This window comes from Lacerta agilis, chromosome 7, assembly GCF_009819535.1.
Source record: "Lacerta agilis isolate rLacAgi1 chromosome 7, rLacAgi1.pri, whole genome shotgun sequence".
NCBI lineage: Eukaryota > Metazoa > Chordata > Lepidosauria > Squamata > Lacertidae > Lacerta > Lacerta agilis.
The window spans coordinates 33,987,381-34,059,469 of record NC_046318.1 but is presented as its reverse complement, the minus strand read 5'-3'; positions in this window follow the sequence as shown (position 1 = coordinate 34,059,469).

Sequence of the window (72,089 nt, the reverse complement as noted above, 5' to 3'; positions counted from 1 at the left end):
ATGGTGACAGCAGTCACGAAATTAAAAGATTCCTGCTTCTTGGGAGAAAAGCAATGACAAACCTAGACAGCATCTTAAAAAGCAGAGACATCATCTTGCCAACAAAGGTCTGTATAGTTAAAGCTATGGTTTTCCCAGTAGTGATGTATGGAAGTGAGAGCTGGACCATAAAGAAGGCTGATCACCGAAGAATTGATGCTTTTGAATTGTGGTGCTGGAGGAAACTCTTGAGAGTCTCATGGACTGCAAGAAGATCAAGCCTATCCATTCTCAAGGAAATCAGCCCTGAGTGCTCACTGGAGGGACAGATCCTAAAGCTGAGGCTCTAATACTTTGGCCACCTCATAAGAAGAGAAGACTTCCTGGAAAAGACCCTGATGTTGGGAAAGATTGAGGGCACAAGGAGAAGGGGACAACAGAGGACAAGATGGTTGGACAGTGTTCTTGAAGCTACCAACATGAGTGTGACCAAACTGCGGGAGGCAGTGGAAGACAGGAGTGTCTGGCATGCTCTGGTCCATGGGGTCACGACTAAACGACTAAACAACAACCAAGATACATTTTAATACGCTACCTTATACATTGCCTCTCCATGCTCACAACATTTCCTTTCATCTTTAAGCTATAATTATCTATAGACACAAAGGTAGAGCAGACTTGCCTTTCTTTCATTACTCATAAGTACTGAGAAGCTCCCACTGGAGTAAGAAAGGAAGGACTTGCCAATACTCTCTTCACACTGAACACTCAGTGTTCTGCAGAACCCCTCAAATCTCCATGGCCATTTTTTGGAAGGTAGTAGAGCTGCAGATGGAAGCAGAAATCAATGAAAATAACACCTTCCTTCCTCCAGTAGCACCCCATCCTCTCCAAGGAGCCCAGGGCGGCAAACAATGCACTATTTACAAACTAACAAAAACACTCTAATACTATTAAAGTATTGTAGAAACAATTACAATCAAAAACATCCCAAAGTAGCTACAGTTAAAACCATTTCCAGCCAATGATTTCAGGGTTTCCAGGATCAGTATTCTTAAGCCATCAAATGCCGGGGTAAACAGGAATGTTTTCTGATCCCTACTCATAGTTAATAATAATGGAGACAAGTGTACAGTACCTCACTAGGGAAGGCATCTCTATAACCTTTCAGAGTATAAAAGGTAAAAAGGTAGGGTAAAGGACCCCTGGACGGTTAAGTACAGTCAAAGGCGACTATGGAGCACAGCGCTCATCTTGCTTTTCAGTCCAGTGTTTGTCCACAGACAACTTTCCAGGTCATGTGCCCAGCATGACTAAACCGCTTCTGGCTCAATGGGACACTGTGACTGTTTTGCCAATTAACACCACAGGTTCTTCAAAGGATCTTTGATAGACAATATAGGAGGGAAAATAGTTTATTTGAACAGAATAGGAAAACCTCCTCAAACAGAACCCCCCCCCCTGAAATAGTAAACCTTCTTAAACAGCAACAAAAACCTTCTTACACAGAGGAATAACCCCAAGGAAACAATTCCAAAGAAACAATTCACCCACAAGAATTGTTCACCCACATACAGCACCAGATTCAGCCACAGGGAGCCTCAGCAGCATTTGGTCTATCATTCTCTCCAACTATGTTGCCCTGCACCATTTGTACCCATGGCTGCCACCTGTGATGATTAGGGCTCCTAATCTGGGCAGCCAGGCCCCAGCTGGGCCACCCTCAAGGGCCAGGGTGCTCCTGTGAGAACTCACAGGAAGGGTTAGGTGTGCAAGGCCAACTCTACACCTCCTGAATTTTCTTGCACGTTTTCCACTACAGTGATGAGTGCCAGAGCACACAGAAACACCGTTTACTTTCCCACCACAGCGGTACCTATTTATCTATTTGCACTGGTGTGCTTTCGGACTGCTAGGTTGGCAGACTCTGGGAGAAAGCAATGGGAGCTTACCACTATCGTGCGGTATATATATTTAAATGTAAATGCATTCATTAATTGGACATGTAAATAATTCTATTAAATGTGGTTTATAATTCCTAATAAATCAACCCACTTTTCTTCACATTTCAAGGTAACTGAAGTCTGGGTTGGAAAGTTTTAAAATCCTATTACTAGAGAACAAAAGCAGTCCTGTAAAAAAGAATCTCTCTAAAATCTTAATTAGTTCTGGATTTATTGTTTCAAGTACAAAGTGGTCCACATTTCACTACAAAGAAGCTTTCAGCTCCAAATCCCAGAATTTCTTTGTTTTACAGGAGAGCAATATACCAGGGGAGAAAGCAGAATAAAAATTTTGCTTGACAGAAAGAGGTGCATTGAAGGATGCCTATTGCAAAAGAAAAATGCTGCTTGGAATTCGAAGACATTTGTGTGATCAGTCACCTAGGATCAGGATTGGAGAACATCTTTCAGTCTATGCCTTAAATGAAGACACATTATAATTTGCTCCCATGCCTGCCTTCCCAATCTGTTTTCTTATGCTTTCCCTGCATAGATGGATCTATATATTCATCATGGATCAAAGAGATTGCCAGATATGCTTGCCTGAAGAAAAGGAGCATTCTCACATCTTCTCCAGCTTAGGAAAAAGTGCCACTGCTGCTTCATATGGGTCAACAATAAAACATTGCATTGTGAAACACTCTGGACCCAGCCTCTCCACCTCCATTCACCCTGGCACATAGTCTTCTATATGCCATCCCCAACAATCCTGATTCAGCTAGGTTTTTTGGAGGGTGCGGGTGGGGCTAGCCCTAGGGTAACAGGCACTGAACACTTTGAAAACTTGAAATAATATATGAAATTGGATTTAAAAGGTAGGCTTTGAAGGAATGGAAAATTATTTCAAGGGCATTTAAACCCATTCAATAATAGGTTATTTCTAGAGCAGTAAGAGCACAAGCCAATACATGCCTACTTAGAAGAACATTCCATTGAGTTCAGTGGGTTTTATTCACAAGTAAGCAGGTTAAGAATTGCAAGGGCGCAGAAAATTTAGCTGGCAAATGGGAAAGTGTTCAGGAATTTTTATGGCGGAGGAGATATATTGTGCACAAATGAAAATTAGTGAAATATATATCTTAAGCGGTACATTTCTAATTCATTTTCCACACTAGAAGTGAGAAGAATGAATAAAAATGCCTGAGAGCACAATTTTACAGAGTAAATCATATATAAAAACGTTCAAGATGGGTCGTTTGATGTAGCCGCAATGCTCCGTAACCGCTTGACCGATTCTCTTTGAATTTGGACACAACATTCCATGGGTATATGGGAGTGATCTTGCATACCTGGATTGCAAATATACCACACCTTTCATAGGTAGAAATATGATTTTACATCAAAAAAATTTACCCCCTCCAGTGGACGTTTGAAGGTATAGCAAAGTGCACCCGTTTCTAGCGCCTCCTCCTCTTTTTCAACCGGCACTGCCAGCAGCCCTAAGACAGATCACCCTAAGACATTGCCCGACCTGCGCAGACCTGCAAAGCGCCGTCCGCCATTTCTGACCTCACGTTGCCCATGCGCAGAGTCGAGGCGTGCAAACCGCAAACCGGTAAGCCCCCGTCCACAAGTTGCTCCCTACCCTCGCCCACCTACACAGGCAGCAACTTTTACACAGAGCAAACTTATTGCGTCCCCACCACCCCCTGTACAGAACCGAGGGCCGAAATCAAAACTTTAACCCATTCCCACTTTGTGCCGCTTCCTCCGTCACCTCCACACAGACAGTCCGCCAGAAAATCACACCTCTGCAATTGCTGCACTCACCACGCACGTATCCACAGCCGTGGAGCCGAGGCACACAAACCGTACCCCGCAAAGCCCCCCACCTCAAGTTGTTGCCTCCCCTCTTCCACCTCCACAGGCCGCGACTTTACAACAACAGAAACACCGCCTGTAAAGAGCAAAGGCAGAGAAAAAAGCCGCGGCCGCCATTTCCTCCTTCACCTCGCCCACCTCCACAACCAGGATGCCAAAAACCAAAACTTACCCAAGTCCCGATTTGGGCCGCTTCCTCTGCCGCCTGCACAGAGCCACTCCACCACAAAAACACGCCTCCCCAATTGGCGCATTCACCTCGCACACATTCACAACCATGCCGGCCAAAAAGACAAATTTTACCCGACGACGCCTCCCGACAAAGCCTCCACCACATGCACAGAAACAAGCCCACCCAAAAACGCACGCCATGCAACACCTTACCCGGCTACAGCAGGAGTAGACAACCTAGGGCCCGTAGCCGGATACGGCCCACTCGCCTTCTAAGTCCGGCCAACAGGCGGTCCAGAAATCACCACATTTTTAAATGGCTAGAATCTGCCCTTTTAAATAAAATGCATCTCTGAGTTATTTATGGGGCCTCCCTGCTGTTTTTACATGAGTAGAAGGTGTACTTTTATTTAAAATGGATCTATAAGTTCTTTATAGGACATAGGAATTCATTTGTATTTTTCAGAAAACATACCCCGTCCCAAGGACATAGGAATTCATTTATATTTTTTCCAAAACATATCCCGTCCCACCACAAACACCTCCAAACTCCACAAGACAACAACTACACATCAAAACACACTGCAGACATCCTACACTTCAACAAAATAAGGTATAAAAACCATACATTTCCTCTTTTCCACTATACTTCCTTTCCCAATCCACATTATTAGCCACAGCAACGTGTGGCCAGGTCAGCTAGTCAATCATATTAAATATCAGTAAGCTATTCTGAGGTCCAAATTTGTTTCTGAAATGCAATGGGAGTTATTATTGAAACATGCTATTTCCATAAGTAAGGAATACAGAATAATGTCTTGGATCTTGGTAAGGTAACTTAAGGAAGGGTGGAAGAAGGGTTCCGATCCCCTTCTTCCCCTGTAGCCCCCAGCACTCCCCAAAATGCCTCTCTTGAAAGTCAAGGGTCCTTCCTGAACATTGTGGTATCAGGCACAGGTGGCATGTTTGGGGGGAACAGAGAATGGGAAATTCCTCCCTTGAACTTCTTTAAATTAACATCATAGCCCAAAACGAGGAATATTTCCTATCCCACAGCAGTCTCCAGTACCCTGTTGTACATTGTCCTGACCTCCCCAAAACGCTTTTCAAGGGTTAACTTCCTTACGTTAACTTATCCAAGTCAACGCCTATTGGATTGTTTAATAAATAAATAAATTGTTTTTTAAACAAATACAATCACAATTAAACACTTATCCAGCAATTCATCTAATGGTGTTTGTGTTATCCATTGTCTCTAGACATACACATTCAAACATATTACTTAACGTAGCCCCTCCACTAAGAATACTGAGCAATCAATTTATGCAATCAATTTATGGTGCACCACTAACATACTGATATTGCAATCAATCTATGGTGCATCACTAAAATGAAATATTTGCATATCAAAAGATAGGCATTGCCCTCTTGAAATGTAGCAAATGAAGCCTTATCAATGGCTAAGTTACTGATGATCTTCCTTAGCGGAAACCATGATTCTTTTATTTTATTTTTTATTTTGATGCATCAACAACAACAAACAGCAAAAAAGAAAAACATAAATACAAAACTACACACAAGAATAACAACAAACACAGAACTCAAACAACAAAAATGCAAGTTGGTCTTAGCACTATAGACCCGACCTCCCGTCTATTCCTTATTTCGATTTCATATTACTTATTGCCAATAAAAAACGTTTATCATAATTTAACATCTTCTTGATATATCTTAACTCTTATATCTAGCTTACAATTATTACTGAAGTTCCTTGAATGCTGCAACAGAATTTAAACTACTGTAATTATATTTCAAATATTCTTTGCAAACCTCCCATTTTGAAACAAAATCCTATTTTGGTTTATTCTTTACTTTCTCTGATAAACCATATAGTTCAGCATACAGTATTCTGTCAGCTTTTGGACCCAATCATGTATAGATTCAATGTGCCTGGGATAGCCCCCCCCCCATGTATTATTTTTACTAAGTCCTACTATGCATTACCAACTTCTCAGATCATCTGTGAATAAGCTCTTCCTAGTAATAACGAAGGTGTTTTGTTGTTATTTAGCATAACATCATAGTAGATCTTCAGTCATTTGATTGCTTGATGCTGCTGCATTTGACACCAGGATGCCCTTTAGCCCCATGTTCCCAATTACAAAGAATGAGTAATTGCCTTCTAAGCATATTTTTACAGCTACATTAAACAAAGACGTTTTAAGAAATCCTGAAATAAAATGCCTCTGTATGAATAACAGTAAGATCATGCAAACCCAGTGCTGCATAGCTGTAAACTGCATCACACAAAACTATTCCCTTATTCTTAAATTATATTGTATTTTCAGTTGTAAATCACACACACACACACACACACACACACACACACAAAGACTGGATGAAAAAAATTACTAAGGACACCAAAATTTGATGAGATTAGTCAACAAGAAAGCATAACATATATGCCAAAATTTGCTGACTTTGTTCTCTAATGAATGGTCAGAATGCACTTGAGTAGGATATTCAAAACATATTATCCTGACAAACCCAGTATCTAAGCAGAACATAATTTAACCTGGTATAACCTATGGCCCTTTACTGTATAACAGTAAACTGGTCAGTCTGTCCTTCTAAGCCAAGGGTGAGAAACCTGTGTCTCTTCAAGTTGCTGGACTCCATCTCCTACCAGCCTGCATAGTCAATGGTCAGGCATGATGAAATTTGTTCCGCACACCTTCTCTAAGCAATGCACTTGAACTAAATCACCAATCTTGGGAGCCAGGTACTTCAAGATCTCCTTCTCCAACATTGACCTGCCTGCTTGTTAAGTCCTACTTAGAGGAACTTCTCCTAATATCGCACCTTGAGAAATCAAGTGGATGGCTTTCGTTGAGAGGTCACTCTCAGTTGTGACAGAGTACCTTTGAATAAGCAATGGCTGGTTTATTACCCAGGGCTTTTAGAACCTTGGTTGAATCTGGTTTTATTCTGCTGTGCTGCTTTTATAGTTTTACACCTGCTTTTTGTTGTTGTTATTTGATTGTACCGTATATTGCTTTATATATACACATACAGTGGTACCTCTGGTTGCGAACTTAATTCGTTCTGGAGGTACATTTTTAACCTGAAACTGTTCTTAACCTGAGATACCACTTTAGCTAATGGGACCTCCCGCTGCCGCGCAATTTCCGTTCTCATCCTGAGGCAAAGTTCTTAACTTGAGGTACTACTTCCAGGTTAGCTGAATCTGTAACCCAAAGTGTTTGTAACCCGAGGTACCACTGTATATAGTTATCCCCCTGGAAGCAATGTATTTTCTAGATGAAGTATTCACAATTTACAAACACTTTAAATCAAAATGCTCAAAATGTAGTAAATTACTCTATTTTCAGGATTGATTTGGGGCATATTTTCCCTTCACTTGTACGTAAATGAATGTTGCAGTAGCCACATTCAAAGTCAGTTGCAATGTGCTAGATGTGAGCAGGGCAGGAAATCAAAAGGCTAAAATAGTAGTTCTTAAAGCTGCACTCTATCATGATGCATATCCCTTTGAATTTTCCACTTCTCATTGCCATTAATTTTTTGGCCTAGCTCTGTAAGCATGCCATTATAAAAACAACCTGGCCAGCTTGCTGTGAAATCATATTTATCTGCCAACAAGTGATTTTCTTTTGGAACTGTCAGCACTATTTGTTGTATAAAAGCTGAACTGAAGCTAAGTATAAAAGAGTAAACAAATTTGGGAACTGAAATCTTTCTCTTTTTTGTAATAATATGAATATGCACTGGAACATGAGCTACACAAATAGTGCACTGATGCCAAAACTGCAAATTAATTGAATTGCATAGAGACTTGTCATGACTTACAATGCACGCGTGTAGTGTAAGGCAATATTGCTTCAGCTACCTATAAAAACAGATTTAATAAACCACTAATTCATAATGATCTGATCCTGTTAACTACTGCACTGGGAGAATACAAGGATAGACCACATTGACTACTGCTCCAACATGACCAGGGGTTAGCCTCTTTGCATGTTGCTTGTATGGACGTGAAGAAAATAAAGTTAGGCTAACCCCACCTACCTCTAAATCTATGTATTAAGTTCAGATATCTAAAATGTCAGGTATCATCTGAACACACGTGAATCATTCCCCTTGGTGAAACTAAGTATATCTGTGTCTGGTCAGTGATCACCTAGGAATCACAGGAATACCACCTTGGAGTTTCAAGATGGAAGAGGAGCAGGATATAAATGTAATCAGTGTCCAACTTTTCAATGTATTATTTTCCTTACATGCTAAAGAGGGGCATGTTGCTTGTAATCAGAAGAAGTGATAGTGCAGTTGTAAGAATTATAATGTAGAATTACACTGTAGAAACAAAACTCTAATTTAGCTTGATTAAATGGAATAAATCCAATTGCAGCATGGAGTCATCTAAATTAGCTTGATTAAGGTCACAATCCTATACATACTTCCCAGAAGCAAGTCCCATTGAAGTCACTGGGATTTACTTCAAAGTAGACATGTATAGGCAAGAGGTACATTAAAGGACTAAACAAATTATCCTTCAGGATTTAGAAAGAGCTCCTGCTCATGATCTGAGTCCATAAATTTATGTGATTGAAATGTAGATTATTCCTGTCTAACAGTACAGCTCTACTAAACATGTCTATTCAGAAGAAAGTCCCATTGAATTCAATGGGTCTTATTCCTAGGGAACTGGGAAAAGCCCACTTAAACTTAAGAGGATTTACTTCATAATAAACATGAATAGGACAGCAATGTAGATGGCTTTTCTGCATTGGCTTATGGTATTGCTTCTGCTTCTGCAGTAACATTTCTCTGACAGATGTCTGGAAATGTCTACATTGTAGATATTGCATAAAAGTAAAGTGATTCTGCTGACATTTTTATTTTTCTCTAGTTGGCAACAAATGATACGGAGAGAAATTACTCTTACCAGACCTCTGCATTGTTGAAGAGTAGCTGCAATATTTTAAAATGTGTCTGTCTTTCACTTTCTAATTTACCAATCACATTTGATTTGGGATACCATACATTTTTGTGAATCTCGCGTAAGTTCTTTCTAGGGCTTTAGAAGTTTTTTAGGTTGCCATATGTCCTCCTTTTCCAGGACACATCCTCTTTTTCATGGGTAGATTCATTAAAGAGATCCATAGTTAAAAGTAGCAGTTGGCAAATGCTTCCTCTTTTTTGCCATTTAAAATATGGCAGCCCTATAATGCAACCTAATCAAATAGTAAAAATAGCACCACCACCCCTGTAGTAATTTAAGTAACTTTTGCTAGTGATTTAGGTTTTAGTCTTATGCACACTTACTAAGGATTAAGACATCTTAAACTTCTGAGGAAATACACTTTAGGTTTATCCTGCATACAACTGATGATGGTGACGAGATGAGGCCTTGTATGATTGTGGAGTTCCTTGCGCTATGAATGTGAGTGGCCACCCCCGGCTCTCTTTCATCAATTAGTGCAGATATTTTTATTCTGAAGGAGTGTCTCCAAATGCATTGTGCTCTCACCCTCAGAAACAACATATTTTCCAGAGGCTTACCAGCAAATGTGCACCTGGGCTCCCTTGGTAAGGAGCTGTATCGACGCCTCCGCAGCTGGGAGAGACCATGGACCAGAAACTCAAAAAGGTTGCTTTAAAGATAAACAAATTATTTGCTTTTTGTCAACTTTCACGCTTCTCCAATGACTTCCTCTGCAGTCATTGAGGGTCTGCTCTCCTCCACCTTCCTGCCTCCCTGCTCATCTTCCTCCTCCATTGGTCCATCTGCCTGCCTGCCTGCTTCCATCGCTCTGCTCACTGCTTTCCCTTCTGCCTCCTCCTCCCCTCCCTTTTTCCTCCTCCTCCTCCTGCAACTCTTGTCCAGCCTTTCTGTCTTTCTTCCCTCTAAACCCCACAGGGTGCTCCACTCACCCTTCTAATAATGCCCCTGGCTGACTGGGAGGGCTCCTTCAACAGCCCATGCCAGCAACCAGTTCCTCTGCTGAAGTGCCCAGAGGCATCTGTGCATCTTGTCCAGCCACCCAGAGCAGCAGAGGAGAGGCCTTGGAAGCGTCTGAAAGGGCAGGCAGATTGTCTCCTAGCCACTCCATGCCAGAATAGAGAGACATGGCCTTCATCCTTGGTGGGGCACAACCTAGCCAACCCCTTGGGATGCCCTTGCTTACTATTCACAAGAGCACTGTGGGTCAGAGAATCTATCTAAAGATTTCACACAACACTTGGGGACACTGAGTCTTGGGGTGATGAAGAAAGATGGTGTGTGAATACCGTATGAAAGAAAATTTGGCCTGTTTCCTGCCAAGTCCAAGCTTAACCTCAGTTTTCCTAAGACAAAAGACATCACTCATGCTGTGACAAATGACAATAATCAAGTTACTGATTAGCATAAAATTTCAACTGCTCCTTAGAACAATTGCATTTAATAGGCAATTAATCCTCAAGTGATGCCATGCCTATTAATAGCAACTGAAACTGTGATAACCCTAGTGCAGCCAGAACCGTTCGGCTGAATGTGTAAACATCTCTAAGTAGTGTACATATAGTGACTAGATTTATGATTATTTATATAATATTAAATTTGTATGAGTCAGTTTCTGCGCATACACACAAAAGAGAAACCTGTGGGAAGAGTAGGAAAAATATTGCCTCTGAGATATGAAGGCTGACATGAAATGCCTGTGTAATAGAGACCCCAACATGATTGCTTTTTGCAGGGAAGCAGTATATCAAACAAGGATTAAAGAGCCGCATTTTCAACCAATGTCCTTATCTCGAGTCACATCAGTGTGTGATCCCCTCCCTATTATCAACAATGCTGAACATGGCAATCTGTCTTTGTCCACTTTTCCACAGATCAGGTCTGTATTTCCTGTCATGCTGTTTCTTAGGTATAGAAGCACTCAACAAAAAAAGCCATTTCCCGATCAGTTTTTCCTCTTTTTGTCCAAGAAGCACTTCACCAGGGGTGAAATAAAACTGCTAGTGTGTATGGAGGTCCTGGGCTGCCCAGACGACAAGGGGTGGACATTTGCACATGATGTGGGAGCGCAACCCCAGCGCAAATCAGGCAGTGCTTGTACTGGCAAAATTATTGCCTCATGAACTGGTGGGACAATGGGGAGGAGGGAGAGGATCCTGGGGAGGGGTGTAGCTATGAATGGTGTCGTTTAGAGAAGGGTAAATTAGTGTGGATGCAAGCCAAATTTCTCCACCATCCCTGTAAGTGGGAGAGTGAAGAGATAAGGTTCGTCTCTCCATGAGCTGCCTTTGCAGTGAGCTTTTCCTGCACCTGTACTTATTTAAGGATAAACAAGATATTTAGCTGCCTTGCTATGTACAAAGCATGCATCTAGTTTGGCCTTAAGTAGTCATAAACAAGTCTGTGACCTTGTAAAATAAATGAAAGGCTTGGTTTTTCAAAAGTGCTGAGATGCTACTGATCTACTGAGGTCCATGTTAACTGCAAATGGTTCATCGTGCTTCTTTGAAAGTCAAATCCCATGTAAGTAGTTTTGCTTCTTCGCGTCTAGAGAGATTAGCTTGCAAAAAAGAGAGAAAAGGCTTCCCCTTTCTCTTTGGGGAAATGTGTAGAAAGATCAAAATATTTCAAAATGGATTGTAGCAAATTATGCTGTGCTTCTGTGGGAGCTTTAGGCTGCAAGAACAAAAACAGCTCCCCCCTTCAAATAGGCGATTGTTAAAAGGCAACAAGGACTTTCTGCTTCTTCCTTGACTACATTATCCACCGTGTATGGTATGCTTATGATTAGTAAGCAAGGATCTCTCAGTGGACAATGGCTGTTACCCTAACTGGATGCAACAATGGAAATAAATGTTTGGCTCTCTTGAATTTTAGCAAACAGCAGCATTGCAGGGGCTGAAGATTCAGATCAGAACCGCTGGACTCAGAAAGGGCCAAACCTTTTCTTAGCATTTTCCCTTCTGCAAATTGTAGAGGCACATTTTAGCAAAAAGTTGGTTTTTTTTATTGTTCTGCTGATCATATAGATCAACTAAAGTGGATGTCCATTCATTAAATTCTTTGGGAAAATATTGCATGCAGAAGGAAGAGATTTATTCACACTTCCAAACCAGAAACCCTCCTATCATTTTCAATCTATGATTGACTCCCCATACTTTCTTGGCTTATACTATAGGTTACATCTAACACTGCAGTTCCATTTCCACAACAAACTTTCACATGTGCAATGGAACATCCTCTTCCTCTTCTGCTGCTTGCAGTCCTACCATGTGCCTCAGAATCTGCCCTGGGGGAATATTTGGGGGGGGGGAGGGGGTATTTGCAGGTGGGAGAGGAGAGGAGAAAGTAAGGACCTCATAAGACAGTTTATGACCAGCAGCAGAAGTCTTTTCTAATATGGCACAAATCATTTGAGGGTTTTCATTCACAAAAGTTTGCTGAACCCTTTCCTCCCAAATAGAAAAAGAAGCTTTTTTTTAAAGGGAGGTAGGAAAAGATTGTGTGAATTTGCATTAAAAGTTTTTTTTAAAATAGAGTTATTGGATTTTCTTTTATTTAAAGACTGCATACATCCTAGGATGTGAAGCAATATTGAGACCATTGAATCTTGAGACCAAATTGAATAAATCTTAAATGCCCCAACATCAAAGGCACTGCCTCACCAGGTACTAAGATGAAAGCTGTTTGAAAGCCCAAGGATACATTCTGGAGATGATATGGTCCTGAATAATAATAATAAAACATACATATGTGTATGTCTAGGCATGCATTTATCTTCGTTTTCTGCTATATTGGCATTTTCCTGTGAGCAGATATAAAAACTAATAGCTAGGCAAGGTCAAATGTTGCAAATGAGATAATCGGAAGACAGTAAATTGAAGACAGGATGACCTTTTGGAAGATTCATCAATGATTTACATACAGTAATTTGCACTCATCCTTTATCAGGCTGGAGGAGTTGCTCCACAATGTCGTCATCAATACACTTAAGGAAGAGGCTGTCCAACTGTGGCCAGTACTGCTGAAATAGCATGAGGTCCAAAATATTCCTTTCCTGTCGGGTAAGCAACAACCCAGTGGATGTTTCTGAGCCAACTGCATTTAGCAAGAGATAATGTTGCCAAGAACAAAAACAGGGACTTAATTCTGCTTATTCCTGTATGGCTAAGCAGGAAAGCAGGTGAAGCCAGAGCCAGATTACAAGACTCTGTTCTGGACCATGTTCTGCAGGCAAATATATTATTACTATTTTTAACATTTATTTAGTGTCAACTGTGTGCCAAGGGCTTTGAGGTGACACAGCTCCCAGCCTAAGAACTTCCTATCTACATCAGGCTGAAAATGGACTAGGGGGAAAGGTGAGACATAATTAGACAAGGAATGTGGAATGGATGAGGGAGGTGGGGCAGAAAGGTCTGACAGAGCACATCACAACAGTCTTCCCCACATTTGCTTTCACTGCTATACACACTGCTAGTGAATGTGGATTTGAAACAACACATGTCATTGCATCAGGATTCTCCAGTGGTCAAGAGGTTCTGTATTGTACTCGTTCATTTGGAATTACTGTTGTGTCCCAGTTACACATTTACTTTCAGGCCACAGCAGAGATCAGCTTTGGATTGTGAGATGCTGAGACAAGATATAGTCCAAACAGGCAAGGTCAAGGCTAGGCCAAGAAGATCAGGGGTCAAGGGGCCAGTGGTAGGGTGCTACTCAAGAGGGGTTAGAGTGGGTGGCGCTGTGGTCTAAACCACTGAGTCTCTTGGGCTTGCTGATCAGAATGTCGGTGATTCAATCTGTGTGATGGGATGAGCTCCCATTGCTCTGCTCCTGCTTCTGCCAACCTAGCAGTTCGAAAGCACACCAGTGCAACCAGATAAATAGGTACCACTGCAACAGGAAGGTAAACGGCGTTTCCATGCATTCTGGCACTCATCACAGTGTCCCGTTGTGTCAGAAGTGATTTAGTCATGCTGGCCACATGACCCGGAAAGCTGTCTGTGGACAAACGCTGGCTTCCTTGGTCTGAAAAGTGAGATGAGCATGGCAACCCCATAGTCGCCTTTGTGGCGTTCACCCCTAAAGGTTCTCCAAGGGTTAATTTGGCAGGGAGGAGCTTGACCAATGGGAGCTCTCCAGGCAAATAGAGTGTGGAAGGATGGCAGTTAGAGAGGATAGAAAAGGCAGTTAGAGGTTAGAAGTGGGACAGTTGAGTTGAGTTAGGGAAGGATAGAGAGAGGGAGATAGAGCCTATGATCAGAGCTAGAGCAGAGTGAATAATAAACAGGAGGCATTAGGGATAGTTATTGGAATACTAGGTAGAGAGTTGATATATACTTATCTGAATAACCATACAGTTATATTAAACGTTTTACCAAGTCAATTGAAACCATTACGCTTTGTACACACAATAAAGAAACTTATGTTTTATTTTACCAACATCTGAATCTGAAGTGAGTTATTCATTGCCAGAGTGAATACTGGCTGGTGGCAGCGGTTATACCATATGTCGTTGGGGCAGTTACCAATAGACCGTTAAACGTCCGGGGGTGCTGCTCAGGTCTGAGAGAGTGACCGCGACAGCCTTTGACTGGACTTAACTGTCCAGAGATCCTTTAACTTTTTTTTTTTACCTTGCTAGTCAAGAATGGCACAAAGAATATGATGGTGATGATGATGATGATGATGATGATGATGATGGGAATAAGTTGCTCAGATTGATGGGTTAGCCCTGAGAACAGAGAGTTGTAAGCTTCCATGAGCTAGCCTTAGCTTGTGATGTCACTTGATGATTATAGCAACTTAAGCACTGCAGCACTTTTTTACTCAAGTTTGGAGGAGAAATAGCACAACAGTGGCACATGACGTGATTGCTAGGTGCCCCTATCTTTGGAGGCAACATTCAGTGCACTACAGTTGTCACACACTGTAATAGCTTAAATTCTGCTTTGTAAAATGTGTCTCTGAAGATTTTGTGAATACTCCTGTATTCATGTACAGTACCTATTTTTATGTAATGAATGAGAAACTGTATGAATGCCAGGGATGGGTAAATATTTGGGATACAGGTAAGCTCTGCAAGATTGCTGAAGATGCAAAGCAGGTTCCTATGGTTGATAGCTTCCTCAGATAAACAGGACTTCCAGGAAAAGAAGTGATACATTTCAGTACACCTATGTCCTCTTGTTTAGAGGCACTCTGATTATTCTCCTCCACAATAATGCATATCAGAGATGATGGCCTCTGTCCTTGTATTGATGAAAGGAGCACAGAGTCCAAAATAATGTCTGCAATCAACATGCCAGTCTACTTGTCATATATCAAGAGACTGAGCAAAGTATTAAAATTTGGGGGGGCAGAGCCATTTTGAGATTAGAACCTCTGGAGCACCCCAAGGAGCAATGTGATGCTTCCAAGATTGCCCGACTCTACCCATCCCTGTTGGCTACTGCACTAACCATCAGGTTAGATAGAGCAACTGTCTCTGGTAACTATATCCTTGCAAAGCATGAGTGCATGTGCTCTATGAACAAATGCTCTTGAGTAAATGAAACTGATAAAAAATAAAAACCTGGTACCACTGCTTTGGTTTCTGTTCTTTGCTCTTCTTATCCTGGGTTGCATTCATGAAACGGATACCTGTAAATGTGTATGATTTTCAATGCTGTTAAAATGCATTCACCAACAGACGGAGGGATTATTGGGTTGTTTTTATTTTTATTACGTATTTTGTGTTTTTATATTGTGATTTTATGTTGTGAACCACCCTGAGACCTGTGGGTATAAGGAAGTATACAAATTTTGATGATGATGATGATGATATTAATAATAATAATAATGTGTTTCACACAATTGCACATTCTAACCCCAATCTCCATAACCAAACAAGATTGCTAAGAAAGAAATCATGCATCTTTAGAGAGGAATGGAATCCTGAAGTTTGAACATTGCCATCTGCATCTAAAAAGCAAAATCCCGTTTATTTTTATGGTTGTGGGTTGCACCCAAAGTTAGCATAGTACTTTGATACAGCTTTGATGGGAGCATGCCCTGAAAACTACTAAAACCAACAGGGTTTCAGGGAGCTGTCATGTATTTTATGCTACTTTAAAGTAATGCATACCAAGATGATAGGCTTCCTGCAGATTGTAAAGAATGAAGATGCAACATATATTTTATGTCTCAAGGATGCACATTTTTAAGACAGACAGTATAAGAATTAATGAATCACATAAACTGCTGCATCAAAAAGGCTTGCTTGGGATTAATGTGGTGTACATCTGAAGAAGACTTCCACTGCAGTTGAGTTATTGTATTTGATGTAAAAAAAAAAATGTCCTCTGTTTTTCTATAGCATAAGATGAATTGCTTAAGAAACTGGGTATATTTGCATGGTGAAAAGGTAGTAGTAAAGAATTAAAGAAACAGGACCAATTCAGTGTAACTTTGAGCTTCAGTGTCTTCACTCTAGTTTCCAGAGATCTACCTATATTTTGGGATGCTTTAAATTGCTAATGCAATAAACAATCTGAGATTTTTGCCATGCATCAGAAAACATTGTTGGCATCTGTGGAACTGAACAAAATAGCTAAACACAATATTTATTTCTGCACTTTGCTAGGGGAACTAAAACGAAATTATTTAGCTGGGGGGAAATTCCCTCCCCAGAAAATGCAAACCTGTACACATAAATTAAAACCAAAAATCATTTTCATATACAATGGTATAAACAACATGGTTGCACTTTTGGATCTCAGGCCATTTGGCAGGCAAAAAAGGCTGCTATTCTGACCAGCTGATTGAAGAACTGACCCTATGTAAGCACCAGGATTCCACAGTATTAGGACTGGGGAGGCCCCACCTCAACCACCCCCCACAAACCTATGAGTTCACAGGGTTAACTTGAAACCAGTATGTATCTCTCACAGCCTAACCTCATACGGTTGTTGTGATAATTTAATGAGGTGTTATGTATTATTCATTTACTTATTTTTAAAAAATTTATACCCTGCCTTCTCCCTCCCACATACAAACATAAAAACAACAATTCTCTAATTATTAAAACTAAATTTATCAAACTTAAAGCAAGAACACACCCTGAGCTCCTTGGAGAAAAGGCAGAATAGAAATAAATCATCAGTAACAACAAAACTGCTACAGCTACAGAGTTGATATTTCCAATGAGTTTAGTATCTAAAATCTTCAGATGTGCTGCTTTGTAGAGTGTGACCAGAAAGAAAGTAGCTTGCTTCCAGATGACCTGTTTATTTAATATTCATCCTGATTTCTTTGCACCAAGTTTACAGGGAAGTCAGTGTTGTAATATACAGTTACTGACTCACACGTCTGTGCCTGAAAGGGTTAACTTGTCCCCTGATCTCAAGGTGCCAGTGTGGGCATGGCTTAGCAGGCTCTCAACAGCCTCTGCTGCATCTCTTCCCCCCCCCCCTTTGTCTTCTTGCTTCCTGGAACAAGCAAGGTGCCATGAAGCTATGGCTCCCAACTGCAAGAAAAACCAAGTGTACTGATTCTCTCCAAAAGGTGGGGTTTACCGTCTGCATATTTGCTAACCCAAAGACTGTATAATCATTTTTGTAAGGAAAACAAGTTCTTTTCTTTTAAGTCATTTGGGACCTTTTTCATCTTTCTGTCAACAGATGAAGATTTGTTTGCTTCAACTTCTGTTAACTATGTGAGTGAAACATTCACTAATTTGCAAAGCTATGTGTCTGCAATTTATTCTAGCCTAAGTATTTTCATGGGGAATGTTTGTTTAAAGCTGGATAAAGGCAGGTGTAAAACTAACCAGGTTTTAATGTGCATGGAACAATCGCCATTAACTCTGCTATGAGAGCGTAAGAATCTCTTTTCCAAACATCTCTCTACAACAGTTAGAGGGCATCAGCTGTTTATTGAAATTAATTCTGATTTGTGTCAAGCAAATTAATTCTGATGTTGTGTCAAGCAAGTATTATAGCCCCACTCTTCCTAGTTCATTTTGCCATCACTTCCCGTCTTGCATATAGTCTGATTTTGGGGAGGAAATGGCTCAAGAGAGCCAAGCACACTTTAATTGCATAACCTGAACTTAAAGGTAGGTGACTGAATCCCACCTGAAAACACCAACAGTTTGGAAGCACCCTGAATTATTTTAGTTCCTTTAATTTAGGCAGGTCCAGATTTTCTTGCCCTCTTTTGTATCTGGTCTTCCAGCTCTCTAGAATGTACAAATTTGGATTTCTATGGAACTCCAAATTCTTTTATTTAGAGCATTTATTAAATGCCTTATTGTCCATAATAACATAGAAGAGCCCTGCTGGATCAGGACAATAACCCATCTAGTACAGCATCCTGTTCTCACAGTGGCCAACCACATGCCTGTGGGAAGCCTGTGGGGACCTGATGCAACAGCAGCTGTCAGATCTGTGGCTCCCAACAACTGGTATTCCAAGACATTCTGCATCCAACAGTGGAGGTAAAGCCTGTCCTGGGGCTGTGTGATCATGCCAGAACGCAAGCAGGCAAAGTGTGGCGAGAGGGGGTCATTTTGTATGAGAGGAGAATATATCCTACTATGTTTCATTTTATCCACTTTTAGGGGGGCTGCCTTTCCTATAATCTACCACATTGCTATTTCAAGGTCCTAGGATGTATGTTGGAGCCTACTCCAAAAAGGAGAATCATCTGTCACATCTATTACCGGTAAATCTATATGGTTTGTGGCATTTGTGAGTAGCATTGCTAATAGAAAGACAGAAGACAGTGAATATTCAACAGGAGGATTAAAAATGCAGGCTCCCTTGCCTGGACAGCATCCTAAATTGAAAGTGTTCTCAGGGTGGCAAGGTTAATGAGTGTTATTTACAGAAAGCAATTTGAGAACCTATTTAACTTCAACATCATGCAGAGATGAGCCCTGACCTAGTAAGTTAATAAATAGGGGTTTCCACATGCACAAGACAGAAGCCAAGCATATAATTAGCAGCCCTCTACATTTGAATGAGCTGGGACATTGTGCAAACATTTTATAACACCAAAAGGAACATTTAGAAATAAAAGTTGGCGAGGAGCCGGACTTGCACAGAGTGTTTAGGAGAGTTCGTATGTTTCCTTCCACTGTTTTGGAAGTGGTGGTACAATCAAAATTGAAGGCATTTTATTTCAGCATTCTTATCCTGAGATGATTCTTGTCTGCATATCAGGAATTCTAATCACAGCCCTTGGTGATTATTCTGTCAGTCAAAAGCCACTGCAGGACTATGCAAAAGATGGCACCCAAAAAAAAAAACCATGTTCAGTTGTGGTGAATATTGTATATATTCTTTTATGGGGCCGTTTCTTCCCCATGAAAGTAGGATATTCAGAGATTTTCAGGGAATAATGTTTGGTGGATTTGTGTCTTACCTTAAATATGAGGTCCCTGGGGTGTATTCCACTCTTTCCCCTCTTTTCTTAATAAACAACAACAACAAAAACACCCCACAAATCCTTGCTGCTACTTCACATGGAACAAAATACCCATGGGAACTGACACTGGATATTCTATTACCTCTTCCTTACTTCATTTGTCACTATAGGAAACTCCAGAGTCGATGCTGTTCTTCGGTTTTTCTCACCACTGTACTGGGATCTCACAATCCTGCTTTGCCCTTCACTTCCATATTCTGCAGCTGATTTCCCAAGCAGGATTTCCCAAACTGTAACGTTGACCTTCAGTGGTGCTATTACAATGCTTTAGTGTTCTGACTACAAGGAATGAATACAGCAGTACAGCTTGCAGCTGGTTTCATCTTCAAGGGAAAGAAATACTACTAAAAGAGAGGCCTTACATCTCATTACTGAACATCCTACTACATTTCTTTACAGTTAAGCAGGGGGGAGGTATCTTATCTTAGAGGATAGTGGGATCTCATGCTATGAGCAGAGCAGGATCACAACTTTCTAAGAGACTCTTATTGGGTTGTATCCCGTCCTAGTCCTACTCAGATTAGACTCATTGACATTAATGAACATAACCAATTTATGTTAATTAACTTCAATGGCTCTACTCTGAATAGAACATAGCTGGATAGAACTTATTATTATTATTATTTGGTATACAAGTAATGTATTCCAGCAGCATGGAGATTTCTGCTCATGCAATAGAACTTCCCTCCCTGTAGCTTCAGACATCATCGGGGTGACTTCATGCCCCATATTCCAATCTAGATTAGGGGAGGAGTTCGTCTTATTTATCTGAGCATGATCTTCTGAGTTACGGAGACAGAGTAGTAACTCATCCAGTCTGTCCGTTATCAGGTTTTGGCAGGTGAGAGAAAGATAAAAGTAATTCATGCTCTATGGAGTTCTCCAGATGGGTGGCCTTCGTCAGTAGGGGAAGGTGGGCATCAGTCCAACTGATTAGATCTGTGGCCAAAGAAGTTGAAATTGTGGTAGTTGGAGGGCCCTCAGGCTTGACAACTTTCTTTTTGAGCAAACAATTGGGTAAAAGAGGGCAAATCTTAGTATTGGTAAAAACTCTTGTGGCAAAGATTCCAAAGTTGATTAAAGTGCTTCTTAAAGACATAATAAATGCAGGGAACTTTTTGGATTCAAAGGAGAGTAGCACTCTCTGCGTATTCCTTCATTGTAGGAGGCTGGACTGTATGATTCACAGGCCCCTTCCAACTCTACAATTCTAGGATTCTATGCCCACTAAATATGTTCTGGGGGTTCTCCAAACTCTCTACAGCAGATTTGGGGAGGACATGGGGTGTGCATGGGGCGAGGCGATAGGTGGGAGTTCTGTTTGACAAGCAGAAATACTTGCATTGACTTGCGGGTGAGGCTACCCATCTGTCAAGCACTTGATGTCAATATGTCATAAACATTATTAACAAGTGGATTGGGTTGCCCACCTGTCAAAGTCTTTTGCACTTTGCAAGTCACCTCATGTCCCCCTTTTAAGCACCTACCCTCAGAGTCTTAAAAAGGGAATGGTAGGACCTCTGAGATTAGGGATTTAGGAGGAGGGAGAAGTCTTGCAAAAGGCTGACAAGATACTTTGTGAGGCTCCCCCTTTAATCACTGTTCTTGGAGGCTTAGAAGGGGAGCAGAAGATGACTTACAAAATATTTTCCAAATATCCCCACACTTCCCTTTTAAGCCTCCAAGATTGGGGACTTAAACGGGGAGGAGGGAGACTTAAAAAAAGCTGTAAGCAATCTTAAAGCCTTTGCAAAAGGCTCTTTGCGAAAGCTGTTCTGTGCAAGCTATTTCAAAAGGTACTTTTCCAAAGGGCTCTAATCCTTGCTCATCTGATGAGTGGGAATTAAATCCTGCTGCCTTGGCTGCATGAACTTGCTCTCTGCTGGGAACAGGATAATGTGGCCAATGCAGAATTAACCCCCCCCTTCTGTCTGTCACTTGATGTCACCACCAATATCAGCCGATGGGTGGGTTGACCGATAGTGCTTTGGGAGAAACAGCCTTGCAGGACTGATTAGACCAGGACCGAGTGAGATGTTCCCCACTCCGCTTTATTTTGTAGAAGAAACCATGATTCTTTCATCTTGGCCTTTGCTCATGCACACCATTTTGTAAGAAGATGCAGTCTCTTTTCTTATTATTCTAAATGAAGATGGACTTCATTCGGCACCACATGAACACCACCTATTTAAATGCTGCTGGAGCTAGAGACTGATTAGATTGCATGGCAAGATGAGGTGCACACATCAAAAAGAAACATAATTAACTGGGGCAGGAGGTCAGGGAGACAAAACGGGGAAGAAGAAGAGCAGCAGAGTGTGCGTACAGGATCTGGAAATCAAACCATTCAAATCTTGTTAGTTGTAATGGAAACAAAATGTCAGGTTATCATCAGATTTGTCAGGCCAGCCTTAGAAGAAGGACAAAAAAAAAGGCTTACTTTTTCTTCGGCAATAGAACAGATAATTTCCCATTAAACAAATGGCAGTCAGGAAGGTTTCAATGGCTACTGTAGATACTATATACTCAAATCACAATAGCCACAAAAATGATTGTCATGTTCTTTCTCTTTCTGCTAAGAAGAAAAGACCTTGTTCTAAAATATGGCAAACCTGTGTATGAAAAGGCCACTGTGTCAGTGAAGAAACAATTTATCATTTATTAGTTGCATACACATAGACCCCATGACTACCCCTTGGATCTCTAGCTTGAAGCAATTTTTCCCCAGGCACATCTTTCATGCCCCAGAGCTTAATTGTGGGACTTCTCCAGAAAAAACCCCCAGAAAGTGCCTCCTCTTTAGGAGCAGCTATAGTCTTTGTGAGGAACAGATCTCCATTATGCAGTAACAAATGAACAAAATCACTTTCCTACAACTTTAGAACCAAAATGTATACAAAGGTATGTGGCACATGAATTTTTTTGCAGCTGGAACTCACTGGAACTCAATTCCGGCACCTCTCAAGTGGGCCCCATTGCTGTTATAAGTGAACAAGCATTCATGGTCAGTTCCAGCACCTCTTTTTCTAGAAAAATAGCACTGATGAGGCATGCAAACAAAAGTTTATGTATTCAAACCTAGACAAGGATATGCTAGACCCATGTTTTCCTATGTAATAAACTTGTTTTCCTATGTAATAAACTCAACAGTCAGAAGCAGAAGCAATTTTCTTTGCGAATTGTACAGTCCCATCACTTCTTACATGTATTGAGAGGGGAAGTGTGAATACACACACACACACACACACACACACACACACACACACACACACATACAGACACACACACCATTTTTCTCCTTTCTGTGATTCCCAATCCTCTAGGGAAGGACTTGTTCAGCAGTTAGTATTCCATATGTAATCTACCATGGGTTTTGGGAGGTATTAAAAGCACCACAGGAAGTGGCATGAATTTAGGATAGTGAATTTTAATGTACAAAGGAAGGATGCGTTCCTAATGACTGCCTAGAGATAAAAATCAAAGCATGCCATTGCCTTGACTGGTTTAGTTCAAATAATGAAACATTTGACATTTTAGGTAACAACCCTACTCAAATTTACATGAGATTAAGTTCTGTTTGCTTCAAAAGACTTAATTCTGAATAGGGAGGCACTGCCGGTGTCCTAGTGGAAAGTTACTCTTCCTGGCAGATGTCCATTATACAGTGCTTGTTTTGCTTCTAATATGTATCCGGTATGTATTATATTTGCATAATGAGATAAGATTTCTGTAATAATGTTCAATAGAAGTCAAATGAAAAATCCCAAATCTCTTATTGCATTCTGCTCACCTTTGACTGTATTAGATTTCTTGATGGGGCAAGTCATTCTGAAGTTGCTGAGACAGAAGCTATATTGATCTGCCAGGAAAGTCAAACAATGCCAGATGCCAACGTCCTGCTGAATGCATAACAACATTAACATATTTATGAAACAGATAACTTTGTGAAAAGCAAATAACAGGTGCGCAAATGTGTAAAGATAATGAATTATTTGAGGGGGGGAGAGAGAGAAAGAAAACCTTTCAGTTAATCCAACTGGTGCTGACAAGACAAGGAGACCTGATGGCAATGAAATGCATACTGAGCATCTTGTACGGAACAGTGCAAATAATAAAAGATTTGCTAGCCTCTTAACTAGCTGCCCTAGCTGGAAGAAACCTATCAGGGACAAGGCTATCAGTGACTAGTAGCATTATAGCTCTATTCAACTATATCCAGTACCAGAGACAGTATGTGTCTGATACACAAATCCTGGGGAACATCAGCAGGAGGGGGTTACTGTGTTTATAGAATCATAGAATCCTAGAGTTGGAAGAGACCACAAGGGCCATCCAGTCCAACCCCCTGCCAAGCAGGAAACACCATCAAAGCATTCCTGACAGATGGCTGTCAAGCCTCCACTTAAAGACCTCCAAAGAAGGAGACTCCACCACACTCCTTGGTAGCAAATTCCACTGTCGAACAGCTCTTACTGTCAGGAAGTTCTTCCTAATGTTTAGGTGGAATCTTCTTTCTTGTAGTTTGAATCCATTGCCCCGTGTCCGCTTCTCTGGAACAGCAGAAAACAACCTTTCTCCCTCCTCTATATGACATCCTTTAATATATTTGAACATGGCTATCATATCACACCTTAAGCTTCTCTTCTCCAGGCTAAACATACCCAGATCCCTAAGCCATTCCTCATAAGGCATCGTTTCCAGGCTTTTGACCATTTTGGTTGCCCTCCTCTGGACACGTTCCAGCTTGTCAGTATTCTTCTTGAACTGTGGTGCCCAGAACTGGATACAGTATTCCAGGTGAGGTCTGACCAGAGCAGAATACAGTGGTACTATTACTTCCCTTGATCTAGATGCTATACAGATGCAGCCCAGAATTGCATTGGCTTTTTTAGCTGCTGCATCACACTGTTGACTCATGTCAAGTTTATGGTCTACCAAGACTCCTAGATCCTTTTCACATGTACTGCTCTCAAGCCAAGTGTCACCCATCCTGTATTTGTGCCTTTCATATATATTTTTGCCCAAGTGTAGTACTTCACATTTATCCCTGTTAAAATTCATCTTGTTTGCTTTGGCCCAGTTCTCTAATCTGTTAAGGTCATTTTGGAGTGTGATCCTGTCCTCTGGGGTATTAGCAACCCCTCCTAATTTGGTGTCATCTTCAAACTTGATCAGGATGTCCTCAAGCCCATCATCCAAGTCATTGATAAAGATGTTGAATAAGACTGGGCCCAAGGCAGAACCCTGTGGCACCCCACTAGTCACTTCTCTCCAAGATGAAAAGGAGCCATTAATGAGTACCCTTTGGGTTCGGTCAATCAGCCAGTTACAAATCCACTGAATGGTAGCATTGTCTAGCCCACATTTTACCAGCTTCTTTACAAGAATATCATGGGGCACTTTGTCAAAGGCCTTGCTGAAATCAAGATAGGCTACATCCACAGCTTTCCCTTCATCTACCAGGCTTGTAATCCTGTCAAAAAATGAGATCAGATTGGTCTGACATGACTTATTTTTCAGAAACCCATGCTGACTTTTAGTGATCACAGCGTTCCTTTCATGTCCTGCTTCTGAACATTGCATAGGCATCTAGTTGGCCACTGTGGGGGAAAGGATGCTGGATAAGATCATCTTGTATCCCCAGTGCTGGATTTACAATGTTTTTATCAATGCTTAGCAACGCTGTACTTTCAATGAGTAGATAAAGAAGAGAACAAGGTCTTGTTTCTCATAACAAGATGCTATTAAGTTTGGGCCTCTCAAGGTCTCCTAGCCCAGGACATCCAGTTTCTTTAATCTGGACCTGTCCCCACAGGTGGATTGGCAGTATGATTTTGCTTTGCTACTGCTCATACATTTCCTTTTGCACCAAGAGGCCAGATTCATAATCCTGCTAACATTTAACCTTTGTTCTTCCGCCTTCTCTTTCCCCCGGGCTTTTAACTTGCTTGTCCAAATTTATTTATACATCACAGCACCTCTAAACCTTCAGCTGCACTACCAGAAATTGTATTGGGATCCATTCGAGACTGTTTTCTATTATGGTAAGTTCCTCTAATAACCAGCATCTCCCTCTACTTTATGTCCACAGTGGCCTTTTAACCTAAAGCTGTGGTGATGAATTGCAGGAGCAAATTAAACCAATTAAAAATACAATCAGAAGAACTAAATTCAAACTTGTGAGACTTTGGGGGTGTAGGTCTTTTCCTTCCTAGACTTCTGTAACACCGATTCCCTTCCAACTGTCACTCTGTAAAGCAGAAAAGAAATTTGTATTTTGACATAACAGATAATGGTAAATTTATTTCAGGTTTTTCTGTCACAGCAGATATTCTTCTTCCCTTTGGATGAAACAAAGTTTTGCTCTAGCTGATCCTCTGTTGTTATATGCTTTCTAAAGACAATATGAAGCCATTCACATTTCTGTTGTAAGAAATTTCCTCTTCTTCTGTAGGTTCACAGCCATCACTTATGTACTTATTTTATCTCCATGATAACATTCCATATTGTATGAAAACAGGAAATACCTGTTAAGATGTTACTTTTTGGTGCCCAAAGTGTAAAACAACAATTTGAATGTATATTACAAACATGCTTTTTCCTGTAAGGTGTTAATAAGCTCTTGTAACTCAATTAGATCACAGCTTGTTAAATGTTAATGAAACAGTAATCAATTTATCTTCACTCCTTGCCTCTCATTGCACCCCAGGCTTGCACAATAACAGTCCAGCATTGCATGCCCTAGCGTGTCCTATTACTTAAGCAAATTAATTTAGATTACTTTTCGGAATCCATGGGATGCTAGATGAAAAAAAAGAACTATATGTAGACTTGAGCTTTATTTAAGGATTTTTAGCAGAAGTTCATATCATATTGAATAGCTCCATATATATGCTGTTCAGGTCAGAGACTGATGTTGCAACATACAGACGGGTTTCCATTTTTGATTAGGAGGAAAGTATACTGCCTTTAGAAATAGCCTGGGATGGCTCCAGACTTGGGGGGGGGGGGCTTGGCATAGTGCTGGCTATGACTCTTCACCCCGCACACACACACACACACACCGTGCAATATTTATTCTTTCTGCCGACCCACCACTATAATACCAGCCCAGAGGCCTAGCAAAGGAGGTATGTGAGTGTTGGCAAAGCTTGGTTTATCTGGTAAGGAGCCCTTCTGAGCCCCCGGACCTCTCAGTCAATACTTGTCAGTGTTCAACCCATCATCTTTGGAAGCAGGTGAATGCCAACTAAAATTTGTAGCTGACCTGAGCCTAAGACAGCACCTTAGCCACCCAGACTTCCTTCTGAAACTGAGTCCTTGAAACTCTGCAAAATATTTACTGAATAATAGACTTCCTTTTGTAGATGTATGGAAATGTTTAATAAACACGTAAGAAAGCTTTCTGAATGATAGGTTCACAATATACATTTTCACACACACACAGAGAGAAATGTATAGCACCTAGAAATCATACTGTGGAACAGTTGCAGCTTTCGTTTCCCCTCATAATTAATGTAATAAAATTAGCTTTCCCCTTAAATTTACTTCAAGTTTAATATCATCTGAAGATTTTGTATAGTTGTTCCTTTAGTATAGAACAGCATGGTATGTTTTGTAAGCACATGGTGCCAGACTCAATCCTGGCAACTCAAAGTAGGAGTATGAAACACCCTTGTCTGAAATGTTGGAGAACAATACTCTTACAGTCTGAACTAGTTTCGTATTTTCTGCACATCATGCATGATCATGTTTATGTAACTTTAAGAATCCTTTAGCTCATCAAGAGAAATACACATTCAGCTGCCAACGTCTTTCATCCAAGCAAAATCTTTGTCAATTTTCCACAATTTTCCACAATAGAAAATTAGTGTGTTTATGTGTGCCTATAGTTCAGGATATCAGCATTCTTTATTCAATCTCCCAGTTCAATGGGAATGATGTTATGGCACTGGGCAGAGGGGAGAGAAGTCTTTTTTCCACAAGCCTTTGGGAACAATGCTAAATCATGATGTAAATAATTGTCACCATAAGCATTCAGTTCTAGGAATGCAGCCACATTTCAGTGAGGAGCCAAGCAGGTCCAGCTCTACCATTTGACAGAATGAGGCAGCTGCCTCAGGGGCCAGATCCAGCAGCTGGAATCCCCAGCCACCTCTCTAAGCCCCAGCCTCCAGCCCTTTCTCTTCATTGGAGGACAAAGTGTTGTGTGAAATATAGGCATCTCCTGCACCGCCCTAAATTGGACTGCTGCCCTAAGGTGTGGCAGAGGGTGCTATTTTGTCATCATTTTTTGGAACAAGATCCTCAGATAGGTTGTCCCTCCCAGTCACTCCACTCAGCAATCATTTTATGATATTTTAATAGTATAATTGTGGAAATAATTTTATTTTGAAGAATTCAATCTTTTGTATTATATCTAAATTTATTTCATTCTACACCAGTTAGGTAGATTCTGGCTATGAATTATTTTATAAATATAACTCAGGCCCATCCCAAACACTGTAAGAATTTGGGTCCTTCACTGGACTGAATACCTGCATAGCACTAGTTCATGAACTCAAGGCAGTAATTTTTTAGATAATAGATTTACTTACTGAAATTATATTGACACAGTTTTACTAATGGCAAATAAATACTAACCTAAATGAAAGCTAATCTCGGACAAATATATCTCATTCTCATAGCAAACATAAACTATGATAAGTTATTTGAAGAGGAGATTTATTAACCTTTCACTTATTAAAATTCCATTCAGGTCTGGAGATAAAAATTGACATTTTTAATCATGAAAACATACAGTGCCTGGATATTTGCACAGAAGAGTCTGCTTGCAAAGGAATATGAATTAGCTGAGTGGCTGAAAACCTCCAAGTCAATAACCCATTATAGTTTAGGAACAAACAATGGAAGTGCAATGATGAAAGTTGAATGTTCTTGAATTAATCAAGGGTAGATGGGGTTTTATCAGAGAATCTGGTCCCCAGCTAATTATTGTAATAGTTAATGTGTCATGGATTATGTTAACGGTGGACAAGAGAAGTGATATTTCACTTCCTAAAAACTGAGCTGTGTGGAGAAAGAAATCCAGTAAGAACAGTTAAAACGAAAGCTGAATCTACAAGAGGCAGAGGTTGTAATGATAGTGTTCTCTAGAATTGTTGTTTCTTCCCGTTCTGAGGGGCATTATGCTTCTATAAATTAAAAAGCAATGGTGGACTTTGGGCTCTCAAATTTCAGCAACGCTAACATTTGCACGGGCACTCCACCTCTTGCACTCCATTCTGCAGCACTGTTGTGGCGCCCCCTGCAATGCAGCACCCAGTGCAGCCAAACCGGTTATGCTACCTTGAAACCACCTCTGAATAAAGTGTGCAGCATTGGGAGCGTTCCTGGGCCCAGATTTGCTGCTCAATTATCAGCAGGGATAGTAGCTGTGGCATTCCTGTCAGATTTCTGTAACCAGTTGCATTTACTACTGTTGTGCTTTCTATATAGGGCTGGTAGCTTTATCTAGACAAGACAAGATGCTATAGTGCCCTGTGTAAAAAATGGGCTGCATCCCTTCACTGCCTAGCCTTCCCCACTACTGTTCCCCTTCAATGACGTTCACAGCCATGATTCCTTTTTCTGTATGCATTTGTCCAATTCCTTTTTCAAACCGTCTTTATAATACAGGAGCCAGCTAGTGTCCACCAAGATTATTGTATGTGATTCTCAGCTTTCTAAATGTGTATTTCTGCTACTGGAGTGTCCAGATATGGAAGGTTGTGTTACTTCCCGCACTGCTTAGGTCAACTGAGCAATGCTTAGCATTTGCTCTCTTCCTGCAAGACTGACCATTCCCAGTTGCCTAGGCAACACGGCAACACTTTCTTCCTACACAGGAACAGAAGAATGTGCCACACTGGAGCCAAGCGGTTCATTGTGTCTGCAAACATGTTTTTGTTGTTGTTGTCCTTCCCAGGGCAGGTGAAGACTTTCTTGTTCCAACAGGCTTTTGAGAACAGACTGTTTTTGATGAAAGGGCTGGTGCCATGTTGTTTTTATTGTAATTATTTGTATAGTTTTAATAGAACATAGGAATGTGTGTGTGTGTGTGTGCGTGTGCGCGCATGTGATAATTTTTCCATGTTTTTAGTACTTATTATTATTATTTTCTGTAAGCTGCTTTGAGTCCTGGCAGGGGAAAAGGTGAGGTATAAATTAATAATAATAATAATAATAATAATAATAATAACCAGGGGACAATTATAAATCTGCCCTTAATCAGGCCTTGTGTATTCTGAGTATTTGTTTTATTATCAGAATACACCATCAGAATAAATTTTGATATATTAATCTTGTTACTGAACAGATGTTCTCTTACTATATTGAAACAGCATCATTCATGCTTTATTTCCCTTTTCCTGATTAGTTTTTCAAAAAAAAAAGCTCACTAAAAAAAATAAAATCCAAAGCATGCAATATTTCCCTCTATTTTACGCACACTATTCCATTTCAGACAATACCACACTACACTCCCTACACACTGGGGCCTTCATCTCTTCCCTTTGTGTATCAATTTGATACAGTAAGTAGAGAACAGTAATGGTGAATGAATGCTTTCATCAAACCTGCAATGCACACCTTGGGGTTGGTCCAGAGGCTGCTGTCGGGGGAGAACATGGCACCTAGGCTGCTTTTGGGGGGAACTACAGCCAGTATATAACACCTTGCTTTCAGGAATAGCACTGGCTGCCAATCTGCTACCAAGCCAAGTTCAAGGTGTTGGTACTAATATATACAGTAAGTTTCTACACAGCTCAGGACCAAATTACTTGAGAGCGAATTTCTCCAAAGACACACATTTTTGTGTGCCACTTAATCCTAATATACATATTTTTGCAAAGCAATTTTACCTAATATAATGCATTTTTTTCAATGTTATTTTCACTAACAGATGCATTTTAAGCACATTGTGCCCCTATATTTGCATTTTTTGCACACGTTCCTTGACCAGAGAACTTGCACTGGAAAATCCAGAGATGAGCACATTTCAAAGGATACTTGTGTTTTAGTTTACATGTTGTTTAGGAAAGTGTGATTTACGTAAGTTTGCCTTTAAATGAAACCTTAACCAAATGTCTCTTCCATCACTTAGGGCTGCAGAGAGAAAGGAAAATAAGAGAAAATTGCCTGCACCAAAAAAGTGTTTCCTGAGTAGAGTTCATAGGATCTCCAGATTCAACCAAAGCATATAAAACACATAACCAGAGTAAAATTCCATGTGATATAATTTTATATTACATTGTACTAAATTGCATTTTAGTGATCATTCTCCTCTCTCCCTCTCCCTCCCTCCCCCCCCTCTCTCTCACACACAAGAAAACTTTGCTACAAAGTTTCTAAGTCTTGACTTGGCCAGGACTATTACAACAAATATTAGGCACAACGGTACTAGTCATGAATTGTTCTATAAGGTGAACAGGAAATTTTAATTTCATGCATCATTTGCAACTTGTTCAACTAATTCCACAAACTCAGAAGGTGTTCATAAAAGCTAATGAGAAACTAAATAATGGTATTTTGTTGTTTCTTAGGCACCATATGAACTGTCAGCCATTTTACCTTTTACTCTTTGAGTTATTCTACCTCCCCTCTTTTAGTCCCTTTGCCAATGAGGAGCAAACAATAACACAAGATCCTGATATTCATGTAACAGGGTCTAAAACGAAGCAGTTTGGAAACACAAAGGGTGGAAGCCAAAAGCGAGGATGACAGGAAGACTGAAGACAACTGAACCACACTGTTCAAAGTCCTACTATGCTCTTGCCAACTGAGTGGGAGTGAGGGCATGAACTTACTACTTTATTTTCAGATAGCTTATGAGGAACTCAAGACACCCAACCATGGGGAGAAAATCTTGTTTTTTTTAATTTACTTTAATAAAATAAAATACTGACCTTCCTAATTGAATCTACACAGAAAAGGGGCACATTAAAGAGCCAGAGAAAAACAAGGAAATTAGCAGGGAGGACCTATGATGGGATAAAAGAATAGGGTAGCTTCAGAAGGCACCATTGATGGTATAAGATGAGTCGGCTGCATCTGAACTGGGGTAGGTTGATGGCTTCCACAACAGCTGCTTTTAATTTATACCTGCTATAAAGGTTTCATTGCAGAACACCACATTTGGTGGGCGATTGTTGTGGTGGTGGGGGGGGGAGGCTGTTATGTGTGTGTCCATAGAAATAGCATTATGGCCAAATTTACACACTGGGTCTTGAAGTGCATGACATGCTGTCACTGGGCGTTGGGTGAAGCCAAAATATTATTAAGGTTCTCACAGACCAGCAGCTGTTGCAGTGACATTAAGAGTTGCAGAAGCAACAGCAGGTGGGACCACATATGCCACTTCTTTCTGTTCCAGTTGCACATATCTGCCAGGCAATTATGGAAAAGGTCAGGGAATCTTTTCCTGAAAGGACTATCCCAAACATCTATGACACCCAATAATGATGGATCATACTCAGAACGTTTCATGAGAAGAGACCAAAAATGTTGATGAGGATACAGACCATATGTACTGCACAATGCCATTATCCATGGACTTTTCCTATAAGTAATTATCTGTGTCATCTATTATCTATCCAGGGATTGGGAACAAATAAAAGAAAACTCTCATTCCCCCCCCCCCCCCCAAAATAAAAATAAAATAGTATTCTGCTTGTAATCAAAATTAGTGGAACAACCAATGTTTGGAATTAGGAAATAGAGAGAATGAGATCATTTGGAAGTTCCAGGTCAATTACAAGCCAAGCCCAAATCTCTCCAGAGTTTGGATCCAGCTCATAACTCTTTCAAAGAAGAATAGGAAGAAGATTATTGTCCCAAGATTCCTCGCAGGCATTCAGGACAAAGTAATAAAACAACACAAAAGAATACAATAACTTATTTAAAACAGTATCAGCCCTTCCTACTCTTTTAGCTGCTCTGTACCTTTCCCACTGAAACTTACCTAGCGAAAATGAGAAGGGCAGTGATACCCTTGGGCAGTGTAGTAAATAAGGGATTGTTGGTCCTTACACTTGGGAAACCTTTGGGAAGCTACAGTTCTCAGGAATCCTAATGTCCAGGATGCTGTTCCTATAGTTTTGAAAGGTCTTATCACGAGCGCTTCTTATTGCTGCCATTGCCACTAGATACGTTCTGGGGAAATGGCTGGAACAACTCTCTTCCCTCTCTTCCACCATGTGGGCAGCACCATGTGTGGAATGTGTACATCACACAGACATCTGTATGAATGCTGCCTTCTTCACCTATCCTCCTCCCCACTTTAAGGTCAAAAACGTGACACCCTGGGAAGGAAGAAAAGTTAGCAAACTGAGAACCACAACATATGGGGAGGGAGGGCTCCACTTCAGTTAGCTTCCTGGCTGCGCCCACCTGGACTGGCTGGATTGACAAAATTTGAACTTATAGGTGGCAGGAAATACCTGCCACTCCAAGCAGCTGGCCAGAAGACTTCCCAGTGGACAGACATTGAGCATGGTGTTGCTCCCTCAGGCCTGTTGCCTGCTGCAATGGGGCGTAACTACCACCCACCCCTGGACTGGGTAAGCAGCCATTATTGTTACTTTATGAAGGCTAACTTTAAATGTTAGAATGGTGATGGTGCTAATACCTATCAGCCTTACCATTAGCCAGATAAGATTGAATGTGAATCCTACATGGTTGCCTGAGCATTCCAGCTTATCTTCAGAGTTCTTTCTTTTAGTCTGATTGTCATGCTGGTTAAAGATATTGGAGAATCTTAATAGTTCTGACCCAAAACCTGGGCCAAGAGTCCTGAGATTTCAAATGAATTCTTTTTAAAGTCATTTCTCCTTCAACTCTCACTTCTGCAAACCAATTGGACAGGAAACATTCAGATTTATTTATAGTACTGTTGTACAAAAGCAGCTAGACCTGGCAGGATTCCTTGCTATTATCTAAGGAGAGAAATTTGAAAGATAAGAGAGCTGTTCAGAAAAAAATAACAACACTGGAAGCTAAAAAGATGCTACCTGCTAATGCAAGCAGCATCCCGCTTTTTGACTTTCAAGACTTTGACTTGATGTCAGCTTGACAACAAACTCCTTGCCTTGCTGTCCTCTTTTAATGTTGTAGTTGCTAATTTTGAAGGTTTTTTTTTTTTTTTTTTTTTTGCTTAGTAGCTTGATTGTAAAGCAAGGTGCCAGCTGGGTGCAGGAATCTGATTAATACTCATGAAGAAGAACACTACTTAGTGGAGATGATGGATTTCAGCCAAGTGCCTTGTAAAATACTGATTGCAGAAAGAACTGCTCACTGGGCTGATGCACCCTTCAGTGACAGCTCAAGGCCTGGTGACCTGCTTCCTTTCCCCTTTCCTAACTGTTTGGGATGAATTGGCTTTGCCCATGGTGCAATCTCAAGGCCCTTGGCCTGAGTTCCTGGTCAGAGCTGTGTTGAGTGAGGGGGGTTCATCACACTTAGAAGTCTCCCTGCTATTGGTAACTCTGCATGATAAAGGTTCCCAATTGCTGATAGGGATCTAATTGCTTTCAGCCAAACATGCAAAGAATTGCCCTTTGGATCTTCTGTCTGACACATGAAAGTCTGAGGCTGTAGCTAACAGGGACAAAGTGTATTTGATCCACCATTCCCATCTTTAGGCAAACACTTGAATAGGGCTTCTCTCATGATGTCTCCAAACTCTCATCTGAGAACATATCCATCACTTCGAGGATGCTCTTGTTTTGACCTCAAATTCAAGCTATGCAGCAACAGAGTATGTATTATATCAGGTCCACTTCTTTATGCTTTTGCCTATCTCTGTTTCCACCACAGGAGAAGTTAATGAGGAGAACAATTTCTGAAGTGATATTCCTAATCTGGAACTGCAGTGCCGTGTGTTCTTAACTGCTAGATACCTGCAGTTGTCTAATAATGTTATGGGCAGAACCTTTTTCTGGTGTTGTAGGCTTTGTTACATTCCTAGGAATCAGAACCTGCTTTTCCAAGATTGTTATCTGATATAACTGTTAGCACCATGAGGTGTCTAACCTGTGGCCCTCCAGATGTTGTTGGACTACAACTATCATCCTTGACCATTGGCTATGCTGGAGGGCTACAGGTTCCCCACTTCTGGTCTACACAAAGAAGAATTTAAGGGTATTTCAGCCAAATCAACTATTGTGGTGACTATCCTTGGGTGATTTAAAGTTCATTCTCTGTGGGACACGAACTCCACCAGGGAGTACAATCTTGTTTATTTACAGGTAAAAAAAGAAAAGCAATTCTATACGCAAGAAGCTGGTATAAGTTACACCAGATCCATTCAGCACCAGGACTAATGGTTAAGCCGACCTAAGTGCTCACTGGAAGGACAGATTCTGAAGCTGAGGCTCCAGTACTTTGGCCACCTCATGAGAAGAGAAGACTCCCTGGAAAAGACCTTGATGTTGGGAAAGATGGAGGGCACAAGGAGAAGGGGAAGACAGAGGATGAGATGGTTGGACAGTGTTCTCGAAGCGACTAGCATGAGTTTGGCCAAACTGCGGGAGGCAGTGGAGGATAGGGGTGCCTGGCGTGCTCTGGTCCATGGGGTCACAGAGTCAGACACGACTGAACAACTGAACAACAACAAAGTCTGGCAGAGGGAAAACAAGCCTTTAGAATACTGTTGGAGTTACATCACCCTTTTATGCTGGGCTCCCAAACAGATGACCAAGATGAATAGGTTTGGGATTCAGCCTAATCTCCACCCCCCCTCTGGTCCCATGCCCACCACATCCTCAGAATGCCAGGCTTAAGATCTGCTAAGTAAAACTCAGTCTAGGTCCTGGTGGCAAAGATACACCAGCTGAATCTCCAGCTGAACTGAGGGAGTTTAGCTGTTGTGGGAACCTCCAGGCTCAGCTGGAGATTAGATCTGAACCTTGTTCATCCTGGATCAGACAAAATTAGATGTTGGTTGCTATTCCAAAGAGGCATCTCTCTCTCTCTCTCTCTCTCTCTCTCTGTGTGTGTGTGTGTGTGTGTGTGTCTCCCTCCCTCTCTCCCTCCCTCCTTCCTTCCTTCCTTCCTTCCTTCCTTCCTTCCTTCCTTCCTCCATATTGTGTGTGTGTGTGTATCTATATCTTGCTTGCTTCGTGATATCTTTCAGAGTTGTTTTCTAATCTAGGTTTTGCATGTCAGAATGTAAATATATATCAGATAAATGCATTTAGGCAGAAACTGCACCCAAATATCCTTTGGAGCAATTAAGCTATGAAAAATAGCACAGGTTTTGGAAACAGATTTAAGAAATGACTCAGTACCTCATATGTAGGATTCACCAACCTTGACATAGTTCTTAAGTGCTTGTGAGTTGAATATCAGTGTAAGGACATCCCTTCCCACCCCAGCAGAGAAAAAGTAAATGAATAAAACACCAGCCTACTTTTCTGCTTCTGTGATGACTTACTCTGCAGTGGCTGCTTTGTGCTTGTCATTATTGCTATAATGCCCCTAAGTCCACAGTTATGGTGGTTGGGAGGGGGGGCCAGAACATGCTTAGGGTGTGCTGGGCTGCACTGGTGGAGGAGAGGAAGTTTCATTGTACAGATTAAAGTTCTTATGCTAGCAGAACTGTTTGGTTGGATACCATCCTCGATTTCCTGTTATTATATTGTTGTTACAATTTTTTAAATGGATGTTCATCTGAATATTTTATAATAGAATACCATATTTTAACAAAATAGTCCCCACTGGATTTCTCATACAGGGTGGGTACTCTCTTAGTTAGTTTCTCAGATAATGCAATTGCCCATAAATTCTGCTTCCATTGTATGTTGCGTAGGTGATAAAGTCCTTTCCTCCTTTCCCATGTTTTTAAGATTAGGAACCTACAGGAAAGGTGCCTATTAAAGTTCAACTGGTCCTCCAAATACAGAGACTTGGACGTGATTATGGTGCTGGGATCAGTGTCACTATGAAGAATTGGAGTGCAGGTTAGTCCTGTGCTAAAATCATTACATGTCTTTAGAAGCCAAGCAAAAACACATTCCTCTTTGCCCAGGCAAAGTGTGGGGGAGAGGACTGTTGTTATTATTATGATTATGTCTGTCAGCATGTTTTTTACTCTTTGATGTTTTGTTATGTATTTCTAATGTTGTACACCACCCTGACATCTTTTGATAAAGGGTGGTATATAAATTGAATTAACAGCAACAACCTTCATTCTAAGCATCGAGGTCTAAAGTATGGAGGGGGAAGGGGACTGTTCCTGGGGCCTCAGCCCTGACCTTCCGCACAGTCAGAGGAGCAGCAGACAGATGTGTGTAGGTCTGCACACAATTCAAACTCCATGTGACACACTGATACATATAGGCTTCCACTCTGCAGGTACCCATGGCCAATGGGCAGACCCTGGTGGTGGGACTGACAGGGCACCAGATTTGGGGATGGGAGAAAGTGGGCTAATGCCAGCACAGGGCTGTTGTGTCATCTAAACAGGATGCAGCTGTATTTGCATCCACAGAAGGAGACACAGCTACACTGTGGAGCACATTTATATGCCACACAGCTTGAGATTCACAAGAGAGAGAGAGAGAGAGAGAGAGAGAGAGAGAGAGAGAGAGAGAGATCTGAGCTGCTTGTGTTTGCTACAAAATGTAGCCAAGTACCTGAGTTTCCTCTGAAACATTAGTTAAGATGAGGGACACCCAAAATTTACCAGAAAGCAATAGGGATCCCTCTTACTAGGGATGTGTAACCACCACACTGTTTTTTATGCATTTGTTCTGGACTCCAATGTACAGCAAAAAAAAAAAGAATGTACTAGGAAATATGAGCCTAATGTTACTAAACTAGTCCTCCAGCTTTTAAATCATATTTACTGCAGCCTCGTCTCTCTCAAATGCTTTTAGAACAGTTGTTACGATCCCTGATAGAGTGATACAGAGCACTCTTGAATGTGGGAGATAAGAATGTATCAAAGTAACCTTCAGGCTTTTCACAGAACACATGGAGGGCTAATATCCTGGAACTTCTCCCTTTCAGCACTCTTAACGGAGATGATGATTGTTGTGTTGGGATTGCTATTGTTGTACAGTTTACAGAGACGCTGAGAAAATGTATTTTCCCATCTGTATACCCTGCAAATGTGCATATCTTGGGAATTGGTTGTATCTTTTATCTACATTTTATGAATTACTGCATGGGACGACGGCATAGGTGAGAAACCACTGCTCTCCTGGCTTCCAGACCAGTGTGTTCTTATGGGCAGGATTGGGTGTTGGCTTGGCTCTGTGCAAAATGCACATTTATTTATTTATTTATTTATTTATTTATTTATTTATTTATTTATTTTTACTGCCCTTTATTTAAAGATCACAGGATGGTCTACAATATAAAAACACACAAAATACATACCATAATAGCAAACAAAAACAATACCTCCCACAGTTTAAAAGGTAATAAATTGTTTAATTAAATAAAGGCATGAGAGAAGAGGGATGTTTTTGCCTAGCGCCTAAAGATATGTAATGAAGGTACCAGGCAAGCCTCCCTGGGGAGAACATTCCACAAGTGGGGAGCCACCACAGAAAAGGCCTGTTCTCACATTGCCACCCTCCGGATATATTGCAAAAGAGGCACATGAAGAAGGGCTTCAGAGGGTGATTGCAAGGTCTGGGTCTAATACTCATTATAATATATAATAATATTTTATTGAACAGAGCCTGAAAATAAAGTAAAGGTAATCTAAAATAGGCTTTTTATATGCAAGATTAACTACTTACCAGAATCCAATTAAAGCACCCAAAATATATTTACGAAGTCTGAAATTAACTATTCTTGCCTAAAAGTGTCAGTCAAATCCTTCCATTCCTTCAATTTCTAGCAACCATTAATAGAATCTCTCTCTCTCTCTCTCTCTGTGTGTGTGTGTGTGTGTGTTTGTGTGTGTGTAATCAAACTAGATTTTTACAAATATTCAAATATCTAAGTATCAGTTTTGTTTATAGTGAACCAATTAATTATCCCACAGCTGCATAATGAGCATTGTAGCTGCCATCTAAAATATATGCATGAGTGGTTAACCTGTGTCACATATGCCAGCGAAATTATACAGAGGTAATGATACAAAAACCCTACCTCAAAACTTCCAGATTGTCCATACAGACTTTCTCCAAAATGGCCTTTCTCCATCTTGCTGGGTCTTGCAGTAGTTTTTGTGCATATTACCACTGATGCATTACTTCTAGATCCATCTCCCAGATAGGATTTCACTGCATCTGCAAAGCTCTGGCTTCCCAAAGCTAGTGACTTGAATGAATCTAATATTTGCAATTTTTTTAACCTATTTGATTTAGCATAGTTATCCATAAGCCTTTAAAGAGAAATGAGAAGTGGGTTTACTTTTGGGTGTGTGTGTGAAAGCTAAATATTGAGGGGTCTAGAACATGCTTTTTAAAGGGAGGGGCATCTATTTTGGATGATACTTTCACTTGAAATAAGCTGCCAAATTTTCTGGCAATCACATTTTCTGGGAAGGTTATATTTGGTTGCAGCAGCGTTTTGCAGGATGATTGTTGGCAGCTGCATGCAAATTACCCAGGAAGCTGTTGATTTCCTGGCTATGCTAATTGCTTAGATGAGACTGAGTAGGGACTTTGTTTTGCTTCCCTATTCGTGGAGGCTCCTTATAGAAGTATTCTGTGCACAGTGCACACCTGATTCAGCTAAAAGTCTCTTCTGCAGGAAATTGTTGGCAACATCCTTTGGAGGCACTTTTCTCTCCAAAGCTGTGCTACATAGCATATCCTTTGTAACCTCATTTACTGATATTCTTGCCTTTTCTTCCTACCAGAAACAGTTTATATGTTCTGATAAATTTAGAGAGCTGGCTGACTGTATTGGTAAAGAGAGAGCTGCAAACTGGAAGTCCCCAATTCAAATGTCAGGTTAGCTACGATCTATCTGGCTGTAATAAAGTGTCCACAAGACTGGCTTTACATGGTTTTAGCTTTGCAAATGTGCTACCAGTTTTATTGCTGCACCACTAGGTTGTTATCAGGATTACTGGACTGAAGTAGGTGAAGTGTTTTGAGCACTAATAATAGCAATGAATAATTATCAACAATTAATATTTATTATTTAAAAAGTACATGCTTCTGCCATGCACAGACCCTTTTCTGGATCAGGATTTGCCCCTACAATTGAGTATTTTAAAAAGGTAAAGGACCCCTGACAGTTAAGTCCAGTCGCAAACGACTCTGGGATTGCAGTGCTCATCTCGCTTTACTGGCCGAGGGAGCTGAGATTTGTCCGCAGACAGTTTTTCCAGGTCATGTGGCCAGCAAGACTAAGCCGCTTCTGGTGAAACCAGAGCAGCACACGGAAACGCAGTTTACCTTCCCGCCAGAGCGGTACCTATCTATCTACTTGCACTTTGATACTGAGTACTACCAGCCAACAATTTCTTTTGCTAGAATGAGGTCAAGTTCAGATGGTCACTACTATTAGCTTTTGACACTTCTAGTCACTAGTACAGTGGTACCTCGGGTTACGAACTTAATTCATTCTGGAGGTACATTCTTAACCCGAAAGCGTTCTTAACCTGGTAATTGGCCTCCTGCTGCCACTGTGCCAGCGGCACACGAATTCCATTCTCATCCTGGGGCAAAGTTTGTAACCCGAGGTACTACTTCCGGGTTAGCAGAGTTTGTAACCCAAAATGTTTGTAACCCAAGGTGTTTGTAACCAGAGGTACCACTGTATTAGAGACAAAGTCAAAGTCCTTGATATACAGCTCTTCAACACTCTCAAAGCCATCAGCTACATAATGGGCCATTATATGCATGCATGCACCCAAGAACAAAAACCTTTTGACTTTTGGTTGAAATGTGTTATCACAAAATCATCCATTTGGGATAAGCCAAAAGCCATGAACTCAACAATGTTGTACCATCACCTGCCCCTGCACTAATGAAGTTTAGGCCACAGAAGTCATAGGGTCAGTGCACTTAAGAGATGTGCTCACAGACGTAAACACCTGGGGAATTTTTAAATGATGCCTTAGCTCAAATCAGAAAGCAGGAATTTCAAAGGAAACCAGCAATCTTATAGCCAGTGTTCTTCAGAGTTTGTTCATCAATATGATTTATACCTGGTGCAATAGAGATCTAACACCACATCATATAATGTTGCATTGCTACATCACATATTTTTAATGTAATAATGTGCCTACAGCAATTTTTCATCACTGAAGATTGCAGCTGTTGTGAGTTTTCATATGAAGTTGTGTAATAAAGTACAATTCCTTAAAAAAAAAGTTTAGAAAAGCATGGAACTACTTGTCAAGTACGATGTGTACAGGCCAACCAGCCTATATATTAAACCAGCAATTTCCAATTTTGCTTTCTTTCATTCCCTGCCTTGAGGAGATGTCCTCCAATCCTCCTTCACCATTGTGCTCTTGGTCATAACAATTCCTGTTCTAATATACAAACCCATTTACCAAGTGAAGTTACCTGGGGTTTAGTTTCAGAGGGCTATTATAAAGCAGTCACATCCATAAGGATTTATAAAGTTCCCCTTTCATCTATCTAGTATGTTCTGGTGCCTGCATTCTCAATTAATGGTATATTCATTAAAGAGGTTACACCCGGGTAAAGCAGAAAGCAGGCATAATCTTTACAATCTGTTCCCTCGCCAACTCTATTTGTAGGCTGTTCCTTTCAGCACTACATCTTCTGAACAGCACCTCTTCTTCATGCATGTTTAGTGAAGAAAAATATTGGTCACCTCAAAACAGTCCCCTGTTTGCTGTGGACTGAAACATAGGACAAAAGAAATGAGTCCGATATATCATTAAAAAAAAGTTTGAGAAAGGGAGAGAGAGGAATATGATGAGGCTCATTCAAAATTATGTCTCTGAAATGTACAGGGTATTATTTATCTTGTTAACTGGCCCAGTCTGCTATTACAAAACTCTACCTTGAAATGCCCTTTATTCATGTCTCCTATTTGTGACATGATTTGTTTTCCCTCCAGCTGGACTGAGATTTGCACTATGTGCTAAGATACCCAAAGACCTAATGCCCCTGTCACTAATAATTGCCTCTTCAAGAGCTAACCACTGTCACTGAGAAGAAGCAACAGTAAAAGCAAAGGAACTAGTGAATGCAACCAGGTGTCAAATTATGAGAGCATCTCCCTTAAAATACCCCAAACAGAGAATTAAACAGACAAGCAATTCTTCAAAGGTGACACTTTTGTCAAAGTAAGATTCTGAACATTTGGAAAGTAACATGGCTCAGAACTGTATCAGTTCATGTTATGCAACACAGGGTAGTGCATGTTTGAATGCTTCCCCCAGGTTAATACCTCTCTCAATGTGTGAGGCTAGCATTGACTCTTGTTAAATGTACTACCTAGAAACTGTTTACAACATGAGAAAGGGGCATGAGAATGGGGAGAGGAAGTCTTCAGTGAGTCCTGTAAAGACAGCAGGAGCTCTATAGTCCTTAGCTTGTGCTTTGTATTCTTTTATGTCATGTCTTATTAGTGCTCAGCACTTTCAATATCCACTTTAACCTTTCTTCAAGCAGCCCTACCTAACATTGAAGAAGAACATTTGTAAGGATATATGGCTTGCTCAGACATTTACTGGTGCAGGGCTGACATTTTCATCTCCTGCTACAAGAGGATACAGACAAAAGATTAAAGAAGAGACTTTAATTGATTCCCCATTATTGGATTTTTGTACAGCCCAGCAACATTCGTATTCTGTGTTCTTGTCTCTCCCATGCAGGGGACAAAGCTTCTATTAAAATGAATTCGTACTGTTTGATAAATGCAATGCAATGCAGTTTACCACTAGATATTTTTCATTTACAATACTTGCTGGAGAGAAAACAAAACAAATAATATATGAGCACTGACGGTTCTCTAAAAGTAGCCATATTTTTTACTGATACAGTTCAGTCTGGTTGTTGTTCTTGTTTTAAAAAATAGCTGCATGAGTCCTGACATACTTGAAGAAAATGGAATATATTGTAATTACTTAAACATGTGCTGCTGTTAGAAGACTAGTTTGCTTGCTGCCTGCTGTTTTTTCCTGGGAGCGTGAGTTTGAATGTGCCTTCCTCTTTCACAATGTGAAAATCAGAGCTGCATTCAGCAGGAGAGCTACTGCCGAGGCATGGGCAGAGGATGTGGAGTGTGTACAGAGTTCTTTGATGATGCTAAGTCCCATTTTTATATGGGTCAATTATGGAAGTATGCTATTCTCCTAACAGTTGCTATGTAAATAACAAAACATTGGATCTGTTTAATGCATACACACATTTAATGCACTGCCTAGTTTGGTCTGTATGAAGACTGCAAACTTCCTACAATCACAATCATTTCTCAAATTTAGGACCACCTCTTGAATTGAAGGGACATCACTGACACTCTCCCCATCCTTCCCCAACTCATTGGTGTGAGTTGACTATATGCTAATGCAAATTTGTTTTTCTTTTAAGACACTGCTGTGGAGTCTCTTTCTCTTTCTCTCTCAGCCCATTGCTATGACCCAAAAGAGTTCTTAGAAAGCCAGTTACAACTAATTACAAGGCTTGTGTGCCTGTTTAGGATTAAAAACGCAACCACCAGGGATTATGATTTAACTTTCCCCACCCCAGGTGACCTCCTAGGACCCTGTGCCTATCGTAGCATTAAAGTGCATGTTAAGAAGCATCACTGCTTAACTATAGAAGTTTGGACCGTAGAGGATATTGTGTTCAGGGTCATAATATTTCCAGCTGAATGTTCCAGATGGAAGGGATAGATAGATAGATAGATAGATAGATAGGACAGAAATAATTTGTTCCTGATGGTGCAGAAGTATAGGTTGACTCAGAAATGAACTAAATACACACACAATTAATTTTCCCTTGCCTATGACTCACAATAATCTTTATGAGTTCCTGAAGTTTGCAACTGAGCCAGATCTTCATGAGTTTTGCTGGCATCCCTAGCTAGAATAAGAACCTAGGTTAGCCTGCCCTAACCTGGTGCCCGCCAGATGCTAGACTACAACTCCCATCAGCCCCAGCCAATGGTTTTTTATTATTATTATTATTATTATTATTATTATTATTATTATTATTATTATTATATAATTAATATTTATTGAATTTTTAACCAAAAACATACATAAAGAAAAAACATAACTACAATAACAACAAACACAAAAACACAACAAAAACAACAACTCATTACATTTCTTAAAAAAATAATGTTACTTCCTCACATCTTAGTGGGACTTCCTCCTGTCTCCTCCTCCTGCGTCCCTTGTAAATACCTTTTTTGTAACTTCCAAAATCTCCTATAATTCTATTCTATTTTCTAACAACAAAAATTCATTAATATCTCATACCTCTTAACTTATATTATATCATTGTCTAATTAATTAAACTTATATCTTATGTTAATCCTTATCATCTTCTAATTTAATCATCTATCTTCTACTCTACAACCTATCTTATCCTCAGATTATATCTAACTTTCAATCATACAATGAACTTTCAAATACAATATAAAATTCTTTTACTCTTTCTCCACCTCGTCGTCCCTCTGGTCCCGGAGTTTCCCGGTCATTTCTGCAAGCTCCATATAGTCCATCATTTTCATCTGCCATTCTTCTATTGTTGGTAGTTCTTCTGTCTTCCAGTTCTTAGCTATCAAAACTCTAGCTGCTGTTGTGGCATACAAAAATAAATTTCTATCACTTTTAGAAATATCCTGGCCTAGGATGCCCAGTACAAAGGCCTCTGGTTTCTTCTTAAATGTGTTTTTCAACACTTTTTTGATTTCATTATATATCTTTTCCCAGAAGTCTTTCACTTTAGGGCACGTCCACCACATATGGAAGAAGGTTCCTTCTGTTTGTTTACATTTCCAGCATTTATTACTCTGACCATGGTAGATTTTAGCTAATTTCACAGGGGTTAAATACCATCTGTACATCATCTTCATAATGTTCTCTCTTAATAAACTGCATGCTGAAAATTTTATATTTGTATTCCATAACTTCTCCCAATCTTCCAACATGATGTTGTGCCCCACATCCTTTGCCCATTCAATCATTGTTCATTTTACCATTTCATCTTTAGTATGCCACTCCAGCAACAAATTGTACATTCTGGAAAGGTTTTTATTCTTTGGCTCTATTAGTTCAGTCTCCAACCAGGATTTTTCTATCTGAAAACCAATTTTTCTATCTGACTTGAATGTCTCATTTATCTGGTAATACTGTAACAAGTCCATAACATGATCTTTCAAATGTTCATATGATTTTAACTTGAATTTCTCTCCTTCTTGTATCAAAATATTGTATTTTGGCCATTGTCTGTCCATATTTGCTCTTTTGTGGGCTTTAGCCTCTAACGGTGACAACCATCTGGGCGTTTTTCTTTCTAACAAATCCTTATATTTCAACCATACTTTGAACAATGATTTCCTAATTATATGCGTTTTAAATCCACTATGTGCTTTGATCTTATCATACCACAAATATGCATGCCAACCAAACACATTATAATGTCCTTCCAAGTCTAATACATCAGCATTGGCTAAGGTAAACCATTCTTTCAATCAACAAAAGGCGGCTGCTTCATAATATATTCTTAAGTCTGGCAAGGAGAATCCACCTCTATTTTTAGCATCAGTTAAGATCTTATATTTAATTCTTGGTTTCTTCCCCTGCCAGATGAATTTCGATAAATCTTTCTGCCACCTTTTGAAACAATCCATCTTATCAATGATTGGCAATGATTGGAACAAAAATAACATTTTCGGTAAAACATTCATTTTTATCACAGAAATTCTACCTAAAAGTGATAATTTCAATCTGGTCCAGATTTCTAAATCTCTTTTTTATCTCATTCCATACTTTCTCATAATTGTTTTTATAAAGATTTAGATTTTTAGCAGTCATATTCATGCCCAGATATTTTACCTTCTTCACAAAGCTATGCCCAGTAAGTGTCTGTGGTCTTATACTCTCCTCAGTTGTCAAATTCTTTGTCAAAACTTTGGTTTTTGTTTTGTTCAATTTGAAGCCTGCGACGTGCCCAAACTGTTGGATTGTTTCTAGAGCATTCACTGCACTATTTTCAGGGTCTTGTAAGGTTAAAACCAAATCATCTGCAAACGCTCTTACTTTGTACTCTCTCTCTCTCCCACCCTTATTCCTTTAATCATTTCATTCTTCCTTATCATGTTCAACAGGACTTCCAGGACTGTTATGAATAAAAGAGGGGATAACGGGCACCCTTGTCTTGTTCCTTTTTCAATTCTTATTTCCTCTGACACCACATTATTAACAATGATCTTAGCTCTTTGTTCAAAATATATTGCATTAAGTCCATTCATGAAATTACCTCCCACCTCCATTTTCTGCAAATTTTGTTTCATAAATTTCCAGGATATATTATCAAAGGCCTTCTCCGCGTCTATAAACATCATAATAATTCTTCTGTTAATTCTCTTATCTAGTCTTTCTAGTATATCCACTAAATTTCTAATGTTTCCATTCACATGTCTTCCAGGCAGAAAGCCTGCTTGATCATTGTGGATATACTCTTTCATCACGCCTTTCAACCTTTTAGCCAATATTTTGTAATCCAGGATGGTAGCAATTATTAAATCTGGAGGGCACCAGTTTGGGGAAGGCTGACCTAGGTTCAAATGGTCCAAACTCCCATACAATTCTACTAAACTGTTCAACTCCACCCCATATGGCATTTCAAGAGGACAGAGGTTTCATGATTGTGGTTTCATTTTTGTGGTAGATGTGCATACCTTATGGTAGCTTCCAGGATGTGTTTAGAGTATGCCACTGCTAGAATTAAATGCAAGTAGATGCAATACAGTACTAACTGTGGAGCAACAAATGTTGGACAAAAGGAGGTATAAGGGTTTGAGCATACAAATTATGAATAAACTGCTTCTTGAAATGATACAGTTGTCTTCTCAAAGGACATAGCAACAGTTACTCTTATTTTTGAATAATGAGAAATGCATAGCCAAAATAAGGCAGGAAAAATGGCAAACTTTTCAAAGGGCTTCACATCAGATTTTCAAGTAGACAATGAGAAAGAGAAAGTGTTGGTGCAGAAAGAACTACAAGGGAACTGGCTTTCAGAAACTGAGTAATGAAACGGGAATGCAAATTACTTGAAACCAAAGATCTTGGTGGATAATGGGTTCATGGGTTAGAAACATTTAGCAACTCAGATTTTATTTCTCCCAGGGATGTGTAGAGTAGATGTCCTCTTTATTATACCTCTACCTTTCCTCCATTAAAAAGGTATTACAGTATATGGCAGTGAGGTTATTAGACAGCCTAGTTATTAAGCAGTATATCTTGATGTGTGAACCTGACACCTCAATCTGGTTCTTGCGCTGGCTATCTATTAGTTTTTTAGTTGGATTTAATGTATCGGTATAGACATACTCCTGCATTAGATGGCTCGTCAGCTGCTAGCAGGGCTGCAACAGCAGGGAAATGTTCAGTGAGAAACTCTTACTCAGGTATCTTAATGGAACAAATTCATAACCTTACATTTGACCCACCACACAGAATGCAGTCACAAGCCTGACCACCAGGGGGACAATACATTTTTTGCTGCCTGCTTGCGGTTGCAGAAACAGGGATATAGTCAAGCAACTGTTGGCAGGCAATAAAGCATGACTGGTGGTCTGCCTGAAGGGTCTCAAGCTGTCACCACTCTGCTAAGACCATCTTCTTCCATCCCACCATTTCCAAAGGCAGAGACTGTAAGGGACAGAACTCCACAGCTTTGCTGGGGTGGGAGATTAAGACAGAGAATAAACTTGGGGACAGTATTCCATGAGGTGGCCAAACAATGTTATTTGATACTTAAGTTCATGATGATGAGAAGAGGCCAGGACTTTCTGTAGATCTCGAAAACTGAGATGAATTTTGGGCTCTAATGGTACCTAGGCTGCTTAAAGAAGATGGGTTTATATATATTTAAAACCAGATGTAGCTTTTCTGATCACCATGTAACAAGCTTCACCTGCCAATCGTCTTTGTCTTCTCTTCAACTATTAAATGAACAGGAGCTCTGCACTCCTCAAATCTGGTAGCCTGATGCAGATACTTCATACATCAGATTCACTCATCCAAATTACAGAGTGCCATAAATAGAAAGCTGAAATGAAGTGCATCATGGCAGCCTGCCTGTGAGGAACAATTTGAATGGGAGACAGATAAGGTAGGTAGACAGCATTCCAGTGGGAATATGCCTCAAATTAAAATAATAGTGTTCCATCTGAGTTGTTAATCATCACCTGCCAGCAGAAACACCCGAGCAAAGAAGAACTATTTATTTTCAAAGTGGGAATCCACTTTTGTTTTCATTTTAATGCAGGATACAGTTAACTTATTATCACAATAGTCAGGCCACCTGGCTTGGGTGAAAAACTTAAATGAAATAAAACAATAGCAATATTATTATGTCCCTAATAAAACCCAGCAGGATTGGAAGTAGATACAAAAGTCCTATTAACTGAAATTGAGTTTAAATGAAACAGGTCCTGCCCATTAGCTTCAATAATAATAATAACCCACTTTGGCAAGGCAAAGCAGCATGGAACTAAAATAATATTGAGAACTCGACTGAAACTGCTTCATCAATTGTGGACTTGCCCACAGCAGGTGCTGCATCTATCAAAACCTCAGAAAAAAATACTATAGAATGTTTAGTTCTTAGTCATAATATTAGGAAGAGTGGGGTGGCTGCTTCAGGTGATGAATGCATGGGGAGCAGTGGTGGCAAATGTGGTTATTCCTTCTGAGCCCTTATGGCCAATTCCCCTGCTCCTCAGGTGCTGTGGACAATGCTGTCCTTTCACCATGCTGAAGTAAAATTAAGCTGCTAATTGACTGGGAAGGCACACCATTTTTGTGCTGCCCAACCACAGTAGATCCCATTGCACCCACAAGAGATTAGTGGTATGATGAACTGGTCCTGGCCCTACTGCAAAGCCAACACTGCCTACTTCAGTCAATAGAGATTTGGCCAGAGTTTCATGCAACACTTGGTGTCCTGTGCTGTCATTTGCTGTTCTGCCAGGTCACAGAATGTGTCTGTCAGGGCAAAACAATCTTAACATAGTCTCTGCTTTTATGGACATGCCACCCCCAATCTGTTCAGTATGTTCATCCTTATGCGTCTTCCCTTTCTCAAAGTCCATTTTTAATTAGCTCATGTTCTGCAATTACAAATGTCTTTTCCAAATAAAACCAGAGGGACAGAAATGGCATATTGATCTCTGATGTAGTAACTGTCCCATAGGCCAAAGTGCAATGAGATTTATTATTTGGTTTGTCTCAAATGTCTATTTTGATAAAAGGTACAAATCTTATTTGCCAATAAGCAACCTTTATAGTCTCTGTTGAAGTATTTAGTGGGCAGGTACAGCATTCTGTAAGTGTTTAAGTTACGTTAGGTGAGATTGTGTTCTGCATATGTTTATGTTATGGAAGTAATTCCAAAAAGAGAATATGTTGTGATACAGAATAAAACATTCAGAAACTTACATGCCAAGTCTAAATAAATGGGCATAAATAGCCTTTAGACTGGAAGAGTGACCTGTGTGGTTTAGTTACAGGTAGGTAGCCGTGTTGGTCTGCCGTAGTCAAAAAAAAAATCCTTCCAGTAGCACCTTAGAGACCAACTAAGTTTGCTATTGGTATGAGCTTTCATGTGCATGCAAGAAGTGTGTATCTGAAGAAGTGTGCATGCACACGATAGCTCATACCAATAACAAACTTAGTTGGTCTCTAAGGTGCTAAGGGACACGGGTGACGCTGTGATCTAAACCACTGAGCCAAGGGCTTGCCAATCGGAAGATTCAGCGGTTCAAATCCCCATGACGGGGAGCTCCTGTTGCTCGGTCCCAGCTCCTACCAACCTAGCAGTTTGAAAGCACGTCAAAGTGCAAGTAGATAAATAGGTACCGTTCCGGCAGGAAGGAAAATGGCATTTCCATGCGCTGCTCTGGTTTCACCAGAAGGGCTTAGTCATGCTGGCCGCATGACCCGGAAAAAACTGTCTGTGGACAAACGTCAGCTCCCTCAGCCAGTAAAGCGAGATGAGTGCCGCAACCCCAGAGTCATTCGTGACTGGACTTAACTGTCAGGGGTCCTTTACCTTTACCTTTAAGGTGTTATTGGATGGAATTTTTTTACCCTGTGGTTTAGTAATTTGATCCAGGAGTGGCAGTGGTGAGATTGGTAGATTACCTTAAAAAATAACATAAAGTGGAACCAATACTTACATTTTCCATTTCTATTTGAGGCCATGCTTTGTTCTATTCTCTTTTTCTGCTGGTACTCTGCCAATTCCAGCTGCTGCTGCTGCTTCTCATTCGTATGATCACAACCAATCAGGGATCACATAGTGTATAGGAAAACATTACAACACTGTGATAATGTGACATCAATTCATTGTGGCAGGTTTCAGGAAAATGTAAGTGGATATTTTTCAAGAAGCGTTGAAAAATTATTTAAGTATTTTTTTTGTTCATTGCATTTATATCCTAATTTTTGTCCAAATAGCTTGAAGTGGCATGCATAGACAGTGAATTTCATGGGTGCATGGTGATTTGAACCCAGGTCACCCAGGTGGTAGTCCAACACTGTTACATTACACTGGCTCTCATAGGGGGAAATAGAGGGGGGGTTCTTACATTGTCTGGATTTAAAAGTAATAGAAATATGAGCAGTTTCACATTTGTCTTATAGGCTGGTAAGTGCTCTGTGTCAAGGATAATAGGAGTTCAGGCATCAAGTCCAAAATAATTCCAGTGATGGTAACTAAACTCTTGTAATGTGTGTAGTTCATAGGCCCTACAGAATAAGGGAACCAAGGTCCAGCAGTGACTCCCTGCTTGAGGAAATGGGGTGGCAATTTTTGTCAATTCCCCCACCTCCCCACATCCTCAAGTGTCATTTCTCAGTAGTTTAGAGGAGTTCCCCCAACTGTCAGGAAGAACATCTTTCCTTCACTTTTCTGTAGCAATTGTGTATTTCATATAAGTTCTATTTTTAATGCTGAACCTTTAAAACTGTTGATATGTATATGAAAATCATTACTACATTCCCTGTATGCAGCCATTTCTTGATTCTTTCAATTAAATAACCCTCCTGTTTGCACTTGAAATTCCTATCACCATCTCTGGGATTCTTGGAGGACTGAACAATAGAAGCTTAGAGTGAGTTTTCTGTTTTGCTGATAAGTACAAGAGGTGTTTGATGTAGGATTTGTGTTAATAGTCAATCAGCATGCTGCTTTGAATGTTTCACTGGTGGTAATTAAAATGTTACCCAGTACATTCTAATTGTTGTGCCAAATTTGATTTATACAGAACTTCTTGGAAAATCTGTGGCATGTACTGGCCCATGCAAAGAAAATGATCAAAGACAAAATTAATTGTCACAAGATCAAGCCTTTGACCAGCAGACTCTGTTGTAATGAGATTTATGGTCTTTCATTTAGGATGTCTGTCGTTTCTACCAATGTTCAAAGTAACAAGAAAAAAATACTCACTTTTATTGTTTGCAGACCAACATGCCTACAATAAAAATATATTGCATTCAAACTACATATTTTAATTTGTGACTCTACTTTGCTGTCACTGTAATTAGCACAGCTTTATATGAATGTTTAAATGGTTTTCTGTGTTTAGTGTGTGTGTGTGTGTGTGTGTGTGTGTGTGCTTTATTTATTTTTAAAAATAATGTTTATGCTACCTTTCTTTCAAAGAACACCAAAGCACTCATTATTAATATGATGTGTGTCTACTTCCAAATGTGGAACTCTTGTGTTTTTATATTTGAACTATAGAACTGACAAATTAGGTAACTTATCTTTAGCACTGTGAATTCTATCTTTGAGAGACCATGCTAATTTGCTACTGGCTCTGTCAATGCTTGGACCCAATTTACTACCCTAAGAGAAAATCAGAGCATTGGTGTCATAATAACTGCATGACAAACATGAGGCACACTAATTTTGGTAGCCATTAAAAAAAGAAAAAAGAAAATAGTACATTGAAAAGGTCTAATTGTGCAGCCTCCTAAAATGCAATCTAGTTGACCATTTTGGCTGCAGTCCAAACTCCACCTACTTGGGAGCAAGCTCCATTGAACTCAATAGGGATTACTTCTGACTATAGCTGTCACCACTTGAAAAGTTCCTCAGGGCACTTTGGTATGTGAGATTCCTAGTAATGCAGGCACTACAGCAGGGGTCAGCAACCTTTTTCAGCTGTGGGCTGGTCCACTGTCCCTCAGACCATGTGGTGGGCCAGACTATATTTTTTTTTGGGGGGGGGAACAAATTCCTATGCCCCACAAATAACTCAGAGATGCATTTTAAATAAAAGCACACATTCTACTCATGTAAAAAAACAGGGTAGGCAAACTAAGGCCCGGGGGCTGTATCCGGCCCAATCACCTTCTAAATCTGGCCCAAGGACGGCCCGGGAATCAGCATGTTTTTACATGAGTAGAATGTGTCCTTTTATTTAAAATGCGTCTCTGGGTTATTTGTGGTGTAGTGGTTAAGAGTGGTAGACTCATAATCTGGGGAACCGGGTTCGCGTCTCCTCTCCTCCACATGCAGCTGCTGGGTGACCTTGGGCTAGTCATACTTCTTTGAAGTCTCTCAGCCCCACTCACCTCACAGAGTGTTTGTTGTGGGGGAGGAAGGGAAAGGCGAATGTTAGCTGCTTTGAGACTCCTTCGGGTAGTGATAAAGCGGGATATCAAATCCAAACTTTTCTTCTTTGTGGGGCCTACCTGGTGTTTTTACATGAGTAGAATGTGTGCTTTTATTTAAAATGCATCTCTGGGTTATTTGTGGGGCCTAGGAATTCATTCATTTCCCCCCAAAAATATAGTCCAGCCCCCCCCACAAGGTCTGAGGGACAGTGGACCAGCCCCCTGCTGAAAAAGTTTGCTGACCCCTGCACTACAGTACCTCTCTCAAGTCATCCCTTGTATGAAAGAAGTAATGTGTAAAGCAATACATCCCTAAGGTATAAGACAGAAGAAGTGGACTAACATAACTCAGAAAATAAGCTAATTTTTAGCTATTCATTGGAATAACCTGAACATGTTTATGGCTCCAGGTGGAATTACAAATGCTACTGTGATGGCCTGGGAGTCAGACTCTGATGCTGAACCTGAGGGATCCCAGCCTGCACAGGATTCCCCGCCTCCAGAACCAGCTGAGCCGGGGCCAGGGCTTGAGCCTGAAGGATCCCCACCTGTGCTGGATCCCCAGGTGCAGGCATCAGCAGAGTCTGCTCTGGCTCCTGATGGGAGGGAGGACTCATTGCCTGCAGGTGCTCCACTCCCAGCCTCTTCAGAAGAAGCAGAGGCATCCCCTGGGTCTAGTAACCCACCAGCCTCTCCTGAGCTACAGAGGCTCAGGGCAGAGAGGCGAAGGGAGTTAAGTGTCTGCAGGAGGAGTGCTCGCCTCCAGGCCCGGAGGAGAGGCGAGTCTCCGGAGGATCGGGACCGCCCTAAGCATAGGGCCAGATAAAAGCCAGCCAGACCCAGCCCAAGTTGCGTGAGCAACTTAGTTGCAAGCGTGTGCTCAACCTGCAACCTTGTGCCTGAACCTGCCTTGGACCTTGACCTGCTCCCTGCCTTGCTCCCCGCCGGATTGACCTCCTTTGGACCCCTAGACCCAGGACTGGACTTGGACCTCGCTTCATGGACAAACCCTTGGGGCCAGCACAGTTTGCTCACGCCACACCCGCACTCCCCCTTCGCTGGGGTGCGTTCGGGAGGAACTAGTAGCCATGGCTGACCAGGCGGCTGCGCTAGTGGCATTGGCCCAGGAGAACCAGGCCTTGACCCACACCGTGCAGCAGCTAAGCAATGCGGTTACGGCGCTTCAGCAGCGTTTGGATGCCCTACCGGCTCCTGGGGCCGCCGCCCCAGCTCCTGGCAAGTACCCAGTGGCCCTGCCAGAGAAATTTGATGGGTCCCCAGCCAGCTTTCCCATGTTTCTCGCCCAGGCCAAGCTGTATATTCAGGGGCGAGCTCGGGATTTCCCTGACGACCGCACCAAGGTGCACTTCCTGATCAGCTTGCTGAAGGACCAGGCGGCCAAGTGGGCGTTGCCGCTGCTCCGGCAAGACTCCCCCTTGCTGACAGACTATACGGGGTTTTGCAATCATCTGGAAACCACGTTCGCCAACCCTCAGAAGGGGAGTCAAGCCAATCGGGCAATTCGGCGGTTGAAACAGGGCAAGTCCACAGTGGCCACCTACGCCACGGAATTTCGGCTGCTGGCGCAGGACTTGACCTGGAACGACTCTGCCCTGCGGGACCAGTATCTCGAGGGACTTTCAGACGAGATACTGGATCAGCTGGCCACGTTGGATCGCCCTGCCACACTGGATGCCCTCATCCAACGGAGTCTGCAGATAGACGATCGGTTGGAGGACCGTCGCCAGGCCCGGGGCCGCCGGCACTCCGGGCTCCCGGCGCCGGTGCTTCCCTGCAGTTCCGTGGCCAGAGCTGAGTCATTGGAGGAGCCGATGCAGCTCGGGGCAGCGCGGCCTCGCCTCTCCCCCTCGGAAAAGACTCGGCGTCGGGAGGGGAACCTGTGTCTCTACTGCGGTGGGAGTGGACACTACGCCCGAACCTGCCCTGAGAAACGCCAGCCGCAGGGAAAACTGCCAACCCCAGTAGCCGATGGCCCAGGCTACCTGGGGACCCAAGCATCGCATGATGGGCCCTCACCAGTGGAATTGCAACACCTCATGATACCGGTGCGTCTATACCCCCCCGGTGGGCCCTGGATTCTCACCCACGCTCTGGTGGATTCGGGGGCAACCCGCTCCTATATGGACTCTGCCTTCGCCACTCAGCATCAGGTGCCGCTTCAGAACAAGCCGGAACCAGTACAGGTGGAGGCAATTGACGGACGGCTCCTACGCTCGGGCGCTGTTACTCGGGAGACCCAGCCCTTGGTCCTGTGCTACCAGCAGCACCGGGAGGTGCGAACCCTGGACATTGCCACCATGCCCCGGTTTCCCCTGGTGCTTGGGATGGACTGGCTGGAGTCACACAATGTTCAGATCGACTGGGTCAATCGGACTGTACGCTTCCCAGACCCGGGTTCCCGTGCTCAGTCCGAGTTAGTAGCAGCTGCCCCCATGGGGCAGGCTGTGTCAACGCTCCCTGCCGTGTACCAGGACTATTTAGACGTGTTCGAGGAACAGGGAGCAGACAAGCTGCCGCCTCATCGGTCCTTCGACTGCGGCATAGACCTACAGCCTGGGGCGCCCCTGCCTGTGAGCCGCCTATATTCTCTTTCGGAGCCAGAGCGTGAAGCCTTGCAGGACTTCCTTCGCAAGAACCTGGAACGTGGGTTCATTAGACCCTCTACCTCACCCACTGCCGCTCCTGTACTCTTCGTTAAGAAGAAGTGTGGGGAGCTTCGCCTCTGCCATGACTACCGGGCCCTGAATAAGATCACCATCCCAGACCGGTACCCCTTGCCCCTTATTGCAGAATTGCTGGAGCGGGTGCAGGGGGCGCAGATGTTCACCAAACTGGATCTCCGAGGGGCCTACAACTTGATTCGGATCCGTGCTGGGGACGAGTGGAAGACTGCATTCGGGACCCGGTATGGGCAGTTTGAATACCTGGTTATGCCGTTCGGATTATGCAACGCGCCCGCCGTGTTTCAACGGTACATCAACCACGTGTTCCAGGACTTGCTAGACAAATACGTGGTGGTGTACCTAGATGATATTCTGATTTATTCCCGTGACCCAGCCCGTCACGAGAGTCATGTTCGGTCCGTGTTGCAGCGCTTGCGGGAGCACCGCCTGTACGCCAAGCTCAGCAAGTGCGAGTTCCACCAGCGGTCAGTGGACTTCCTTGGACACCGACTCTCCCCTGACGGGGTGCAGATGGACCCTGGGAAGGTGGCTGCGGTTCGAGAGTGGGCAGCGCCCCGGAACCGCAAGGACTTACAGCGGTTCCTAGGGTTCGCCAACTATTACCGGACCTTCATTGCAGATTATGCTCATCGCACCACCCCATTAACCCGACTGCTGCGCCCCAAGACGCCCTTCTCCTGGGATGAGGAGGCTGAAGTGGCATTTCAGGGGTTGAAAGCCTGTTTCCAGAGGGCGCCGATTTTACAGCATCCTGATCCCTCTCGTCCCTTCGTGGTGGAGACTGATGCCTCCAGTACGGCTCTCGGTGCCATCCTGTCTCAGCAACACGGACCCGATGCGCCACTGTTACCCTGCGCTTACTACTCCCGGCAGCTCCTTCCGGCGGAGCGTAACTATACCGTGTGGGAGCGGGAACTACTGGCCATCAAGGTGGCCTTTGAGGTCTGGCGCCATCATCTTGAGGGGGCACGACACCCGGTGGAAGTGAGAACGGACCACCGGAATCTGGAATACCTCCAGACCACCCGCAAGTTGAACCAAAGGCAGATCCGGTGGGCGCTGTTTTTCTCCCGGTTCCAGTTCCGGATCCGCTACATCCCTAGCTCCCAAAACCGGAAAGCGGATGCCCTGTCCCGGAAACCTGAGGACGTCGCAGACACTGTACAGCAGGCAGTACCAACGACTATCTTACCACCAGCCGCATTCCTGGCCACTCAGGAGGCCAAGCCGCTGCAGGCTCGGGTGCGAGAACAGCAACGGGTCGACGCTTGGGCACAGGAACGGCTCCGGGAACTGTCTGACGGGTCATGCCCTCGATATCCGGGGCTGGCCCTGCACCAGGGCCTACTGCTGCACCAGGGTCGTCTATACATCCCACCAGGACCATTGCGGGCTGAGGTTCTCCAGATGTCCCACGATGCCCCAGCAGCAGGGCACTTTGGGCGGTACCGGACCACCCATCTGGTAAGCCGGGAGTTCTGGTGGCCCCGCCTGAAGGCTGATGTGGCACGCTATGTTGCTGGTTGCGACGTCTGCCGGCGGGCCAAGGGTCCTACCGGGCGACCCCCCGGTCTGCTCCAGCCATTACCAGTCCCACCGCGTCCCTGGCACACGGTCTCGCTGGACTTTGTGGTGGACTTGCCCCCATCTCGTCACTGTACCTGCCTCCTGGTTTTCACGGACCATTTCACTAAGATGGTGCACTGTGCCCCCTGCCCGTCCATACCCACAGCTAAGGAAACGGCGCAGCTGTACTTGCAGCACATCTTCCGCCTGCATGGCCTGCCCGAGCGTGTGGTCTCTGACCGCGGCGTCCAGTTCACATCCCACTTCTGGCGAGCCCTGCACCAGACCCTTGGGACGGAGGTCTGTCTATCTTCGGCCCACCACCCGCAGACCGATGGCCAGACGGAACGGGCAAATGCGGTGTTGGAGCAGTACCTCCGGTGCTACTGCAGCTTTCAGCAGGATGACTGGGTCGATCACTTGCCATTGGCGGAGTTCGCCTACAACAATGCAGTGAACGCCTCCACCCAGCAGACCCCGTTCCAGGCCTCCTACGGCTACCATCCACGTTTGTTCCCGGACGTGCTGCCAGCTTCCGCGGTCCCCGCAGTGACAGACTGGCTTCAGGAGCTTCAGTCCCAGCAACAATTATTGATGGAGCAACTGCGCCAAGCCAAGGACGCATACAAGGCCCAGGCTGACCGACATCGTCAGGAGGGGCCAGAACTCCGTGTTGGCGATCGGGTGTGGCTCTCCACCCGTCACCTGCATCCTTCTCGGCCCTCACGAAAACTGGATGCACGATTTGCCGGCCCATTCACCATCACTGCGCAGGTGTCGCCGGTGGCGTTTCGCCTCCAGTTACCTCCATCGCTCAAGGTTCACCCAGTATTCCACCGGTCCCTACTTAGTCCAGTCGCCCCGCCCGACGAGTTCCACCCGGACAATCCACGACCGCAGCCAGTTTTGGTTGAGGGGGAGCCTGAGTACGAGGTGGAGCGCATTCTCGACTCACGATACCGCAGGGGGAAGCTCCAATACCTCATCGACTGGAAGGGGTATGGGCCTGAGGATCGTTCATGGGAACCAGCGGGAAACGTCCACGCACCTGCCTGCCTCCGTGATTTCCATGCAGCTTACCCCAGCAAGCCTGGTCCGGCCCCTCGGTTGAGGGGGAGGCCTGGGAGGGGGGATGGTGTGATGGCCTGGGAGTCAGACTCTGATGCTGAACCTGAGGGATCCCAGCCTGCACAGGATTCCCCGCCTCCAGAACCAGCTGAGCCGGGGCCAGGGCTTGAGCCTGAAGGATCCCCACCTGTGCTGGATCCCCAGGTGCAGGCATCAGCAGAGTCTGCTCTGGCTCCTGATGGGAGGGAGGACTCATTGCCTGCAGGTGCTCCACTCCCAGCCTCTTCAGAAGAAGCAGAGGCATCCCCTGGGTCTAGTAACCCACCAGCCTCTCCTGAGCTACAGAGGCTCAGGGCAGAGAGGCGAAGGGAGTTAAGTGTCTGCAGGAGGAGTGCTCGCCTCCAGGCCCGGAGGAGAGGCGAGTCTCCGGAGGATCGGGACCGCCCTAAGCATAGGGCCAGATAAAAGCCAGCCAGACCCAGCCCAAGTTGCGTGAGCAACTTAGTTGCAAGCGTGTGCTCAACCTGCAACCTTGTGCCTGAACCTGCCTTGGACCTTGACCTGCTCCCTGCCTTGCTCCCCGCCGGATTGACCTCCTTTGGACCCCTAGACCCAGGACTGGACTTGGACCTCGCTTCATGGACAAACCCTTGGGGCCAGCACAGCTACTTTCTGCCAAATATTTCTTCTGCATTGTGAAATTTGGCTCTATCTATCTTAAGAATGATGTTCAACTGGATTCTGCCTGTTCTTCTTAAATTCTCTATTTTTGGGTTAATTTTCATGCAGCTAGATCAACTACAGCTAGGGACCATCTTGGCTGCAAGATCTGCTCCCTGCCTTGCAGACCTTTTCCCACCTGGCCTCAGAGGGCGGGACCCCGACTGACTCCAGTTACAAAAGCTGAGGCTGCTGGACAGACTCTTGGGTTGGGGTATTGCTTAGTGGGGTTATTGGAGAGGGGGATGTTGCTGGTGTTGCTGATAATAATCTTTTGGGTCTGTATTTTACTTCTTATTATGATATGTAGAAATTGTTCGATTTGGTAGTGTAACATCTTGATATTTTAGTTCTTTGTTATGACTACTTTTGGTTATGTGTGTAATTATCTTGTTTTTCATGTTGTAAGATACCTTGAACATTGTTTAAATGATGGAAAGGCAACATACAAATAAAATGATGTATGGATTATGGATGTATGCAGATCCAGGAGGTAAACAAAGCATTTTATTTTACATTATTAAATGACTTTACCATCCCGTGTCCTAGAAGGCCTTCTGAAGCATTAATTTAGTTGATTATATATATATATATATATATCCAAATGTGAATTGCTACAGTTTCTTACTTGTTGTGGATCTCTGTGTGCATATTTTTGGCATCACATTTTTGGCATCACATTTGAAATACAGTATTTAGAGACTTTTGCCCATCTTTGTGTGTAAGTGCAATTAAGGGAGCAAAACACAAACTGATAGGGCACTAGCAGACTTTTTTTAGAGTGAGTACAGACTACTTGTCAGCTGTATAATATAAAGAACATTATCTTTGTATCTTGAATAATATTTGATTGATTGATTGATTGATTGAGATGATGGTGGCAGTAGTGTTGTGTCCAACTTTTTCTACCTGTTTATTCAGGGAAGTCAATCAACCTTTCTAGCATGAATGGATATATTAAGACCTAATAGTAATGTTTATTAATTTTGATGTATCTACTCTGTGTAGGCCTAGTATGGGTGACAATCCTTTATCATTGTTATCCTTTACACAGTCTTCGTTGTTATGGAACTCTAAAGAGAGCATCTTATGATCTTATAAGAACAATACGCACACACAGACACAAACTTTCAGATAGCAGAAAAGTCAAGTAAAGCTGATTTTCAATCTGGATGAATAAAGGTTAGATACACCCAGGGTGTGATATAAAATGCAAAAGACACATTTATCTTTTATTTATTCAAAATGTAGGTTCACTATACTTCTCAGGAACTTCTGAATGATGGGGTTCAAATTAATACAGTAGAGCAGTTCTCAAATGTTGTAGGACTACAACTCTTATCAACCCCATCTAGCTAGCTAGTGGTTAGGGATGCTGGGAGCTGTAGTCCAACAACATCTGAGGTTGAAGAGAACAGTATGATACAGGGACATCCAACTCCCAAGAGACTGTGTTCTACTCACAGAATAAAAAAAGTTTTTTTAGGGAGGAGTGTCTGGTTTTGGAGGGGGTTTAGGTCAAAGTTGATGAGCTTTTTTAGGGAGGAAAGTCCCGTTTTGGGGAACATGTCAAAATTTACTAAAGGGGAAAGGGGAAAAGTCACCAAAATAGCGCTAAGGAAACAATCTGCCTCACAGCGAAAGCTCGGTCTTCCGTTCCAGCGATCATGCGGAAATGGAGGAGGGGGTGAGGGGCCGGGGCCAGATGCTTTTGCAAAGGAAAGGGAGCCCGCAATCGACCAGAACCTCCCGGGGATTGACCAGTGGATCCCGATCAACCTGTTGGACATCCCTAATAGAATAACTGTAGGGCAGGAAAGTTCAGGTCACATATAGATAAGAAGAGAGGAGGAGGAACCTTCAGAACTGGATCTATTCATCTGTCTTTGAGCATCTCTCATAGCGTGCTTTGATGTACTTCTTGGAAAGGGCTTCTTTTATATATTGAGGTTCTGTAAAACAATCTGGCATGTGGGACAGCAGGTGATCCATCACCTTGAAAACAGGGTTTGACTATCCCATGCCTTGCATTTTACTGATTTAAAACCATCGTGTATTCTAATGTTAGCATGCTGCAATGACAACAAGATTGCTGTGGTAACTGAGGACTTGTCCCTCGCTACAGACACATGGAAAGACTTTGAATAGCAATGAATAAATATGCACGTACAATAAACACTGCAAAGTGGATAGCTTAACTACAATGCCCAGGAGGTGAAGAAGGTGAGCAGCTGCTTTCCATTCTGTTCCTCCACTCAAAGGATTCACCAGTATTTTCAGACCTGCTTGTCTGCAGTTCCTGTCTGTTGTGTCGATCAAAGTCAGAAGGAGTGACACCTTTCTCCTTCATTAAATTTCTTCCGCTCAGTGAGCTTTTCCATGGAAAAAAAATAAAATGGGTAAATTCAGAAGTACTGGGGATTGGCATGCTCACAAAAAGAACAGAAAACCCCTTTGCATTCACCAAATTTCTTAGCAGCTCATTCCAGTGGTCATTTGGTTCATGTACTAGTGTTTATTCAACAGAACTAGTCAAAGTATATTGAATATTCTCTGGGGATTTAAACAAGCTCTCTCTTTTTGCATTGTCCAAGTGCATTTAAGAACATAAAATTATCTCACTACAACAGGCCAGTGACCCATCTAGTCCAGGATCCTGTTCTCACAGTGGCCAACCAGATGCTTGTGGGAAACCAGCAAGCAGGATTTGAGCACAAGAACACTCTCCCCTCCTGTGGGTACCAACAACTGGTAATCATGTTTATGCCAAACAATGGGTCAGAGTTGATCACTGCAAAGGCAAGAAATGAGATGGCACAAATCTCTTCCCCCTGCCCTTCAAATGGTCCCACTTGAAATTAGAGTCTTGGTAGACCATTTAATGATTTTTCTGCCTGTTGTAATGTGCTGTGAGAGATGCTAAGGTATTTTTTTATTTAAAAAAAAAAGTTCCATGGAATTCAAAATTTACTACCATAAATTATAATATGAAATAGAGGTAGTAATGATAATGCAACTAAAAGTCAATATGATTATTTGAATGGGATGGATGTACCCATTTGATTTTCAGTGTAATATTTGTCAGCCACCAACTCCAACTCTGAGTCCCTCTGGTTGTCTTGCAGGCTCATTCTTTTAGCTTCTTCCCCTGTTTCTAGCTGCTTCCTTCATTCCTACCCACTGACTCTCTACTCTTTCCAAATGACTTTATCAGCCTCTTTCCCCCACTTGGCACTGTCTCCCATCTTGCCAGCAGGCACAGCTTTATTCCTTTGATGATGGCAAAGCCTTCTCCCCTGTCACTTCCAGGCCACCCATCTCATCTTCCAGGTGAACCAAAAGGTTCTAAGAACAATGGTGCACTCACCATTCTACACACACACACACACACACACACACACACACACACAGTTCTTCATACACACATAGCTGCACCACTCCACATAGCTGCCACTGTGAACTGCCTGATTGAAGAGCACAGACCACTAATAACCCGCAGACCACACTTTGGGAACTCTTGGAATAGCAGATGTACAAGAGCCGGATGGTGTTTGTCTTCCTTAATTGCTCCTTAATACTTTTTACTCTTAACTGAAAGTCAACAGAGAAAAAAACTTACACTCTCCCACCCAGTTAAACACACATTAGCCACTTCAATGTGCACAAACATGGGTTAGACAGAAATCCCCCTCATCCATTTCAACGAGACAGGAAACATAGTTTGATTTGTCTGTATGAGAGGCAGACTTCCCACATCCCCATCACATAGTAGACAAAAACCTTTACAGACGTGTGCAGTGAGGCAGAGAAGGAGAGGAGAACAAAATAAACATGAAGCATATCTGCTGCACAATAAGAAGACAACAACCTTATTGTTCGAGAGTAGCTTTGGGGAGCCAAGGGTGGGTTTGTAGGGAGTCAGGCAATCCTCATTGCACAGGTGAAGTTCTTAGGATCAATATAACCTTCTGATTCTTTCTTCAACCAGTGACAAAATAGCCTAAAAAACTAGCAATAGGATAACATAGCATTTATTATTTATTTGCATAGTGCCACTACTGTTACTGTACATGGCACATTACAGAGCAATGTAAACAAGAAAGGTCCCTGCCTTGAGAAGCGTACATGTATGGACAAATATTCAAACATTTGGAGTTATTATTTATCCAGTTATTTCCCATGATCAAGGCTTGCCCAATGCAATGGGCAATGAGCTCCCAGCTCCACATATAGAAGGTGTCTGGATTGGCAGCTGAATCCTCAGTACTGTACTGGTGACAGAAGAGCATCCTACTCTACTCCCCATCCACTAGCAGATAGTATGGTGGGCCTGTGTCTCTCCCCTAACCTCCCTCCAGCTGCATTGCTCCCACAGAATGTAGAAGGGGACGAGCGAAGTGGCTGTGAAGCCAGTGTGGTGCAAACATGCTGGCAGCAATGCTGGATTGGCATATTTATGCTGCACCAACTTTGCCATGGGGAACAACTCCTTTCCCCATGTTGTATGGTGTGGAAGCCTGTTGTTCAAAAAGAAATGGCAAGCTGCATGTGGAGGAGCGGAGACACAAACTCGGTTCACCAGATTACATGTCTACCACTCTTAACCACTCCACAGGGATGATCAGAGTCAAGAGTTCAACATCTGGAGAGTCGCAGGTTGCCTAGCCCAAGTGTACCATCCCTGTTATCTGCATTTTCATGCGCCATGAAACACTGGGATGTTTTAAAGGAGCTATATGAATCACATAAATAAATCACATAAATAAATGAATCACATAAATAAACAGTCATTGTTTATTTTTATTTTTTTATTTAATGGAACAAGTGGGAAAGTGTGCAAAGGTAAAGTGCTGATTTGCATTTGCAAATTATTCATGTAAACTAAGGTCACCCGCCTTTGGGTTGTATCAAAGAAGTGACTCTTCAGAAAACCTCCTTTATGTAGAACTGAAGGGAATACATGCTGCAAAATAATCAGAGGTTTTTTCTAATTAAACTCAAGGCTCTCCTTTCCTCTATGAAGGTTTTCCTTTAGATGAAAGATGTTTATTTCTTTTTAACAGGCAGTTACTCCGTGCATTCATTTTAGAAAGAGCTTAATTCATTTCTCTGTCACCTGGGATAGTATGTGTTTCAACCCCGAGATGCCCCCTGGGTCTGACTAAATGAAACGAGCAGGATCATGCTTGCCCTAGAGCTAACAGGGTCTCCCGGTGGTTTTTCCAGGATCTCCACAAAATCATTAACTTCAGTGGTCTTTTTAAAAAATACAAACAAACAAGAAATCTGTTCAAGTCCTGTTGAAATAAGGTCTCTTACATGTAGAAAGCTGTAAACCTATACACTCTTTCCTGGGAGTCAGAACCATTGAATACATTGGGGCTTAATTTTATGTAAACATCGTGGGATTGTTTCATTGCTCTTTACATCTTACTGAAGTATCTGCTGACAGAATAGCACAGTTTTAGTACGCCTCACATTTCCACGCACATGTGGCTAAGTAGCTGTCACTGGCACATTAATAGGTTTCTTGGACAGCTGGTAAATGTGACACTTCCTGGTAAATGTGCTGGATCAGGCCAATGGGTCATCTTAGTCCTGCATTCTGTTCTCACAGTGGCCAACCAGATGACTGTGAGAAACCTGCAAGCAGGACCCAAGCACAAGAGCACTCTCTCCTCCTGGGGTTCCCAGCAGCTGGTATTCAGAAGCATTACTGGCTCTGGCTGTGGAGGCTAGTAGCTATTGATAACCTTGCCCTCCATGAATCTGTCTACTCCATTTTCAAAGCATCCAAGTTGTTGGCCATCACTGCATCCAAAGTGTGTCTGAACTGTGTGAAGAAGTATTTTCTTTTGTCTGTCCTGACGGTTCCAACCTTCAGCATCAATGGATGCTCCCAGTTTTCATTGTGTGTGTGTGCGTGTGCGTGCGTGCGTGCATGAGAGAGAGAGAGAGCGATCTGACCATTTTCTCCATGCCATGCATGATTTTTATAGCTCTTTTATGTCCCCTCCCTTACATGTCTTTCTTTTCTTAACTACAATCCCTTGATTATTTTGGTGTCCCTTTCTTATGACTCAATCCCTAAGAGCCAGTGTGGTGTAGTGGTTAAGAGCGGTAGTCTCGTAATCTGGGGAACCGGGTTTGTGTCTCCGCTCCTCCACATGCAGCTGCTGGGTGACCTTGGGCTAGTCACACTTCTTTGAAGTCTCTCAGCCCCACTCACCTCACAGAGTGTTTGTTGTCGGGGAGGAAGGGAAAGGAGAATGTTAGCCACTTTGAGACTCCTTCGGGTATTGATAAAGCGGGATATCAAATGCAAACTACTACTACTACTACTCCTCTTCTTCTTCTTCTTCTTCTTCTTCTTCTTCTTCTTCTTCTTCTTCTTCTTCTAAGTAAAACACTCTTCCATATCCAGCTGACCTTTCCACATCAAGTATCTCCTAGCTCCTTAATGGCCTTGGGGGTGGGGTCCCTTTGTTGCATCACTTCTGGCCTGTGTGTGTACATCCCCTTGCTAAGTGCAAATATTTCATTTGCCAATGTCTGCCACCCCTGCCTTTGTTGTAGGCAGGCATAGCTGCTTTGTCAGACAGCTTCAATCAAACATAACAAAACACTGTTACCTACAAACTGTAGGTAACCCCACTCCCCAGTAGCATCACAACCTGATGGGAACCTCCAAAACATAGCCATTCCAATGCATCAGGGTGATGAATCACATAGCCTTAATCGTTGGCTGGCCTGGACATGATTGCTTCCAAGAGACCTGCAAAGCAGAGATCATAAACAACTAAAATGGCCCCTTAAGCGGATAATGATGATCTTATCACTGTATATAAGGTTAAATATATTCTAGCCCTATGTATGCCCAGTTTGTGTGAGGTTAGGCTATGCAGCCATGCTTCCCTGCACAGGAGAAAATTTAATTCTCAACCCCTTGATAATATTAAAGCTTTATTAATTCCTGGCTTATGACACATTATCAAATATTAATTTCCCATTTGAGTAAATAATGCACTCAGAGCTTTCTGGAGTCATTTGTTTACCATGATAATCTATACTTCAGGTATAATAGGGATCAGTGAATTGGACAGTATAGCTGATTAAACAGCAAATTGAAGCAGAAGCAATTACACACCACCTAAGCCATTTATTGAGAATACCTCAAGATAAGAGAGCGCTGCTGTTACCCCACAGCCACTTCTTTGAAAGAGACTTTCATGAAGAGAAATTACTGGTTTTGGTTCTTGGTAGGAGTGCAGTGATAAACTTTTGGTTATTAACCACCATTAAAGTAAATTCTAGCTGTTGTTTTGACATTGCACAACCATTGACTACCTGCACATACAAAAACAGCAGTTCTCAGCCATCTTGTCACATATTAGACAGTTTGGGGACCAGTTCACACAATCAAATTGGTATCTTGAAGAGGTGGCTCAGATGACAGTTTCTCCTTGTAGAGTGCTGTTGCACTCTTGTCTAGCTTGCCAGCTTGCCACAGGCATCTGACTGGCCACTGTGAAAACAGGATAGTGGATGAGATAGGCCATTGAATTTATCTAGCAGGCTCTTCCTATGTTCGCTCCTGCAAAGCTATCAAAACTGGGCTGAGTTGTATGATAGCTTTGTAGTAGCACAAAATAATGTTAGTTGACTAGCAAGGTAAGTGTGGGGGTACCACAATTTCATTGCCATCCTACTGGGTGTCAGATTCTACACACATACGTATTAACGCATTGAGAAGACAAAACAAAATCAAACTAGGCTTCTCTATATTCTGCAATATATATCACATGCAGCCCTGATTACAAACATGTAGCAGTCTGTTAGACACCAACCATCATCAGCCTTATTCAGAATGGCCAAAGGTTAGGAATGAAGGGAGCTGCAGTCCAATATTATCTACAGAGGCACTTGTTCTGAATCCCTGGTGTCCTTATACAGAGGCATCACATTGCCCCACCTCCGCTATTTACTTACTTTTAAAAAATCAACCACGCCATGGTAAACGGTGCATAAACTCCAAGTTAGCTTGAGATGGAAAACATTACATTATTGTGAGATGCTAAGACCTCTCACAAGGTCATACGAAAGTTACTGTCAATTTTGCAAGATGACTATATTTCTATTCCGTTTGTTTTTGAATGGGTAAAGGGGACAACAGTGTTGATTAAGTAGGTTTGTCTTTAAATGCAAACTGAGTTGATTTTCTCCCCCCTGCTTAATGGCAACCCTGGCGTAGCATTACTATTCATGCACACCAACATTAAAATCCAGAAGAGAACCCTTGGAAATATCTGAGATTCTTCCCAAAAGAAATTTAGAAAGAAGGAGGCAATTATGTACTGAGATTGTATAATTTCACTCATCTAATACCAAGTACACCAAGGAGATTTACACCTAAGTTACTTTTTCATTGTCTTTGGTCCTAAAAGGTTTCAGTATAGAATTCAGACATTGAACAATTTTAAAATTTTCTGCTTTTATACAAGGTGGCAAAAGAAAATTTTCATGAGCCACCCATTGCAAACAGACCTTCAGATTTCACACATGCTGACTGGCAGAGGTTAGGGTTTCAGGCCGCAGATGAAATATACATAATACATTCCTCAGCTAATTATTTGTCAGTACATTAATAAATCAAACTGATCCCTGGAAGGCTATCTAAATATAGCAGGATCATGAGATGTACTACATACTTAATAACAGTAAATTGGATGGCTTAAAGACAAGTGATTTCCTGTTCTTAATACAAAAAAGATATCATTTATCATTATGGCCTGATGGGAGGGGGCAGGAGCTTCTGGTGTAGCTTCTATTCTGACATGTGTTACACTGACCTGAGTTCACCAGCTCCTTATTTCAGTGGATAGGCTATGTTCTCATGATCCGAATGGCAAAAGTTTCAGAAGCACTACAATGGGCACCAAGATTTTCCATATTCATAAGTTTTCTGCAGGCATTCACTGCAGAGCAAGGTGCCTGTGGGAACATGTGGGTTGAACTTTCCCCCCTGAGTGACACCATCAGCGACTGTTCTCCAGCTAATAAGTGATAGGCTACTTTTTAACTTGTCTGGATATGGATTTCTCTTGCATATACATCAAAGACCTCCACTTTTTACTCTGCAGAAAATAACTGAGAGTTAAATTTCCATTGTAGACCGAACCCATCTGAACCATTTTTTTTCTTCTGGTTTTTGGGGGTTGGGGTAGTATTCTCTGAAAATGAATGACATTGGCTCCAACCCTGAAGAGTTGCACTCTATGGAACTAGACTAGATATGCTCCTAGATCTACCCATGTGTGTCTGTGTGTTCCATTTCTCTTCCAATTTATGTAAACCTATCAACTTTCCAGGCCGAGTTCTGGAGTATACATGCTTTGAAAATCCCACAAAATTAAAACAATAAAATAATCAAATTTAATTAAAACTGCAGAAGGCAAATCACAGCAGGATAAGAAGGCAGGGAGTCTAGCAACATATTTAAAACTAGATTCAGATGGTATTCTAGAAAGCCTGGGGAAATAAAAATGTCTTTGCCAATAACTAAACTAAACTAAACTAGAGTAGGGCATGTTCAGGCATTGTAAGCACACAAGAGTGTGTTAGCTCTGTCCATTGGATCTCCATCATCTGTTGCATGCATAATTTGCTTGTTTCATTCTGACCATTTGCATGCACCTTAATCACAGCCATCTCTAAGTGATGTACAGGAGGCTTACCACAATGCAGCTGGGAAGCCTCCTATACTCATAAAGAAGGGGTGGCTAAAATTTTTGGCCCCTATATCAGTGGGTTCCCCCTGCCAGTGGTGAGTATAGCTCCCCCCACACCAGGTAATCCATGCAGATCAACTAAGGAAGAGGATTAGTGCAACAGCCCCACCCTATCCCAGCCCCATTCAGGTAAGCTGAAGTGATGCCAGTGCCACAAGTGGGGCCGTGCCCCCACCACACTGACCACTACCTCTGCCACTGCTGAAAAGGATCTCTTGCCGGTCACCATTTTAGAAGGCAGACCCACACAGAGAAGGGCCTCCAACATTGATCTTAAACGCTGGGCAGGTTACATGAGGGATAAGGTGATCCCTCAGGAAAGCAGGTCTATCAGTGACTACATAAGTTTATGAGCGCTGTTCCACAAGTATATATTTATTCGCATTATGTATGTGTTTATGAAATACGTCTACTTTCCATTGCTGTGCTGAAGAAGTTCTTACGAAACAGTGGATTATATCCGGAAACACTGTACACCCACGACAGTCCATTGACTACTTCAACTATATTGGAACTTCACAAAACAAAGCAGTTCAGCTTGTTTGTCAAACTATGACAGTTTGTTGACTACTTCAGCTACATTAGAACTTTATAAAACAAAGCTTTTCAGCTTGTTTCTTGTTGGATGACTTTCTGCCATTTTTTTCTATTTATAATCAGCAGTGACTTTCAGAGACCTTATAGATTTCTGTTTTATTGTTTATGTTGATGAGAATTACATTATATATGCTTAGTTTCATGTCCTGTTTTTGACATTATATAAGTTGTGATTACATATTGAATGTTTGCTAATTGGTCACATGTTGCCTTGTTTTCGCTTCACTTCAGTGTTTGCAACACAGGGGTTTGGTTTGATAATTCCAGTCAGGAGTCTGGCAGTGATAGACTAGCTAGTGTTTCTAAGTCTTCAAAGGCAGTTCCATGTATCAAGTATGGACATAGGCTGAATGTTACCAAGGCTACCCTAAAAATAAAGTTCTTAATCTTTAAGGCAACAGAGGACTGCAATAAACATGTGAGAATTCATGTTGAAGCTGGTTAATTTCATCACTTTAGTGTTAGATACTTTATTCTGAAAGAGGGAATAAAAAATATCACCATGCAGCATGCAGCACCTGCTATTATATTGCGCTCTGTCTCTCTCTCTCTCTCTCTCTCTCTCTCTCTCTCTCTGTCTCACACACACACACACACACACACACACACAATACACTACAGTGCTTTCTTTTCCATTTTTCACACTGAAAAGCTTTGTCAAATATCTCTCTGCCCACATGAATACTTTTCATAATGTTGCAGTCTGAGGACAATTACAATAATAAGCCCTAGCCAAGTATACAGAGGCAAACAATACAGCAGTGATATGTTCAAGGCCCATTATACTAGCTTTCCAAATTACAATTGATTTGATATTTTCTTTTACTCTAAGAAAGGCTGTATAACCATCATTTCTATGGCGACTGTCTATTAATTTTGTTTACATTCAGATTTCTTTAGTCCTAAGTTTAGGGCATATGAATACCCTTGGGTCAATAGGCCCATTGCTCATTGTGAGGGGAAAGTACTTTTTTAAAAGAAAATGCACACAAAAGCTGTAAAGGGCTTGTGTGTGACTGGTTTTATACTCGGAAACCACTTAGAAACCACGTTGGCATGAAAGTAGCATAGAATGATCGTGATGATGTATGTTTCTTTCAGGTAATGGGAAGAAGAAAGTTTGTTGTGGTGGGAATGGAAACAAAAATGGACAGGCTTTCAGAAGAAGTACTGCTTCTGAATAGCAGTTGCTGGAAACCAGAGCAGGGATGAGTGCTGTTGTACAGGGACGAGTGCTGCTGCGGGTTTCCTACAGGCTGTAGTTGGTCACTGGAGAAACAGGATGCTGGACTAGGGGAGGGACCATTGGCCAGATCCATCAGGCTGTAAACTGAAGCAAGACTGAAATGATCCAAAAAGAGAACCCAGCTAATTATTAGACACTTCAAAAGATTTCAGTGGAACTTCACCTAGATTATGGAGGGAGAATTTACTTCTCTCCATCTGTTGCTGGACTATAAGCCCCACCATCCCTGACTTGGAATGCTAGCTAGGGCTGGTGAAGTTCAACTACATCTGGAGAGCTACCCCTACCCCTTACGTAGATGTTTTCAATATAAATGCAATGAGCAATCAATTCAAGGTATTGGCAAATGTGAACACCCTTGACCACAAAGAAGATCAGAGTGTACAGTGGTACCTCAGGTTAAGAAGTTAATTTGTTCTGGAAGTCCATTCTTAACCTGAAACTGTTCTTAACCTGAAGCACCACTTTAGCTAATGGGACCTCCCACTGCCGCTGCGCCACCAGAGCACAATTTCTGTTCTCATCCTGAAGCAAATTCTTAACCCGAGGTACTATTTCTGGGTTAGCGGAGTCTGTAACCTGAAGCGTCTGTAACCTGAAGCGCCTGTAACCCGAGGTACCACTGCACACTGTTGTAAAGAGGTGAATTAGGATGGTGTTTTCCTAATCTTCAAACCACTTCCATCACTGCACTTGCATACAACGCTTTAGAGCATGGGTAGGCAAACTAAGGCCCAGGGGCTGGGTCCGGCACAATCGCCATCTAAATCTGGCCCACGGACGGTCCAGGAATCAGCATATTTTTGCATGAGTAGAATGTGTACTTTTATTTAAAATGCATCTCTGGGTTATTTGTGGGGCAAAGGAATTTGTTCTTTTTTCTTTTTTTCAAAATATAGTCTGGCCCCCCACAAGGTCTGAGGGACAGTGGACAGGCCCCCTGATGAAAAAGTTTGCTGACCCCTGCTTTAGAGCTTCCTAGGCACATGTTGCTTCATTTTGCTCATGGTTTGTACATTCATCTCTGTCAAAAAACAACAACAACCCCAATACTTTTTTTTGCATTCACATTGATCTAAATGTGCACATCACAAAACTTTGGTAAATGTTACATTTTAAATAGAATTGGATGAAATGTGCAGGGGTCATAACCCCTTCTGAGAGGATATCTGCCAAATTTCAGACAAATGGGTCCCAGGTGTGTTTGTTTCTCTAAGAACCTTTCAAAATGGAGTTTCAAATTGAAGTTTTCTGAGCTAAGTATTTGCATGATACGTCCAGGAAATGTAGAAGTGCCCTTTGGTAAATTCCCTGCAATATTGTACATGGATATGTGTACAGATTCAGACGTTATCCAAAATCCATCAAAAACAGTATCTGGGGTTTCTTTTAATGATTATATTTGTACCAAATTGGCATAAAGTAGCAGAGGTTGGAGAACTAACCCCTGGAAAGTTCCTAACATTTTAATTTAAAAAAAAATTATTTCAATTCTTGCAGGAGTTCCTAGGAAATCAATCCCTTTTGGAAATGTGCCCTTGTGGTTTAATTATGCTAAGTGCTGCTTTCTCTGTTGGGCTGAGAATAGACTGGTGTCCCTTGTCTCATCTGTTGCCGATTGTCTCAAGCACCTCAAACGTCAACCAAACTGACACATTGGCCCTCCAAGCTGCAGGCCTGCAGGCAATGTCAGCCATTATTCCACTGACAGATTGACCTGTCAGCTATGGTGCTGGTTTGCTCTCAGTCAACCTTCCCCCTCCTGCTTCAGTCTCCCTAATAAGGAAAAAACTTCAGAGTGTGATGGAACTTGTTGGCCCCTGCACCCAGAATGAAGAAACAAGACAGGATGTATGGTTGAATGTATGGTCACAATGTTTATTAACTAGTTTATGGAGGATCTGCAGCATTAAAAGATAACCCAGTCTTGTCTCTCTATTGGCAAATCAGATCAGAGGAGATAGGAAGGGGAAACCCCTGCCTTCATCCTGACTCAAGCCAATGCACCAGAGTAACAATTTGCAAACTTATTTGGTAGTGTCAGGATTGCTGGTTACGCCATACTGCTTCTACTTTTTCCTGGTATAGTATTTATTATTTAAAGTATTTATGAATCTTATGTTTCTGATGCT